This window comes from Balaenoptera musculus, chromosome 3 (genome assembly GCF_009873245.2).
Source record: "Balaenoptera musculus isolate JJ_BM4_2016_0621 chromosome 3, mBalMus1.pri.v3, whole genome shotgun sequence".
In the NCBI taxonomy this organism is placed as follows: domain Eukaryota; kingdom Metazoa; phylum Chordata; class Mammalia; order Artiodactyla; family Balaenopteridae; genus Balaenoptera; species Balaenoptera musculus.
The window spans coordinates 155338190-155410278 of NC_045787.1; the positions used below are offsets into that span (position 1 = coordinate 155338190).

Consider the following 72089-nt stretch of genomic DNA (forward strand, 5'->3'; position numbering starts at 1 on the left):
GTGGTTTAAATAATAGAAATGCACTATCTCACAGTTCTGGAGGTTAGACATCTGAGACCGGGATGTCAGCCAGGTTGGTTCCTTCTGAGAGCTATGAGGAAGAATCTGCTCCATGTCTCTGTCTCTGTCTCTGTCTGTCTCTCAGGCGGTTTGCTGAAAAGCCTTGGCATTCCTCGGTTTGTAGAGTTCTGCCTTCATCTGCACATGATGTTCTCCCTGTGTTTATGTCTGTGTCTAAATTTTACCCTTTTACAAGGATACCAGGCATATTGAATTAGGGCCCATCCTACTCCAGTATGTTCCCACCTTAACTAATTACATCTATAAAGACCCTGTTTCCAAATAGGGTCACATTCTGAGTTACTGAAGGTTGGGGTTTCAACATATGAATTGAGACAGGTTGTGGGGCGAGGGAACACAATGTAACTGCAAACTAAAGAATGTCACTCGCCACTGGTTCTACAAGAATTAAGTCATTAGCCACTGTAGTCGCTGGCCTTCAATACAACTTGAAAGAAATTCAGGGCAGAGATCAGGAAGGAGGCACTCTGGGAAAACTGGCAGAACAAGCCTTCAGATAGTTAGATTTTTTCAGGAGAAAATTTTATGAACCCTAATTCTTGCATCTTCCCATACTTAGGAAAACACTAAAACCACTAAGATATTTGTTCTTGGCAACTAGCAGCAATCTTCTACTGAGATGTGTGATTGATTACAAGTACGCTTCAGCAAAATCATATTTATGTGGGCCTCCCCCCTTACCTCTTCAGAACAGTTTCTCAGAGCTGTCTTAGAGGCTCTCTCCCAGGCTATAGACCTCAGTGAGACACTGAATAAACTACACTCACAGTTCTTGCGTTGCACATTTTCATTCAAGTTGACATAATCCATAACAGAAGGAAAGCAAACACAAGGGAAGTGTAATAAGCTGATCCCTACAGTAAGTTACAGGGCCTCAATCCTAGCAAGGCCTTCTGAAAAGCATGTAGAATGTATCACTCAAAGGAAGAGGAAACCTTCATAGGGGTCCCCACCCCTGTTGCTCAAGGACATTAGCTTTGTTGTATTGGCAGGCTAGGCAGCATGGGGTTGTTCAGCAAATGTCCCATGGAGTATCAGAGAAGCCTCATGGCTGAAAGGCAAAGAAAGATAGGTGATACCTCTGACTTGACATACTATCATATTGCATCTGTGTGCAGCTGGTGAGCACAACAATGGCTGGAGTGAAATGTGAACCAGAACTGAGCACAAGAGGGTTCAAGCTGGGGCTAATATTTTATCTTTACAACAATGCTCAAAAGTTTTACATTTTATAGTTTATCAACCTTTCCTTTATACTTTGTGTATTTTATATTTATTTCAAGAAGCACATTACCTAAACTTGCACATTTTGCTCTATTTTCTTCTAAAGTCTTTATACTTTTTTCCCTGAAGAAAGCAATGTGCTTTTATTGTGACTGCATTCTGTTAATTTAATGATCTGTGTCAATGTGCTTATGTCATGTAATGCACTTTCCTGTCATTCTGTTTCTCCCCCAGCTTCATTGAGTTATAACTGACAAATAAAAATTAGACAGATAGATAGGTAGAACACAATGTGATGTTTTGGTTAAGTATACACTGTGAAACAATCAACTCAATCAAGCTAATTAACATATCTATTGTCTCACATAGTTGCACTTTTCCTTTTGTGTGTGTGTGTATGGTGAGAACATTTAAGATCTACCCTCTTAGCAAGCTTCAATTATACAATACAGTATTGTTAACTATAGTCACGTTGTTGTACATGTAGCTTTACTTTGAAAATGTGTCTTCATTACTTTTGGAATTTATTTGTATGATATAAGGCAGAAATACAATGTTTCCATGTGCATGGCTGTTTGTCCCAGCCAGGTTGACTAGTCAGTCCTTCCTTTCCTCAACATTTTCAATGTCACAAATTACATTTCCATGCATGCTTATGCCTGTGCATGAACTCTATCCTGCCTATACTACATCAATCAGTTTTATAGCTTTTTAATATCTAGTGTGGCAAGTTCTCCTACGTTGTCAAATTTTTTCTGGATATTCTTTGTTCCTTATTTTTCTTATACATTTAAAAAATTATCTTGCTCAGTTCTGTGAAAATCCCTGTCAGTATGTTAATGACAATTGCATCAAATTTTAGTTTGAGGGGAGGAACAGATAGCATTGTCATGCCTTTGAAACTTCCCATCCATGAATATGACATATATCTCCATCTCTCCATTCATTCAGGTCCTCTTTTGTATGGTTTTTTACAACTTTTAATTTTTAAGAGATTCACTCCAGGTAAATATTGACTGAAAGAAAAACACACAAGTTACATTTTATTCAGGGTCTTACTAAGGACTATAGCCCAGGAGACAGCCTCTCGGATAGCTGAGGAACTGCTCCAAAGAGGTAAGGGAAGAAGCCAGTATATATGTGATTTTTTTTTTTTTTTTTTTTGGCTAGGGAATGCATGTAGTCAAGTATACATCTTGGTAAAAGATTACTGCTAGTCATAACGAACAGATATCTCAAGTTAATGATTAACATGCTTTTCTATCTATGAGAAGATGAAAGAAACTGGGCTTATTAAAACTCTTCCTGACCTACATCTAACTAACTAAGGAACCTGTTTGTCCAAAACACAGAGCATCCTGTTGTCATCTTTAATTTCCTCTGTCTGAAACACAGAGTGCACTGTTGGTCAGTGACTGTAGTGGGTAAATCTTTGTAGACTTGGATGGTGAGAAAAACGCTCTTTGCTCTTCTTTTGTTTGCATACTTAATAACTTTTATTGCTATGATTAATGGGATTTTTAAAAATAAATTTATTCATTTATTTTTGGCTACATTGGGTCTTCATTGCTGTGCACGGGCTTTCTCTAGCTGTGGCGAGTGGGGGCTACTCTTCGTTGCAGTGTGTGAGCTTCTCATTGAGGTGGTTTCTCTTGTTGCAGAGCACGGGCTCTAGGTGCACGGGCTTCAGTAGTTGTGGTGCACGGGCTTCAGTAGTTGTGGTGCACAGGCTTAGCTGCTCCGTGGCATGTGGGATCTTCCCAGACAAGGGCTTGAAACCATGTCCCCTGCATTAGCAGGTGGATTCTTAACCACTGCACCAGCAGGGTAGTCCCTTTATTAATAGGATTTTATTACATTTTAAATTGCAAGTGCTTAGAAATACTGCTGTTTTGATTATTTATACCTTTTATTTGGAAATATGTCATATGTACATAAAAGATGCAAGAATAAGAACAGTCTAAAGAATAATTCCATAACCCTCCCACCCCAAGATTTATCCATTGTCAACACTGACATTGACATTCTTGAAGAATATAGTCCCCTCCCCCTTTTAATAGAACTTCCTCATTTGGAGTCTGTCTGGTGTTTGCTGATGATTAAATTCCAGGTTCTCAACCAGAAACACACAGTAGTGATATTGGTTCCATCTCAAGTCATCTCACCTGAAAGCAGACATCCATCTGCCCTCACTGATATTTTTTATTAGATGGTCAGGTACTGTCCAATTTCTGCTCTTTATATAGTTACTATTTTTCTTTTGCAACTGATTAGCCAACTGTAAAAAGATAATTTCAGACTACACAAGAATACTGCTTATCATTTAAATTTCCTATTAGGTTTTAGCACCCATTGCTGCTTCATGCCTCACCCAATTTTAATCGTGATGGTTGGAACGAATGATTTCTTTCCAACTGCATGTGTTGATGTTTGTATATTGATTTTTCTATCCATCAACTTTACTTATTTTTTAGTTCTACTAGTGTGGAAAACCTCATGGAATTTTCCAAATTAATAGTTATATTGTGGGGTATTTATCTATTCAGATATTCCTCTTGACCACTGAAAGGTAAACTCTTAATCCAATTTTGAGATCTTAATGAACAGAAATTTTTCTTCTGTCTTTCCAGCTTAGCTGTGTTTTTCTAATTATATTTTATCCTGCATGTCAAGGTGTTTGTGGCAGAGAGGCAGTCTGCAATATCTCACTTCACTAAGATGCAAAAAAACAAATATCGAGATCAGAGTTACTCAAAAGTGCTAGTCCTAGACTAGAAAAAGACTTTGCACCAGAATATAAATCACATACTGCTTCCCTTATTGAAAAAGTCTTATCATGAAAAAAGTCAGCTCATCTAAAAAGCATACTTAGTAATTCGATTGATTTACATTCTTTCAAAATCTCCTTACATCAACAGTCCATAGGCTACACTTTGAAAAGCAGAGGTCTAGAGGACTCATTTGAAAAAGGAAGTGGTATTTCCATCCTGAAAAATTCCATGTGGTTTAAGAGTTGCTCCATGTGTGGAGAAGCAATCATTCAATATACATTAATGATTTAATGCTATGTGAAGTGTGGTAGATGAAATGCTCCTGGAATGTGATAAATCCAAGATAAGCTCTTATAACTGAAGGCAAAATGCATTTTCTACATAATACTTCTATTTATGAATATAGGCTCCCTCTACTCTAAAACTTTCTTTTGCATGATTTCAACCTCCTGTCCTACCAGAGCTGAAATTTCAACCATCAGAGTTAGGATAAGACATTTTTTTTTTCCTTATTCATTACAATTGAATCATTTGGCAAAGAGATTTTTTAACACATGAAGCAATTTAATTTATCTTTAGTAGTTTAGATAAATAAGTAAAAAGATTTCTAGGCACACTCTCTTAAAATTAAGGAAAGGAAACAAATTAACTCAATAAATACAATAAAGTTTTTCTATTTTCCAAATTTTCAACCAGCTACAATACAATAAAATGAATTATTTTATTAGAAAATATAACTGTTCAAAGATTAAAAATAAATAAGTTGCTGCCACAAAATTGCAACATAATATACAGTTAACTCATTCTGTTATGGTCAGTTAAGAGAAAGATGGCAGGAGGAATGATACAGTCAAAAGTAAACAAAAAAAGGGGAGGGGGAAGATATGAGGGAAAGGAGAGCTAGAGCAAAAAGAGAAAAAGAAAGAAAAAGTGCTTTATTGAATGAGTTAGTTACATGAGGTCACCAAGTGGAGCACATCCTCTGACTGAGGCACTATGGTGAGACCTGCGTTGTTTGATGATTTTATTGCCCTGGTGTCTTCAACCCAGAGGTAAAGGAGATGCTCACATTCTCTAGGCAAAGGCACCATCAGCAAGCTTCCACTCTTCCTCACTGGACCAGAAGAATCACAGAGTGGTGGTCTTAACCTTGATGGAGGAGTACTCACTACCACTTATCCACACCTGGATGGCAGGGAAGGCAAAGAACCTTGGCGTCTGGCAGCCCTGCCTCCACCACTACCGAGCAGGCTCAAAGACAATGGCCAACTCAGGCTTTTCTTCTTGAAGTGTTTCTAATGCACGTTTTGTATCATAATTGAAATACATTCCACACAACCTGTAAAAGCAAATAGAGAAGCTTTGGATTGTACTCTTCAAATAAACACTTTCAGTTTTTGGCTTTAAAAATCTCATCTCCTCACTTAGCCTCACACTTCTAGGTTTTCCAATGTTGCACTTCATGCCTAATGTGGTTTCTGTGATATTCAATATTTTTAACCTTCAAGTTTGGAAATGTTTAAACATGTGCAAATATAGAGAGAATAGTATAATGAATCCCATTACCCAGGTTTGGCAGTTAACAGCTCATGGCCAATCTTGTTTCATCTATCACCCACCCACTCCTCACATCAGTGGATTATCTTAAACACAGCAGTTCATGCATCTATAAATATTTCAATGTGTGAAACTAAATGCAGACTTTTAAAACATAACTGCAATGCCATTATCACACCCAAAAAAGTTAACAATAATTTCTAAATATCAATATATGTCCAATCAGTGTTTAAACTTCCTCAACTGTCTGATAAAATTTTTATATTATGTTCATTTAATCAGGAGCCATATAAAGTCCACACATTGGGAATTCCCTGGAGGTCCAGTGGTTAAGACTTGGTGCTTTCACTGCCATGGCCCAGGTTCAATTGCTGGTGGGGGAACTAAGATCCTGCAAGCCGCACAATGCAGCCAAAAAAAAAAAAAGGTCCACACATTGTAATTGCTTGGTATGCCTCTCAAGTCTTCTTTGATATCAGTTCTTCCTCCTTCTCTTTTTTTAAGTTTCCCTTGCAACTTAACTAAGAAATCATACCATTTGTCCTGAAGCATTTCTAATAATCTTGATTTGGTTGTGTTATGGACTGTTTGTGTTCCTTCAAAATTCATATGTTAAGGCCCTAACCCTCAATGTGATGGTATTTGGATATGAGGTCTTTGGGAGGTAATGAGGGTTAGATGAGGTCATGGGGGTGGGTCCTCATGATGGGATTAGTGCCCTTATAATAAGAGATACCACAGCACACACTCTCTGTCTATCTCTGTCTCTATCTCTGTGTACCACATGAGGACACAACAAGTCCAGAAAAGAGCTCTCACCAGAAACCAAATCAGCCAGCGCCATGATCTTGGATGTTCCAGCTACCAGAACTGTGAGAAATAAATGTCTATGATTTGTTTAAGGCACCTAGTCTTTGCTATTTTGTTATGGCAACCTGAGCTCACAAGACAGGTTGACTGCATCCATGGATTCCCCAGTCTATTTTGAGCCTGTCCCTTATCTCCAGAGTGTCCTTCAGGGCTGGGTCAATTAGCCCACATACAGAAATGTCCCCAGCTTCATCCTGACCAAGAATTCCTTTCTTTCCTATTTCTCTTAGCTCTGGAAATGGCTTTTCTTGCAAGAAACATGTTCCACTGTGTCCACACAAGGATACAATGCTGATCTGAACTATTGTTTATTCAAACCTATATTCTAATTGGTTCTCAGCCTTGAGTCCATGGACAAGGACAGAAATTTCTGGGCTAATAGAATTTATAAACTAGGGGTAAGATATAGATAATAAATAAACAAGAAAATGATATAGCATGTATTATGATGGTCAACACTATGGAGGAAAATAAGCAAAGAAGAGGAAAGGCATGCTGGGTTGCTATTTTCAGTAGGATGGTTACAGTCAGACTCACAGAGAAAACCCTGAGCAGAGAAGTTAATGATGCACAGGAATAAGGCATGTGGATATCAAAGGGGGGAAGTTCCAGGCAGAGGGAACTGCAAGTGCATAGTTTCGGAGGTGACAGTGTTTTTCGAAATAGCAAGGAAACCAGTGTGAGTGGAGCAGAAGGAACTAGGGTTAGAAGATGACTTTGCAAAAATAGCAGAAGCCAGATCACATGGGGCCTTAGACACTGCCATGAGTTTGTGGCTCTTACTTTGTGATAGAAGCATGTTGGTAGGAGTGATATGCTCTGACTCATGTTTTAGCTACACCCTCCATCTGCAATGGTAGATGCAGAGTATCCTGGCAGAATGCTACCAGGACAATCCAGACAAGAGGTGACAGTGGTTTGAACTAGGGTAGGAGCCATGAAGCTGGCAAAAAGTGGTCAATGAGTGGGCATGCTGTGAAAGCAGAGTTAACAGGACATGCCAATGGATTGGATATGTGCATAAGGAAAAAGATGTGTCAAAGATGACACCAGGATTGTTTTGACCTGAACAATTCAGACTGAGTTACCATTGACTGAGATAGGGAAGAAGCAGATTTTGGACAGAAGGGAACAGCACAGGTTTGGATTTGGACATGTGAAATTTGGGAGGCTTATTAGACATCCAAGTAGAAAGGTGAGACAAGCATTTGAACATGGAATTCATGGAGATATGAACTGGGGGGAGGGGAACAGCACATATATGATGAAACCAGAAGACTAGATGATGTAAACAAGGGAGAAAGTGTAAAGAAGAAAAATTAACCCAGTGATTGAGTCCTGGGGATTCAGTATGTAAAGGTCAGAATGATGAAGGGATACCAGAGGAGACTGAGCAGAAACAGCCAATGTAGTAGGAGAAAATCCAGAGGAGAGTGTGTTGACCCTAAAACCAAGTGAAAGAAATGTCTTTAGTGGAGACTGTGATCGTCAGAGCTGACAGAAGTTATGAAACTAATTAGGAAGCTCTTACTAGCGAGGTAATGTGTACCTCAGTGGTATCATTGATGATGGAAAGGAGCCAACGGTCCCAACACCCTGAAGACAGGCCAAAGTTTATGGAATTTCTAATCTTGATGTTTCTGGAGCACTTTCTATTTAGAAATTCTCCGAAACAAGACCAACAACATCCCTACTACGCAAGAACCTTTGCAATAAGGATGACCCATGGACAGGTCTAGTTCTACAAAGTATGATACCTTGCATAGAAATACAATTATCTTTGGCTATTTTTCATTGGGATTTGTGTTTCTTTCAGGAATATGGATGAAAGGTCTTTTCACACCCAAATGAACCTTGATTATTCTAAATGTCTGGATGAAATTGAATACATAGTTCATGACTCAATTACTGTATACATTTATAAATCTGCAACTGGCCCAGGCCCAACCTCACCCAGAGTGCAAATGAAGCCAACCTGGATTTTGGAAACTGGCCAACTTTTCCTTAGCACTAGGAGCCCTGCCACACAAATCTCTACAGAGCACACTTACTTCAGGCTTTTCAGGAGGCAGCCCTGCTGTTTCAGCACTTCACAGAGTAGCATGACCCCCAGATCACCCAGGTCATTGTTGCCTAAGCTCAACTTTCGCAGGCTCTGGTTAGAAGTCAGAAGTGTGGAAAGACCCCAGCAGCAGTGTGACGTGAGGCTGCAGTTGTCTAATCTGCAAGAAAGAAGGTGATTTCAAGAAAATGTACCCTTAATTATCCTCCACAGGTCTCCCAGATCTTAGCCTGTAATATTTCAAATGCAGAAAAGGCTCAGGATTAACAAACTTGGAACTGCCTTATGTGCCAAGGGTTATCATTCTCTCCTCTTCAGATGAGAATATTTTTTCCCGTCTACTGGATTTTGCAGTTCAAATGATTAACAGCAGTTTATGAAATGATTTTTCCCAAATTCTGTGTCTCTCCCCCAGATTTTCCTAAAACACTAGTGCCATACCACCCCCACTCTTTTGTGGTAGAGAGATTTATGGTGAAAGGAACTTCAGTATTTACCTTTACACCATCTAAAAGTACAGCTCCTCCTAGTCCCATAATCCTGTAAGAAGCCAAGCCCTAGGAAGACTCTCAGATATAGATTATCTCATCATCATTCCCCTCAACTGTCCCCTTCCCTGTAGCCACCATGCATTCCCATCACTGTAATAAGCTCAGAGACTTACTCCAACACCTGAAGCTTGCAGTGGGCATGTAAGAGTCCCTTACAGAGTAGCTTGATCCCCACGTCTCCGAGAGCATTGCCCCGTAGGTAAAGGTGTGTGAGATTCTGGTTTGTGCTGAGCACCGAGCATAGAGCTAGACAACCACCTGATGTAATGCCAGAATTCACCAACCTGTAGAAGGAACAGGGAGAAGAATCCTCAATGCCCAGACTTCCTTGAACATTGCACAGCTGTCTCAACACAGGAACTTCATTTTATCTGAAAAGCTTCATGCTTCAACTTAAAGGTCAGTGGCCAGCATCTTGGATATAATCTGAGGAGAGCATGACTCCCTATCTCTGGCCCCATAAAAGAGACAAATGATTTCTTAGCAGATGCTTTCCTGGGATCAGCAGAAGGGACAGAGCAAAAGCAAACTGATCCACATTCCCTCCACATTCCTCCTTCTTACACGTATTCCCTCTGGCCATACATGTTCCTCACTACCACTTCTTCCAGAAAGACATCCTAGATTGTCTCTTACTAATAATTCTCATTATTATTATATTAACACTGCAGAGGCCTACCTTATTTGATTCTTATACCAACCAAGCAAGGTGGCAGTGCAGCTGTAACTATTGAATATTTTCTACAGATTAGAAAGCTGAAGCTCATCAAATCATGTGTTGCTTTTAAGGTCAAAGAGAGTATTTGGTAGAGAGGGGACCCAGACTTACACCTTCTAGAGCCATCCCCTTCTCTATTGGCCCTTCTGTCCATTTCACACTACCTTCTGCCTTGTAAATGGCCTCTCAGAGTACAAAGCCCTAGGTTTGCATTATACGCAGTGGAACTAAGATTTTTGATGTACTACTCTTGGTCAAGTTGAGAATATACTATCACCCAACAAGAGCATAAGGGCTCTGAAATAGAGAGCTGTGTCACTCCTGCATAGAAGCTCAAAGAGTAATATACAGTATGCAGAAAGTCACATGTGCTAGGCCTTCAACAAAGCTTTGATTTAAGAATATCTCATGCAGTCACATTTCTTTCTTAACAATGACATGTTTTTAAGTTCCAAGGTGTCTTAGAATCAGAAAAAATAGAAATACAGAAAGAAGTGATCCAGACAGCATAGCATGAACAGATGACCAAAAGGAAACAGAAATAATTATCCATCCGCTAGTCTCCATCTTCCCAGTCAAGAATGAATCACAACAAAAAAGACTGAGTAAGCAAGACAAAGAGGGAAATGAAGCCCAAGAGGTATGAACAAAAACAATTGAGTAGTTTATAGTAAGTTCTTCTTTCTAGCTAAGGAGAATTTTATCAGAGGATCTTCAGTGAACATGCAGAAGGGATTTTCAGGATTTCTGGCTATCATAGACTGAATGTTTGTAGTCCCCTTTCCTCCAAATTTCATATGTTGAAATCTTAACTCTCAATGTGATGGTATTATTGGGTTGGCCACAAAGATCATTTGGGTTTTTCTGTAACATCTTAGGGAAAAACCCAAAAGAACTTTTTGGCCAATCCAGTAGAATGTGGGGGCTTTAAGATGTGATTAGATCTTGAGGGTAGAGTCCTCATGATGGGATTAGTGCCCTTTTAAAAGAGACCCCAGAGAGCTGCCTCACCCCTATCACCATGTGAGAACACAGCAAGAGTGGCTGTATGCAAGCCAAGAATAGAGTCCTCACCAGTAACCAGGTGATCTACAGGCACCTTGATCTTGGATTTCCAGCCACCAGAACTGTGAGAAAAAAAATGTTTGTTGTTTGAGCCACCTAGTCTATGGTATTTTTGTTACTGCAGCCCAAATAGACTAAGACACTGGCAAAGATGAAGACCATTCCAGAAGACTAGAGATTGTCCTCAAAAAGGAAAAGAAAGAATATTTTGAAAGTTACAGAATAGTAAGATTTACTACTATTTCCAGAAAAGGGCTAAAAAGTATTATGCAACAGATGTTTGAGGAGAAGTACACAGTGAAGTGGCAGCAATTACAAGTAGATAGGGTGGTTTTGTTAAGAATAAGTCACATCAGGATTATCAGAATGTTGGTAACCACTGAGACTGAGTGATGGGTACATAGAGTACATAATGAAATGCTTAGAAAATCAAACAACCAAGCCCTACCAACCAAACCACTAGATTAGAAGAATGTAACCAACATCATATATCTTGGTTTCACTCAATCCATTCGACTCAGATCTACATTTACTGAACATAGATATCTTTCCATGTACTATATTGTTACTGATTTTTTAAAAATTTACTAATGATATGCCTTATGTCACAAAAATGTCTCACAAAGAAAATTGAGGAAGAAGATTTAACATTTATTGAGTATCTACTAATTGCTTGGCTGTGTGATGATGACTTTAAATAGGATTATCTCATTGAATTATTAGAAAACCAAGATGCACGTGTTGTTTTTATATCTATTTTTAAATAGAAAAACTGAGGATCAGAGAAATCAGTTGAAGAATAAGAAGGAGCTTTCTAGATGGACAGTAGGAATGGAAGAGTAAGGGTAACCCTCAGGCAAAAAGGAAAATGGTATGCAAGGGTGAGGAAGGGTGAAAGAGTGGGCCAGGTTCTTAGAACTAAAACTTCAGTATGACTCAGAAGAGTGAAGGGTGTGGTAGGCAAGAGGGAAGAAGCAGCAATTTAGGGCTGATCAGGGATAGCCTTGTGTGCCAAGCTAAGATATACCAAATTTACCCTGATTTCAAAGAAGAACGTTTGAGGGTTTTTTTGAGCAAAAGCCCAGTATTATCAAATTTGCATTTCAGAAAATTCCCTCTGATGTTATGTAAAAGAAAGATGAGAGGCAGAGGAAATTGAAAGTAAACACAAGATTAGAATTATCCTCTGTTTACTTGTCAGCTCCCTGGAAAGTCCCACTATTCAACAAGGCAGAATAGAGAGGGCAAGAGGGCAGAATAGAGAGGGCAAGGAAAAGGAGAGGGGTGGGAAAAAAGTTACAAGAAATAAAGAATTTTGCAAATGCTTAGTGTGTGATGCTTGTGTAATATTGTGGAGGGGGCAGGGGCAATATGCAGCCAGAGAGAAAGACCTAAAGTTCAAGAAAAGAAATGTTGGCTATACCTAACAAAATATAAAATACCTAAAAGTTTTGCCTCATTAATTCCACTTGTAGGTATCTGTCTCAAAACAAATACACACACATAAAGTTGTATATATAAATATGCTTGTTGCAGAGTTATTTGTAATAGTGAAAAAGTAGAAACTCATCCAAAGGTTCATCATTCAATGAGCAGCTAAATATATTACCATAATGCATACTATAGAGCATTATGCCAAAATCTGTAGATCTGTATATACCAGCATGGCAATGTGTCCACAATAAATGAAAAAAGTAAATCATGGAAAAATGGTCTCATAATGATTCCAGTTTGGATAGACAGAGTATTTGGGGTTGAATCATGTCCCCCAACATTTTATATGTTGAAGTCTTATCCCCCAGTACTTCAGAATATGACCTTATTTAGAAATAGGGTCATTGAAGATGTAATTAGTTAAAATGAGGTCATTAAGGTAAGCCCTAACCCAATATGACTGATATCCTTATAAAAGGGAGATGTTTAAACTCAAAGACAGACACACACCAACACAGTGAGAACACCATGTGCAGATGAAGGCTAAGACTGAGGTGATACATCTACAAGCCAAGGAATGTCAAAGATTGCCAGTAAACCGCCAGAAGCTGGAAGAGAAGTATGGAACATATTCTTCCTCACAGCTGTCAGAGGAACAAATCCTGCCGACACCTTGATCTTGGACTTTTAGTCTCCATTACTAAGACAAAATAAATTTTGTTTGGAACATTTTAACAATAGCAGAACATTCTTCTGCACATGAAAAATTTTCTGGGATAGATCATATGTTAGGCCACAAAACAAGTCTTAGCAAATTCAAGAAGATTGAAATTATACCAAGTATCATCTCAGACCACAATGGTATGAAACTAGAAATCAATAACAGGAGGATAATTGAAAAACTCAAAAATACATGAAAATTAAACAATGCTCTTCTGAACAACTGATGAGTCAAAGAAAAATTATAGGGGAAATAAAATATCTTGAGTCAAAAAAAATTAAAAACAACATACCCAAACTTATAAGATGCAGGAAAATCATTTCTAATGGGAAAGTTTCTAGCCATAAATGCATACATCAAGAAAATTGAAAGATCTTAATTAAACAACTAACTCTACATGTCAAAGAACTAGAAAAAGAGGAATAAACAAAGCCTAAAGTTAACAAAAGGAAGGAAATAAAAGATTACAGCAGAAATAAGTAAAATAAAAAGTAGAAAAATAATAGAAAAAAATAACAAACTAAGAGTTGGACCTTTGAAAAGATAAACAAAATTTACAAACTTTTAGCTAGAAACCTCCCCCCCCAAAAAAAGGAGAGAGAGAAAGAAAACCTAAATCAATAAAATTGTAACAAAAAGAGGAGACATTAAAACTGATATCACAGAAATACAGAAGATCATAAGAACTGCTATAAACAACTATAACAAACTGGACAACCTAGAAGAAATGGAAAAATTCTTAGAAACATACAAGCTACCAGGACTGAATCAGGAAGAAATAGAAAATCTAACCAGACCAATTACTAGTAAGGAGATTGAATCAGAAATTTAAAAACTCCCAGCAAAAGAAGGCCCAGGACCAGATGGCTTCACTAGTGAATTTTATTAAACATTTAAAGAAGAATTATCACCAATTCTCCACAGACTTTTCCAAAAATCAAAAAGGAGGGAACACTCCCTAACTCATTTTATGAGGCCAACATTACCTTGATGCCAGATAGGACACTATAAGAAAAGAAAACCAGAGACCAATTTCCTTGATGAATATAGATGTAAAAATTCTCAACAAAATACTAGTAAACTGAATTCAGCAGCACATTATAAGAATCATGCAGGACTTCCCTGGTGGTCCAGTGGTTAAGAATCTGCCTGCCAATGCAGGGGACATGGGTTCAATCCCTGGTCCGGGAAGATCTCACATGCCGCGGGACAACTAAGCCCATGAACCACAACTACTGAGCCTGCGCTCTAGAGCCTGTGAGCTGCAACTACTGAGATGATGAGCCACAACTACTGAAGCCCGTGTGCCTAGAGTCTGTGCTCTGCAATAAGAGAAGCCACTACAATGAGAAGTCCATGCGCCACAATGAAGAGTAGCCCCTGCTCACTGCAACTAGAGAAAGCCCATGCGCAGCAATGAAGACCCAGCACAGCCAAAAAAAAGAAAAAAAAAAAAGAATCATGCAATATGATCAAGTGGAATTTATCTCTGGGATGCAAGGATAGTTCAACATATGCAAATCCATTAATGTGATACATCACATTAATAGAATGAAATAAAAAATCACATGACCATCTCAGTAGATGCAGAAAAAGCATTTGACAAAATTCAACATCTGTTCATGATGAAAACTCTTAACAAATTAGGTATAGAAGGAATATACCCCATCATAATAAAGGCCATATATTACAAGCCCACAATTAACATCATACTCAACAGTGAAATGTTGAAATCTTTTCTCTATAATCAGAAACATGACAAAAGTGCCCACCCTCCCCACTCCTATTCAACATAGTACTGAAAGTCCTAGCAAGAGCAATCAGGCCAGAAAAAGAAATAAATGTATCAGAATTTGAAAGGAAGAAGTAAAATTGACTCTACAGATGACATGATTTTTATATAGAAAATCCTAAAGACTCAACCAAAAAAACTGTTAGATCTAATCAATGAATTCAGTAAAGTTGCAGTATACAAAAATCAACAAACAAATGTCAGTAACATTTCATGTAGCATTGGTGGTATAGTGGTGAGCATAGCTGCCTTCCGAAAGCCAGTAGCATTTCTATACACTAATAACATTATATAAAAAAGAAATAAAGAAAACTATCCCATTTACAGTAGCATCAAAAACAATAAAATACTTAGGAATAAACTTAATCAAAGAGGTGAAAGATCTCTACACTGAAAACTATAAGACACAGGTGAAAGAAATTTAAGAAGACATAAACAAACGGAAAGATATCCCTTGTTCATGTATTGGAAGAATTAATATCATCAAAATGTCCATACTACTTGAAGACATCTACCAATTCAATGCAATCCTTATCAAGACTTCAGTGGAATTTTTCACAGAAGTAGAAAAAACACTTCTAAAATTTATATGGAACCATAAAAGACCCAGAATAGCCAAAGTAATCCTGACAGAGAAGAACAAAGCTAGAGGCATCATACCTCCTAATTTCAAAGTATATTGTAAAGCTATGGTAATCAAAACAGTATCATAGTGGCATAAAAACAGACAATAGATCAATGGAACAGGATCCAGAGACCAGAAATAAGCCCATGAATATGCCATCAACATATATTTGATGAGGAGCCAAGAATACTCAATGGAGAAGACAATCTCTTCCATAAATGGTGCTGGGGAAATTAGATATTCACATGAAAAGGAATGAAACTGGACCCCTTTCATATATCATTCACAAAAATCAACTTGAATAGGATTAAAGACTTAAAGATAAGACCTGAAACCATAAAATTCCTGGAAGAAAATATAGAAAGCAAAGCTCCTTGACATGGGTCTTAGTAATGATTATTTTTTAATATGACTCCTAAAGCATTGGCAACAAAATTAAAAATAAACAAATGGGACTACATAAAACTAAAGTTTCTGCATAGCAAAAGAAATAATCAACAAAATGAAAAGGCAACCTACAGAATGGGAGACAATATTTGCAAATCATGTATCTGATAAAAGGTTAATATACAAAATGTAAAGAACTCATATAACTCAATAGCAAAAAAGCAAATAATCCAATTTAAAAATGAGCAAAGGGCCTGAATAGATATTTTTCCAAAGAAGATATTCGAATAGCCAACAGGTACATGAAAAGATGCTCAACAGGACTACTCACCAGGGAAATGTAAATTAAAAACACAATGAGCTACTACCTCATGTCTGTTAAAATGGCCATCATCAAAAAGACAAGTAATAACTATAGATAACGCTGCTGTATGGTATATTTGAAAGTTGTTAAGAGAGTAATTCTAAAACATTTTTTGTAACTATATGAAGTGATGGATATTAACAGTGGTAATCATTTTGCAATATATGTATGTCAAGTCATTATGCTATACACCTTAAACTTATACAGTGCTGTACTTTAATTATATGCCAATAAAATTGAAAGAAAAAAAGTAAAAATAAATGTTGCTTAAGCCACTCCTTTTGTGGTACTTTATTACAGTAGCCCTAGAAAACCAATACACAGAGTGTATTAAGATGGGTGGGTAGATGGACAGATTAATGGATGGATGATTGTTCATGTATAACAAAATGTCTAGAAGTTTGCTCATCAGCCTGCTGTAAATTGTTCTCTTGGGAAGTGAGCTGAAAAGGAGCTTTCAATTCTTACTTCATGTATTTGTATTATTTAACATGTTCACACTAAGCATGTATTACTTTTGTAATTAAAAAACTCACAAGCAGGACTTCCAGTTTCCAGGCCAGCATGTAGAAAGCTTAGAAGTTGCCATTCTGTCCTAACAACAAGGTAAAAGCTGAACAAGCTGACGAATCAACAATACTTCTTAAATCCATGAGAAGTGTGGCCACAGCACAATTTGCTGCCCCCAAAATTGGGGAGACACAGAGGCAAATACAAAGAATCATAACTTCCTGGATCAGAAACACATGAGTTTAAACCTCCATGGGAATCAGTGCCCAGGTAGGAAAACCTGAATTGTAATTGACAAATAACTAAAGGCTAGCTGTGGACAAGTCTGAACAATAAAAACACTGGGGGACCCCATCATAAGGGGACCTGCATACTTTTGTGAGTTTTATCTCCAGGAACTCAACCAAGTTCTCACATTAAATATCAGGGAAAAATCCCTCTGTGCTTCCAGTACAGGGAGGAGTAAAGGAACCATTTTAAAATACAAGCATATGTCAGAGATATTGTCAGTTCAGTTCCAGACTACCGTAATGAAACAAATATCGCAACCAAGTTAGTCACACGAATTTTTTGGTTTCCCAGTGCATATAAAAGTTATGTTTACACTATATTTTAGTCTATTAAGTGTGCAATAGCAATATGTCTAAAAAAAATAATGTGCATACTTTAATTAAAAAATACTTTATTGCTAAAAAATGCTAACTGTCGTCTGAGCCTTCAGTGAGTCATAATCTTTGCTGGTGGAAGGTCTTGACTCAGTGTTGATGGCTGCTGACTGATCAGAATGGTGGTTGCTGAGGTTTAGTGTGGCTGTGGCGATGTCTTGAAATAAGACAACAGTGAACAACAAGGCCCTACTGTAGAGCACAGGGAACTATATTCAACATTCTGTGATAAACCGTAATGGAAATGAACATGAAAAAGAACGTATACATATGTATACGTACACTTTGCTGTACAGTAGAAATTAACACAACATTGTAAATCAACTACACTTCAATAATTTTTGTTTTAAAAAGACAACCATGAAGTTTGCCAGATTGATTGACTCTTCACTTGAACACTTAGAAGAATTGTAGGGTTTTTTTTTTTTTTTTAATAACTACTTTATTTATTTATTTATTTATTTATTTTTGGCTGTGTTGGGTCTTCGGTTCGTGCGAGGGCTTTCTCCAGTTACGGCAAGTGGGGGCCACTCTTCATCGCGGTGCGGGGACCGCTCTTCATCACAGTGCGCGGGCCTCTCACCATCGCGGCCCCTCCCGCCGCGGGGCACAGGCTCCAGACGCGCAGGCTCAGCAGCTGTGGCTCACGGGCCCAGCTGCTCCGCGGCATGTGGGATCCTCCCAGACCAGGGCTCGAACCCGTGTCCCCTGCACTAGCAGGCAGACTCTCAACCACTGCGCCACCAGGGAAGCCCTGTAGGGTTTTTAATTGGCCTAATTTCAATATTGTTGTGTCTCAGAGAATAGGGAGGCCCACTGAGAGGAAGAGAGATTACACAGGAACAGCCGATCTGTGGAGCAGTCAGAACACACACAACATTTATCAGTTAAGTTCACTGACTTATATGGGTGTGGTCTGTGGTGCCCCCAAAACAGTTACAATGGAACCAATAAAAATTGCTGATCACGGATCACCATAACAAATATAATAATAATCAGAAAGTATGAAATATGGCAAGAATTACCAAAATGTGACACAGAGACACAAAGTGAGGAAATGCTGTTGGAAAATGGTGTGAATAGACTTGCTCAACACAGGGTTGCCACAAACCTTCAAGTTGTAAAAATTGCAATGTCTGTGAAGCACAATAAAGCAAAGATCAATAAATTAACGTATGCCTATATACCAGAGCACTCTGTTCTTTTCAACAATACTTGTCCTCAGGAGAAAATAGTTGCCCAAAGCCTAACCTGCTGGGATATTATTAGTCTAACTGATCTTAGGGAAGGGAAATACTCAGCTTCAGCCTACTCTAGGCAACCTGTTCTGCTAAGAAGGGAGGAAAAAAACTGAGAAGCAGTTGAAAAGCACTGAGAATTCACAGTCCAGAGGTATAAATTCACTAAAAGGTTGAAACCTAATCATAGGATTATAGAATGCTTCACCTCTCCCCACACTTCATTACCATATTACTAAAGTTCCATTTAGAGTAGTTCCCTCTACCCAGTACATCATGTCCAGGTTTCAAGAAAAAGTTACAAAACATTTTAAAAGGCAAAGAATAAAAGTTGAAGAAACAGAGAAAACATCAGAACCAGAGTCAGATATGGCAGGAATGTGAAATTATCAGACCAGGCATTTAAAATAATTATAACTAATACCCTAAGAGCTCTAACGGATTAAGTAAACAGCATGGAAGAACAGACAGGCAAAGTAAGCAGAGAGAGGACCAGTCTCTCCCATCAGAAAACCTGCACAAGCCTCTTAGATAGCCTCATCCACCAGAGGACAGACAGCAGAAGCAAGAACTACAATCCTGCAGCCTGTGGAACAAAAACCACATTCACAGATAGATAGACAAGATGAAAAGGCAGAGGGCTATGTACCAGATGAAGGAACAGGATAAAACCCCAGAAAAACAACTAAATGGAGTGGAGATAGGCAACCTTCCAGAAAAAGAATTCAGAATAATGATAGTGAAGATGATCCAGGACCTCGGAAAAATAATGGAGGCAAAGATCGAGAAGATGCAAGAAATGTTTAACAGAGACCTAGAAGAATTAAAGAACAAACAAACAGAGATGAACAATACAATAACTAAAATAAAAACTACACTAGAAGGAATCAATAGCAGAATAACTGAGGCAGAAGAACAGATAAGTGACCTGGAAGACAGAAGGGTGGAATTCACTGCTGCAGAACAGAATAAAGAAAAAAGAATGAAAAGAAATGAAGACAGCCTAAGAGACCTCTGGGACAACATTAAACGCAACAACATTTGCATTATAGGGGTCCCAGAAGGAGAAGAGAGAGAGAAAGGACCAGAGAAAATATTTGAAGAGATTATAGTCAAAAACTTCCCTAACATGGGAAAGGAGATAGCCACCCAAGTCCAGGAAGCCCAGAGAGTCCCATACAGGATAAACCCAAGGAGAAACACACCAAGACACATACTAATCAAATTGGCAAAAATTAAAGACACAGAAAAATTATTATAAGCAGCAAGTGAAAAATGACAGATAATATGCAAGGGAACTCCCATAAGGTTAACAGCTGATTTCTCAGCAGAAACTCTATAAGCCAGAAGGGAGTGGCATGAAATACTTAAAGTGATGAAAGGGAAGAACCTACAACCAAGATTACTCTACCCGGCAAGGAACTCATTCAGATTCGATGGAGAAATCAAAAGCTTTACAGACAAGCAAAAGCTAAGAGAATTCAGCATCACCAAACCAGCTCTACAACAAATGCTAAAGGAACTTCTCTAAGTGGGAAACACAGGAGAAGAAAAGGATCTACAAAAACAAACCCAAAACAATTAAGAAAATGGTCATAGGAACATACATATCGATAATTACCTTAAACGTGAATGGATTAAATGCTCCAACCAAAAGACACAGGCTTGCTGAATGGATACAAAGACAAGACCCATCTATATGCTGTCTACAAGAGACCCACTTTAGACCTAGGGACACATACAGACTGAAAGTGAGGGGATGGAAAAAGATATTCCATGCAAATGGAAATGAAAAGAAAGCTGGAGTAGCAATACTCATATCAGATAAAATAACCTTTAAAATAAAGAATGTTACAAGAGACAAGGAAGGACACTACATAATGATCAAGGGATCAATCCAAGAAGAAGATATAACAATTCTAAATATATATGCACCCAACATAGGAGCACCTCAATACATAAGGCAACTGCTAACAGCTATAAAAGAGGAAATCGATAGTAACACAATAATAGTGGGGGACTTTAACACCTCACTTACACCAATGGACAGATCATCCAAAATGAAAATAAATAAGGAAACAGAAGCTTTAAATGACACAATAGACCAGACAGATTAGTTGATATTTATAGGACATTCCATCCAAAAACAGCAGATTACATTTTCTTCTCAAGTGCGCACAGAACGTTCTCCAGGATAGATCACATCTTGGGTCACAAATCAAGCCTCAGTAAATTTAAGAAAATTGAAATCATATCAAGCATCTTTTCTGACCACAACGCTATGAGATTAGAAATGAATTACAGGGAAAAAAACGTAAAAAACACAAACACATGGAGGCTAAACAATACGTTACTAAATATCCAAGAGATCACTGAAGAAATCAAAGAGGAAATCAAAAAATACCTAGAGACAAATGACAATGAAAACACGACGATCCAAAACCTATGGGATGCAGCAAAAGCAGTTCTAAGAGGGAAGTTTATAGCTATACAAGCCTACCTAAAGAAACAAGAAAAATCTCAAGGAAACAATCTAACCTTACACCTAAAGGAACTAGAGAAAGAAGAACAAACAAAACCCAAAGTTGGCAGAAGGAAAGAAATCATAAAGATCAGAGCAGAAATAAATGAAATAGAAACAAAGAAAACAATAGCAAATATCAATAAAACTAAAAGTTGGTTCTTTGAGAAGATAAACAAAATTGATAAACCATTAGCCAGACTCATCAAGAAAAAGAGGGAGAGGACTCAGATCAATAAAATTAGAAATGAAAAAGGAGAAGTTACAACAGACACCACAGAAATATGAAGCATCCTAAGAGACTACCACAAGCAACTCTATGCCAATAAAATGGACAACCTGGAAAAAATGGACAAATTTTTAGAAAGGTATAACCTTCCAAGACTGAACTAGGAAGAAATAGAAAATATGAACTGACCAGTCACAAGTAATGAAATTGAAGCTGTGATTAAAAATCTTCCAACAAACAAAAGTCCTGGACCACATGGCTTCAAGGGTGAATCTATCAAACATTTAGAGAAAAGCTAACACCCATCCTGCTCAAACTCTTCCAAAAAATTGTGGAGGAAGGAACACTCCCAAATTCATTCTATGAGGCCACCATCACCCTGATACCAAAACCAGACAAAGATACTACAAAAAAAGAAAATTACAGACCAATATCACTGCTGATTACAGATGCAAAAATCCTCAACACAATACTAGCAAACAGAATCCAACAACACATTAAAAGGATCATACACCACGATCAAGTGGGATTTATCCCAGGGATGCAAGGATTCTTCAATATATGCAAATCAATCAATGTGATACACCATATTAACAAATTGAAGAATAAAAACCATATAATCATCTCAATAGATGCAGAAAAAGATTTTCACAAGATTCAACACTCATTTATGCAAAAAACTCTCCAGAGAGTGGGCATAGAGGGAACCTACCTCAACGTAATAGAGGCCATATATGACAAACCCACAGCCAACATCATTCTCAATGGTGAAAAACTGAAAGCATTTCCTCTAAGATCAGGAACAAGACAAGGATGTCCACTCTCACCACTATTATTCAACATAGTTCTGGAAGTCCTAGCCACGGCAATCAGAGAAGAAAAAGAAATAAAAGGAATACAAATTGGAAAAGAAGAAGTAAAACTGTCACTGTTTGCGGATGACATGATACTATACATAGAGAATCCTAAAACTGCCACCAGAAAACTGCTAGAGCTAATTAATGAATATGGTAAAGTTGCAGGATACAAAATTAATGCACAGAAATTTCTTGCATTCCTATACACTAATGATGAAAAATCTGAAAGAGAAATTTTGGAAACACTCCCATTTACGATTGCAACAAAAAGAATAAAATACCTAGGAATAAACCTACCTAGGGAGACAAAAGACCTGTATGCAGAAAACTATAAGACACTGATGAAAGAAATTAAAGATGATACCAACAGATGGAGAGATATACCATGTTCTTGGATTGGAAGAATCAACATTGTGAAAATGAGTATACTACCCAAAGCAATCTACAGATTCAATGCAATCCCTATCAAATTACCAATGGCATTTTTTACGGAGCTAGAACAAATCATCTTAAAATTTGTATGGAGACACAAAAGACCCCGAATAGCCAAAGCAGTCTTGAGGCAAAAAAATGGAGCTGGAGGAATCAGACTCCCTGACTTCAGACTATACTACAAAGCTACAGTAATCAAGACAATATGGTACTAGCACAAAAACAGAAACATAGATCAATGGAACAAGATAGAAAGCCCACAGATAAACCCATGCACCTATGGTTAACTAATCTATGACAAAGGAGGCAAGGATATACAATGGAGAAAAGACAGCCTCTTCAATAAGTGGTGCTGGGAAAACTGGACAGCTACATGTAAAAGAATGAAATTAGAACACTCCCTAACACCATACACAAAAATAAACTCAAAATGGATTAGAAACCTAAATGTAAGACTGGACACTATAAAACTCTCAGAGGAAAACATAGGAAGAACACTCTTTGACATAAATCACAGCAAGATCCTTTTTGATCCACCTCCTAGAGTAATGGAGATAAAAACAAAAATAAACAAATGGGACCTAATGAAGTTTAAAAGCTCTTGCACAGCAAAGGAAACCAAAAACAAGACGAAAAGACAACCCTCAGAATGGGAGAAAATATTTGCAAACGAATCAACGGACAAAGGATTAATCTCCAAAATATATAAACAGCTCATGCAGCTCAATATTAAAAAAACAAACAACCCAATCCAAAAATGGGCAGAAGACCTAAATAGACATTTCTCCAAAGAAGACATACAGATGGCCAAGAAGCACATGAAAAGCTGCCCAACATCACTAATTATTAGATAAATGCAAATCAAAACTACAATGAGGTATCACCTTACACCAGTTAGAATGGGCTTCATCAGAAAATCTTCAAACAACAAATGCTGGAGAGGGTGTGGAGAAAAGGGAACCATGTTGTACTGTTGGTGGGAATGTAAATTGATACAGCCACTATGGAGAACAGTATGTAGGTTCCTTAAAAAACTAAAAATAGAATTACCATATGATCCAGCAATCCTCCTACTGGCCATATACCCAGAGAAAACCACAATTCAAAAAGACACATGCACCCCAATGTTCATTGCAGCACTATTTACAATAGCCAGGTCATGGAAGCAAACTAAATGCCCATCAACAGACGAATGGATAAAGAAGATGTGGTACATATATGCAATGGAATATTACTCAGCCATAAAAAGTAACGACATTGGGTCATTTGTTGAGACGTGGATGGATCTAGAGACAGTCATACAGAGTGAAGTAAGTCAGAAAGAGAAAAACAAATATCGTATATTCACGCATGTATGTGGAACCTAGAAAAATGGTACAGATGAACTAGTTTTCAGGGCAGAAATTGAGACAAGGCAGATGTAGAGAACAAACGTATGGACACCAAGGGGGGAAAGCTGTGGGGTGGTGGGGGGAGTGGTTTGATGAATTGGGCGATTGGGATTGACATGTATACACTGATGAGTATAAAATTGATGACTAATAAGAACCTGCTGTATAAAGAAAAAAAAAACAAAAACCTGAGCCTAGGGAGTTAGGGGAGGGATGGAGTGGGATGTTGGGGTTAGCAGATGTAAGCTATTATATATGGAATGGCTAAACCACAAGGTCCTACTGTATAGCACAGGGAACTATATTCAGTATCCTATGATAAACCATAAAAAAAAAAAAGTAGCAGAGTGATGGAAATTCCAAGAAGGAACCAAAAAGGAAAGCTAGAGATTAAAACAACAACAACAACAACAACAAAAACCCCAAAAATAATAACAGTGTAACAGAAAAGAAGAATGCCTTTGATGGGATTATTAGTAGACTGGACATAGCTGAGAAAAGAATCTCTGAGCTTGAGGATATCTTAATAGGAAGCTCTAGAACTGAAAAGTGAACAGAAAAAAAGGATGGAAAAAAACCCCCAGAATATCCAAAAACTGTGGAATAACTATAAAAGTTGCCATATGAGTGTAACAGACACATAATGGAAATACCAGAAGGAGAGGAGAATGGAACAGAAGAATTACAGGAAACAAATATGACCAAGAATTTTCACTAAGTTAATGTCAGATGCCAAATCACAGATCCAGAGAACGCCAAGCAATATAGATACCAAAAAAAATGGAAAAAAAGAAAAGAAAAAAAAAAAAAAAACTACGGCTAGGCATATCATTTTCAGAACACAAAAAATCAAAGGTAAAGGAAAAATCCTGAATGAAGCCAGAGGGGAGAATATACTTTTTCTGTTTAGGAGCAAAGATAAGAATTACAACTGACTTATTCTCAGAAATCATGCAAACAAGAAAAGAATGGAGTGAAATATTTAGTGTTGAGAGAAAAAAAAATCCTAGAATTCTGAACCCTGTGAAAGTAGCCTTCAAAACTGAATATTATTCAGCCTTTGTTCCTCAGACAAACAAAACTTGAGGGAATTTGTCACCAATAGAACACCTTGCAAGAAATGAAATGTTACTTTAAAAAGTTCTTTAGAGAGAAGGAAAATAATATATGTCAGATGTGCATAAAGAAAGGAAGAGCACCAGAGAAGGAACAAGTGAAGGTTAAATAAAAACTTTTATTTTTCTTATTCTTAATTGATCAAACAGATAACATCATGGTCAAAATAATAGCAACAATGTATTCAATGATTTATATTTATGTGTATATATATGCTTATATATAAATTGAATGAATGACAGCAATTATACAAGGGACAGAAAGGAGGAATTAGGATTACTTTGTTATTATAAGGTATTCATACTGTGAAGTGGCATAAGGTTATTTGAAAGTAGACAGATTAGTTGTAAATATGTATTCCAAACTCTGGAGCAACCACTAAGAAAACTTTTTTGAAAGTAAAATGGAGGGAATCCTGGCTGTCCAGTGGTTAGGACTCAGCACTTTCACTGCCATGGGCCCAGTTCAATCCCTGGTCAGAAAGCAAAGATCCTGTAAATCGGGCAGCACAGCCAAAAAAATAAAGTATGACGGATGTGCTAAGAAAAGAGACAAAATGGAATTATATTAAAGGTCCAGTTAAAGTCACAAAAGGCAGAAAAAGAGATGAAGACAAAAATAAGATAAAAGAACAAGAGCAATAAATGGAAAATGGGAACAAATATGAGATATTAATCCAACAATGTCAATAATTAACTTATCAATGATCTAAATAAATCGATTAAAAGGCAGGTATCAGAGAGTGAACAAACAATAAGACCCAACTGTTTATTGTCTACAAGAAATCCACTTTAGGACTTCCCTGGTGGCGCAGTGGTTAAGAATCCACCTGCCAACGCAGGGGACACGGGTTCGAGCCCTGGTCTGGGAAGATCCTACATGCTGCGGAGCAACTAAGCCCATGCACCACAACTACTGAGCCTGCACTCTAGAGACCACGAGCCACAACTACTGAGCCCATGTGCCACAGCTACTGAAGCCCATGCACCTAGAGCCCGTGCTCTGCAACAAGAGAAGCCACTGCAATGAGAAGCCCGCACACTGCACCAAAGAGTAGCCCCCACTCACCACAACTAGAGAAAGCCTGTGCATAGCAACGAAGACCCAAGGCAGCCAAAAATAAATAAATAAATAAATAAATAGAAATCCACTTTAAATATAAACACATACAGATTAAAATTACAGGAATGGAAACAATGTTTTAAAAAAATAAGTGTAAAGGGATAGAGAAAGATATAGCATGCTAACACTAATCAAAAAAAAAGCAGAGGATATGTGGCATAGGTGATAGATAGATGATAGATAGATAGATAGATAGATAGATAGATAGATAGATAGATAGATAGATAGATAGATATACATATACATATATGCAATGGAATATTATTCATCCTTAAAAAAGAAGGAAATCCTGCCATTTGTGACATGAATGAACCCAGAGGACATTATGCTAAGTGATTTAAGCCAAAGAGAGAAAGACAAATACCATGTAATCTCACCTATATGTGGAATCAAAAACAAAAAACAAAAAAACAAAAACCCCACCAAACTCATAGTTAACAGAGTAGAATGGGGGTTACCAAAGGTTGGGGGGATGGGGGAAAAAGGGAGATATTGATAAAAGAATATAAACTTTCAATTATAAGTTCTGAAGACTGAATGTACAGCTTGGTGACTGTACATTCACCAAGTTAATATGTTGTATATTTGATATTTGCTAAGAGTAGATTCAAGTGCTCTCACCACACACAGACAAAAAAGTGACAACGTGATGGGTATGTTAATTAGCTTGTTTGTGGAAATTAGTTCACAATGTATACATATATTAAAACGTCATGTGGTACATATTAAATATATATGACTTTTATTGGTCAATCATACCTCGATAAAGCTTGAAAATGTTTTTAATTTAAAAATAAAGCAGGAGTATCTATATTAATTTCAGACAGAGCAGCCTGCAGAGCAATGAAAGTTATTAAGGATAAAGAGGGACATTATATGATGTTTATATTGGTCAATTTTCCAAGAAGACATAACAATTCTTAACATATGTGTGCCTAAAAAAAGTCAAAATATGTGAGGCAAAAACCGATAGAACTGCAAGGAGAAAAAATATATGTATCTATAACACATTGTTGGAGACTTTAACACCCCTCTATCGGAAACTAACAGATCCAGCAGGCAGAAAATCAGTAAGGACATAGTTGAACTCAGCAATTCTATCAATGAACTGAAAATAATTGACATCTATGTGTGGTTGCCAAGGGGGAGTGGGAGTAGGGGAGGGAGGGATTGGGAGTTTTGGATTAGCAGATGCAAACTATTATATTTAGAATGGATAAACAACAAGGTCCCACTGTATAGCACGGGGAACTATATTCAATATCCTGTGATAAACCATAATGGAAAAGAGTATATATGTATATATCTGAATCACTTTGCTGTACAGCAGAAATTAACACAACACTGTAAATCAACTATACTTCAAAAAAATAAATTTTAAAAAATTGACATCTATGGACTACTTCATCCAACAACAGAGGACTACACATTCTTCTCAGGCTCACATGTAACATTCACCAAGATAGACCACATTCTGTGTCATAAAACATATCTTAACAAGTTTAAAAAACAAATCAGACTGCAATCAAATGAAACTAGAAATAAATAACAGAAAGATAGCTGGAAAATTCTAAAATACATGGACACTAAACAACACACTTCTTTTTTCTTTCCATGTTAATTACTGTGTTTTAATTATGGCATCTTCCCCTTTACCAGAATATTTATGAATTATTCTTTGTGTAATCCCAAGGTACATTATTAATGCAAATCAAAGGACAGGTTAGTTATAAATATTAATGACCCAGGCAAAGTAACTTTTGGCATGGAATTTCATAACACAGTCAGTTTTCTAAACAACACACTTCTAAATAAAACATGGATCAAGGAAGAAATCTCAAAGAAATTTTAAAATATTTTAAACTAAATGAAAATAAAAACACAACTTAAAATTTGTGCGATGCAGCAAAAGCAGTGCTTAGATGGAAATTTATAGCAAGGGATGCATATATTAGTAAAAAATAAAAATCTAAAATCAATCATCTAAGCTTCCACCTTAGGAAACTAGAAGAAGAAGAGCAAGTTAAATTCAAAGTAAGCAGAAGAAAAGCAATAAAAATTAGAGCAGGAATCAATGAAATTGAAAACAAATTCATATCAAGAAAATCAATGAGGGCTTCCCTGGTGGCACAGTGGTTAAGAATCTGCCTGCCAATGCAGGGGACACGGGTTTGAGCCCTGGCCTGGGAAGATCCCATGTGCCGTGGAGCAAATAAGCCCATGCACCACAAGTACTGAGCCTCCACTCTGGAGCCTGCAAACCACAACGACTGACCCCATGCCACAACTACTGAAGCCCATGCGCCTAGAGCCCATGCTCTGCAACAAGGGAAGCCACTGCAATGAAAAGCCCATGCACCGCAACGAAGAGTAGCCCCTGCTTGCCTCAACTAGAGAAAGCCCACACACAGCAACAAAGACCCAACACAGCCAAAAATAAATAAATTAATTAATTAATTAATTAATTTTTTAAAAAAAGAAAATCAATGAATCTTGGGCTTTCCTTGTGGTGCAGTGGTTAAGAATCTGCCTGCCAATGCAGGGGACACAGGTTCGAGCCCTGGTCCGGGAAGATCCCACATGCTGTGGAGCAACTAAGTCCGTGTGCCCGAACTACTGAGCCTGCACTCTAGAGCCCGTGAGCCACAACTACTGAAGCCCGCGTACCTAGAACTGGTGCTCCGCAACAAGAGAAATCACTGCAATGAGAGGCCCGTGCACCGCAAGGAAGAGCAGCCCCCACTCACCACAACTTGAGAAAGCCAACGCACAACAACGAAGACCCAATGCAGACAAAAATAATTAAAAAAAAAAAAAAAGGAAAAAAGAAAATCAATGAATCCAAAAACAGACCTCCTGAAAAGATCAATAAAATTGATAAATTTCTAGCCAGGCTAATGAAGAAAAACAAAGAGAAAGGACACAAATTACTAATATCAGAAATGAAAGAAGGGAAATCTCTACAGTTCCCCAAAATATTAAAAGGATAAGAAAGGAGTCCTACAAACAATTCTATGTGCACATATTTTATAAGTTAGATGAAATGAACCAATCCTTTAAGGACAAAATTTGCCAAAACTTAAACAAGAAGAAATAGTCTGAATAGAACTTTATCTATTAAAGAAATTGAATCAATAATTAACAAATTTCCAAAAGAGAAAGTACTAGACACAAATGGTTTCACTGATGAATTCTAACAAATGTTTAAGGAAGAAATTTTACCAATCCTCTACAACTTCTTTCAGAAGAGAGAAGCAAAGGGAACATTTCCAAACTCATTCTATGAAGCCAGCATTATAAATATCTCTTATGACCAAAGGTGCAAAAATCCTCAACAGAATATTACCAAATTGAATCCAACAATGTATAAAAATTTATATACCATGATCACATGGAATTTATCCCAGATATTCAAGACTGAATCAACATTTGAAAATCAATTAATATAATCCATCACATCAACAGAATATAGAAAAATTGCATGATCATATCAATAGATACAGAAAAAGCATTTGACAAAATCCAACACCCATTCATGATAAAAGTACTCAGCAAACTAGGAATGAGGGAAACTTCCTGGACTTGTTTTAAAAAATCTACAAAAAATCCTACTGGTAACAGCATACTTAAAGGTAAGGAACTTGAAGTTTTCCCACTAAGATTAGGAAAAAGACAAGGATGTCCCCTCTCACCACTCCTTTTCTTCATCATAGTAGAAATCCTAGCTAATGCGATAAGACAGCAAAAGGAAAAAATAATAAAAGGTATACAGATTGGGAAGAAAAAATAAAGCTGTGTTCACAGAGGACATGATCTTCCATATAGAAAATCTGAAAGAACTGAAAAAAACTCTTACAATGAAAAAGCAATTTCAGCATGGTTGCAGGATATAAGGTTATGAGGACACAGGGAGGGGGAAGGGTAAGCTGGGATGAAGTGAGAGAGTAACACCGACACATATACACTACCAAATGTAAAACAGATAGCTAGTGGGAAGCAGCTGCATAACACAGGGAGATCAGCTTGATACCCTGTGACCATGTAGAGGGGTGGGATAGGGAGGGTGGGAGGGAGGCACAAGAGGAAGGGGATATGGGGATACATGTATACATATAGCTGGTTCAGTTTTGTTATACAGCAGAAACACAATATTGTAAAGCAATTATACTCCAATAAAGATGTTAAAAAATGTGATATATATATATATATATAATGAAATACAACCCATCCATAAAAATAGAATGAAATAGCGACCTGGTGGTGCAGTGGTTAAGAATCCGCCTGCCAATGTGGGGACATGGGTTCAATCCCTGGTCCAGGTAGATTCAACCTGCCACGGAGCAACTAAGCCTGTGGGCCACAACTACTGAGCCTGCACTCTAGAGCACATGGGCCACAACTATGAGCCCATGTGCCACAACTACTGAAGTCCACATGCCTAGAGCCCGTGCTCCACAACAAGAGAAGCCACCGCAATGAGAAACCCATGCACCTCATCAAAGAGTAGCCCCACTCACCGCAACTAGAGAAAGCCCACACGCAGCAACGAAGACCCAATGCAGCCAAAAATAAAAAAAATAAAGAATGAAATAATGCCATTTGCAACAACAGGGATTGAACTAGAGATTGTCATACTATGTGAAGTAACTCAGAAAAAGAAAGACAAATACCATATGATATCATTTACATGTGGAATCTAAAATATGACACAAATGAACTTATCTATGAAACAGAAATGGACTCACAGACATAGAGGATAGACTTATGGTTGCCAAGGGGGGGGTTGGGGGATGGAGTGGAAGTTTGGGGTTAGCAGTTGCAAACTGCTATCTATGGAATGGATGGACAATGGGGTCTTACTGTATGGCACAGGGAACTATGGTCAGTATCTTGGGACAAACCATAATGGAAAAGAATATTGCAAAAAGAATGTATATATAAATATATGTATAACTGAATCACTTTGCTGTGCAGCAGAAATAAACACAACATTGTAAATCAACTATTTTAAAAAAAGATGTGGTACATATATACAATGGAATATTACCCAGCCATAAAAAAAGAATGAAACAATGCTATTTGCAGCAACATGGAGGGATATGGAAATTATCATACTAAGTGAAGTAAGTCAGACAGAGAAAGACAAATATCATATGATATCATTTATATGTGGACTCAAAAGAAAAAAATGATACAAATGAACTTATTCACAAAACAGAAACAGACTCACAGACTTGGGAAACAAACTCATGGTTAACAAAGGGGAAATGTGGGGAGAGGGGAGGGATAAATTAGGATTTGGGGATTAACATATACACACCACTATATATAAAATAGATAATCAACAAGGACCTACTGTATAGCACAGGGAGCTCTACTCAATATTCTGTAATAACCTATATGAGAAAAGAATCTGAAAAAGAATGGATATATGAATATGTATAACTGAATCACTTAGCTGAACACCTGAAGCTAACACAACATTGTAAATCAACTATACTCTAATATAAAATAAAATTTTAATTAAAAAAAATCCATCCCTTTCCTATACTAGCAACTAACTAGTAGAATTTGAAATAAAACACAATACCATTTATATTAGCACCCAAAAAACTGAAACATCTTAACCGAGCAGGACCCTATGAGGCCTTCCCAGAATAGACCTACACCCATGTCCTCCACCTGCCTTTTGTCTGAAGAAAAACTTTAGTCAAAGAATAAATTTAATCAGAGAAGTGAGAAAATGCAGAAAGAAAGGAAAACAGTCAAGCAAGACAAAATAATAATACTTTAGTCATTAAACAAAGTCAAGGACCTTTAGTTCTTCCTCAAGGACTATAGATAATATTCTGAGCCATGCCCTTTGAGCTGTTTTGCAGAAACTGAAACCCCCACCAGGTGGAAGAAGTTAATTGTATGCTGCCCACAAGTGCGTAGACCCCAGACCATTTGGAACCAGAAGGTTGATGATGCTGACTCTTGATTACCTCACCACCAACCAATCAGAAGAATGTCCACAAGCTGACCACGCCCTGCTCCTTGAACACTATAAGGCTCCTTACTACACCCTCCAGGGTGGGACTCACAGTTCTGAGGGCATTAGCACACTGTGGCCCCCTTTGCCTGGCAAAGCAATAAAACTATTCTTTTCTACTTCATCCAAAACTCTGTGTCCACATTTCTATTCGGTGCAGGTGAACAGAGGCCAAATTTCGGCAACAATACTTAGGTATAAATCTAACAAAATATGTATAAGATCTACATAAGGAAAACTACAAAAGCCTGATAAAAGAAATCAAAGAACTACATATATGGACATATATTTCATGTTCATGGATAGGAAGACTCAATGTTGTCAAGATGTCAGTTCTGCCCAACGTGATCTATAGATTCAATGCAGTCCCAATAAACTTCCCAGCAAGATTTTGTGTGTGTGTGGATATTGACAAAATGATTCTAAAGTTTATATGTAGAAGCAAAAGACCCAGAATAGCCAACAAAATAGTGAAGGAGAAGAACAAAGTTGGAGGACTGACACTATTCAGCTCAATGACTTACTGTAAAATAACAGTAATGAGGACAAAAGAATAGGCAAATTGATCAATGGAACAGAATAGAGAGCCCAGAAATAGAGGAACATAAATATAGTCAACTTATCTTTGACAAAGGAGCAAGGGCAAAGATAAGTCCTTTCAACAAATGGTGCTGGCCAGCTAGACATCCACATACAAAAACATGAATCCAGACACTCATACCCTTCACAAAAATAACACAAAAAATTAACTCAAAACAGACCTAAAGGTAAAACACAAAACTATAAAACTCCTAGAAGATAACATAGGAGAAAATCTGGAGGACTTTGGGTTTGGCAATGACTTTAGTTTGGTGATGACCAAACTCATGATCCAAGAAATAAATAATTGATAAGTTGGACTTTATCAAAATTAAAATTTTCTTCTCTGGGAAAGACACTGTCAAGAGAATAAAGAGACAAGCTACACTGGGAGAAAATATTTGCAAAAGATATATCTGATAAAGGACTGTTATCCAAAATATACAGAGAACACTTAAAACCCAACAGTAAGAAAAGAAAAAATCCAGTCAAAAAATGGGCTAAATGCCTTAACAGACACCTTATCAAAGAGGATATACAGATGGCAAATAAACTTATGAAAATATGCTCCACATCATATGTCATCAATGAAATGCAAATTAAAACAACAATGAGATACCACCACATACATATCAGAATAGCCAAAGTCTGGTACACTGAAAACACCAAATACTGGCAATGATATGGAGCAATAGGAACTCTCATTCATTGGTGGTGGGAATGCAAAATTTTATATCCACTTTGGAAGACAGTTTTTCAGTTTCTTACAAAACTAAACATTTGTTACTATGTGATCCAGCAATATCACTCCTTGGTATTTACCCAAAGGAGTTGAAAACTTATGTCCATGCAAAAGCCTGTACACAGATGTTTATGGAAGCTTTATTCATAATTATCAAAACTTGGAAGCAACCAAGATATCCTTCATTAGGTGAATGGATAAATAAACTGGTACACCCAGACAATGGAATACTAGTCAGTGCTATAAAGAAATGGCAAAAACTTAAATACATATTACTAAATAAAACAAGCCAATCTGAAAAGGCTACATATTGTATGATTCCAACTGTATGACATTCTGTTTAAGGCAAAATTATGAAGACAGTAAAAAGATCAGTGGTTACCAGGGATTAGAGGTGAGGGTGGGATGAATAGACCAAGCATGGAGGATTTGGGGGGCAGTAAACCTCCTCTCTATGTTACTACAATAGTAGATACATATCATTATACAATTTTCCAAACCCACAGAGCATACCAAATGAAGAGTGAACCTAATGTAAACTATGAACGTTGGGTGATTATGATATGTCAGTGTAGGTTCGTCAGTTGTAACAAATATACGACTCTGGGGGGTGATGGTGATAATGGGGGAGATTATGCATATGTGAGGTAGGGGGCATATGGGAAATCTCTGTATCTTCCTCTCAATCTTGCTGTGTATCTAATTCCCCTCTAAAAAATGTCTATTTAAAAAGAAAAAAGCACAAGAGCAATATCTAGGTTTAAGATCTGTTTGGGGAGCCACCTGTATACAGGTTGTTTTCAAAGCTGAGGGGCATATGAGAGTTCCCAGAGAGTGTAGAAACATTTAGTGAAAAAGAAAACCAATGGTGAAATCCCCAGACCACAGGAAGAGAAGTCAATGCAGAATCCAGAGGAGCAGAAGCTATAAAATTAGCAGGAAAAACTGAGCAGTGCCCTAAAAACAAGAAAGAAGGGTTTCAAGGAGGAGATGATGAACAGAATTAAAGGCAACAGATTTCAACTAGAATTAGGACTGAGGAGAATCTACAAGAGTCAGAAACAGGATCACTGAGGGTCAACTGAGAGTTTATGCTCTGAGCCTCTTCACTTCTTTTTACTTTGTGTGGAGTGTTTTCCCCTGGCTTCTTCATTGCTCTCACCCTCAGTTTATTTAGTACCCAATCCCATGTCATCTGCATGAGAGGCATTTACTGAACACTTGGGCAAGGAAGCAGTCCTCATTGTCACTCCAGTTTTTATTATACCACTTATATATATTGTACATTGCTTTGCTTGTCTATTGTCTAGTGTTTATCACCCACTATAAGAATGTTTGTGAAACCCGGGTCTTGGTTTGTTTTACTCACTGCTACTATCAACACCCACAACTGAGCCCCCAGAGTACCTGGAAAATAAAGGGGCTAAATCATATCTGTTGTACAAACCAAGAATAGCAGAAGCCAAATTGCTGAGATAGAGTAATGATATAAGGGAAGGAAATGAAGGCATTGAATATAGACTTTTTTTGGTAAAGAGTTTGGCAATATCTGAGGATGGGCCACTGGGACAGGCCCAAGGAGGTAACAGAGCTTTGTGAACATCTATGGGTTTTAATTATGGATTAACAGATTATTCCTCAGTAAAGACACTTCCTGCTGTATTTGGTGCTGATCTGGTTGGTATTTCTGTCAGTAACATTAATGAAGACAGTTTGCTTGTTATATGTCTAGGTAATACTGACAGGATCATGATTCAAAAATGCCTAGACAGCTCTCTCACCTGCCCGCTTGCATCTCTTACAAGCGTCCTACATTAATAAATCTACTTCTTGCCTATCAATGTGCCTCTCGCTGAAGTCCTTCTGTGTTGAGACACAAAGAACCTGAGCCTCAATAAGTCCAGCACAGAGATTTCTTCAAGATGGCAGAGTAGAAGGACGTGCGCTCACTCCCTCTTGCGAGAGCACCAGAATCACAGCTAACTGCTGAACAATCATGGACAGGAAGACACTGAAACTCACCAAAAAAGATACCCTACATCCAAAGACAAAGGAGAAGCCGCAATGAGATGGTAGGAGGGGCACAATCACAATAAAATTAAATCCCATAACCACTGGGTGGGTGACTCACAAACTGGAGAACAATTATACCACAGAAGTCCACCCACTGGAGTGAAGGTTCTGAACCCCACATCAGGCTTCCCAACCTGGGGGTCCAGAAATGGGAGGAGGAATTCCCGGGGAATCAGGCTTTGAAGGCTAGTGGGATTTGATTGCAGGACTTAACAGGACTGGGGGAAACAGAGATTCCACTCTTGGAGGGCACACACAAAGTAGTGTGCACATCAGGACCCAAGGGGAAGGAGCAGTGACCCCATAGGAGACTGAACCAGACCTACCTGCTAGTGTTGGAGGGCCTCCTGCAGAGGCGGGGTGGGGTGGCTGTGGCTCACCGTGAGGACAAGGACACTGGCAGCAGAAGTTCTGGGATGTACTCCTTGGCGTGAGCCCTCCCAGAGTCCACCATTAGCCCCACCAAAGAGCCTGTAGCCTCCGGTGCTGGGTTGCCTCAGGCCAAACAACCAACAGGGAGGGAACACAGCCCCACTCATCAGCAGACAAATGGATTAAAGTTTTACTGAGCTCTGTCCACCAGAGCAACACCCAGCTCTACCCACCACCAGTCCCTCCCATCAGGAAGCTTGCACAAACCTCTTAGAGAGCCTCATCCACCAGAGGGCAGACAGCAGAAGCAAGAAGAGCTACAATCTTGCAGCCTGTGGAATGAAAACCACATTCACATAAAGACAGACAAAATGAAAAGGCAGAGGACTATGTAGCAGATGAAGGAACAAGATAAAACCCCAGAAAAACAACTAAATGAAGAGGAGATAGGCAACCTTCCAGAAAAAGTATTCAGAATAATGATAGTGAAGATGATCCAGGACGTCAGAAAAAGAATGGAGGCAAAGATCGAGAAGATGCAAGAAATGTTTAACAAAGACCCAGAAGAATTAAAGAACAACGACCTAGAAGGATTAAAGAACAAACAAACAGAGATGAACAATACAATAACTGAAATGAAAAACACACTAGAAGGAATCAATAGCAGAATAACAGAGGCAGAAGGATGGATAAGTGACCTGGAAGACAGAATGGTGGAATTCACTGCTGCAGAACAGAATAAAGAAAACAGAATAAAAAGAAATGAAGACAGCCTAAGAGACCTCTGGGACAACATTAAATGCAACAAGATTCACATTATAGGGGTCCCAGAAGGAGAAGAGAGAGAGATATGACCTGAGAAAATACTTGAAGAGATTATAGTCAAAAACTTCCCTAACATGGGAAAGGAAATAGCCACCCAAGTCCAGGAAGTGCAGAGAGTCCCAGGCAGGATAAACCCAAGGAGAAACTTGCTGAGACACATAGTAATCAAATTGACAAAAATTAAAGACAAAGAAAAATTATTAAAAGCAGTAAGTGAAAAATGACAAATAACATACAAGGGAACTCCCATAAGGTTAACAGCTGATTTCTCAGCAGAAACTCTACAAGCCAGAAGGGAGTGGCATGATATATTTAAAGTGATGAAAGGGAAGAATCTACAACCAAGATTACTCTACTGGCAAGGAACTCATTCAGATTTGATGGAGAAATCAAAAGCTTTACAAACAAGAAAAAGCTAAGAGGATTCAGCACCACCAAACTAGCTCTACAACAAATGCTAAAGGAACTTCTCCAAGTGGGAAACACAAGAGAAGAAAAGCACCTACAAAAACTAACCCAAAACTATTAGAAAATGGTAATAATAACATACATATAATTACCTTAAATGTGAATGGATTAAATGCTCCAACCAAAAGACACAGGCTTGCTGAATGGATACAAAAACAAGACCCATATATATGCTGTCTACAAGAGACACACCTCAGACCTAGGGACACATACAGACTGAAAGTGAGGGGATGGAAAAAGATATTCCATGCAAATGGAAATGAAAAGAAAGCTGGAGTAGCAATACTCATATCAGATAAAATAGCCTTTAAAATAAAGAATGTTACAAGAGACAAGAAATGATACTACATAATGATCAAGGGATCAATCCCAGAAGAAGATATAACAATTACAAATATATATGCACCCAACATAGGAGTACCTCAATACATAAGGCAAATGCAAAAAACAGTTATAAAAGAGGAAATCGACAGTAACACAATAATAGTGGGGGACTTTAACAGCTCACTTACACCAATGGACAGATCATCGAGACAGAAAATTAATAAGGAAACACAGGCGTTAAATGATGCAATAGACCAGATAGATTTAATTGATATTTATAAGACATTCCATCTGAAAAGAGCAGATTACAATTTCTTCTCAAGTGCATATAGAACATTTTCCAGGATAGATCACATCTTGGGTCACAAATCAAGCCTCAGTAAATTTAAGAAAATTGAAATCATATCAAGCATCTTTTCCGACCACAACGCTATGAGATTAGGAATAAATTATAGGGAAAAAAAACATAAAAAACACATAAACATGGAGGCTAAAGAATACACTACTAAATAACCAAGAGATCATTGAAGAAATCAAAGAGGAAATCGAAAAATACCTAGAGAAAAATGACAACGAAAACACGATGATCCAAAGCTATGGGTTGCAGCAAAAGCAGTTCTAAGATGGAAGTTTATAGCAATACAATCCTAACTCAAGAAACAAGAAAAATCTCAAATAAACAATCTAACCTTACACCTAAAGGAACTAGAAAAAGAAACCCAAAACCCAAAATTAGTAGAAGGAAAGAAATCATAAAGATCAGAGCAGAAATAAATGAAATAGAAACAAAGAAAACAGTAGCAAAGATAAATAAAACTAAAAGCTGGTTCTTTGAGAAGATAAGCAAAATTGATAAACTTTTAGTCAGACTCATCACGAAAAAGAGGGAGAGGACTCAAATCAATAAAATTAGAAATGAAAAAGGAGAAGTTACAACAGACACTGCAGAAATACAAAGCATCCTAAGAGACTACTACAAGCAACTCTATGCCAATAAGATGGACAACCTGGAAGAAATGGACAAATTCTTAGAAAGGTATAACCTTCTGAGACTGAACCAGGAAGAAAAATAAAATATGAACAGACCAATCACAAGGAATGAAATTGAAGCTGTGATTAAAAATCTTCCAACAAACAAAAGTTGAGGACCAGATGGCTTCACGGGTGAATTCTTTCAAACATTTAGAGGAGAGCTAACACCCATCCTTCTCAAACTCTTTCAAAAAATTGCAGAGGAAGGAACACTCCTGAACTCATTCTATGAGGCCACCATCACCCTGATACCAAAACCAGACAAAGATACTACAAAAAAAAGAAAATTACAAACTAATATCACTGATATATATAGATGCAAAAATCCTCAACAAAATACTAGCAAACAGAATCCAACAACACATTAAAAGGATCATACACCATGGTCAAGTGAGATTTATCCCAGGGATGTAAGGATTCTTCAATATACACAAATCAAGCAATCTGATACACCATATTAACAAATTGAAGAATAAAAACCATATGATCATCTCAATAGATGCAGAAAAAGCTTTTCACAAGATTCAACACTCATTTATGCAAAAAACTCTCCAGAAAGTGGGCATAGAGGGAACCTACCTCAACATAATAGAGGCCATATATGACAAACCCACAGCAAACATCATTCTCAATGGTGAAAAACTGAAAGCATTTCCTCTAAGATCAGGAACAAGACAAGGATGTCCACTCTCACCACTATTATTCAACATAGTTTTGGAAGTCCTAGCCATGGCAATCAAAGAAGAAAAAATAATGAAAGGAATACAAATTGGAAAAGAAGAAGTGAAACTGTCACTGTTCGCAGATGATATGATACTGTACATAGATAATCCTGAAGATGCCACCAGAAAACTACTAGAGCTAATCCATGAATTTGGTAAAGTTGCAGGACACAAAATTAATGCACAGAAATCTCTTGCATTCCTATACACTAACAATGAAAGATCAGAAAGAGAAATTAAGGAAACAATCCCATTCACCATTGCAACAAAAAAATAAAATACCTAGGAATAAACCTACTTAAGGAGGTAAAACACTTGTACTCAGAAAACTATAAGGCACTGATGAAAGAAATCAAATATGACACAAACAGATCAAGAGATATACCATGTTCTTGGATTGGAAGAATAATACTGTGAAAATGACTATACTACCCAAAGCAATCTACAGATTCAATTCAATCCCTATCAAATTACCAATGGCATTTTTACAGAACTAGAACAAAAAATCTTAAAATTTGTATGGAGACACAAAAGACCCCTTATAGCCATAGCCATCTTGAGGAGAAAAAATGGAGCTGGAGGAATCAGACTCCCTGACTTCAGACTATACTACAAAGCTACAGTAATCAAGACAATATGGTACTGGCACAAAAACAGAAATATAGATGAATGGAACAGGATAGAAAGCCCAGAGATAAACCCACACACCTATGGTCAACTAATCTATGACAAAGGTGGCAGGGATATACAATGGAGAAAAGACAGTCTCTTCAATAAGTGGTGCTGGGAAAACTGGACAGCTACATGTAAAAGAATGAAATTAGAACACTCCCTAACACCATACACAAAAATAAACTCAAAATGGATGAAAGACCTAAATGTAAGACCAGACACTATAAAACTCTTAGAGGAAAACATAGGAAGAACAAACACTCTTTGACATAAATCACAGCAACATATTTTTTGACCCACCACCCAGAGTATTGGAAATTAAAACAAAAATAAACAAATGGGACCTAATGAAAGTTAAAAGCTTTTGCACAGCAAAGGAAACTATAAAAAAGATGAAAAGACAATCCTCAGAATGGGAGAAAATATTTGCAAATGAATCAATGGACAAAGGATTAATCTCCAAAATATATAAACAGCTCATGCAACTCAATATTAAAAAAACAAACAACCCAATCCAAAAATGGGCAGAAGACCTAAATAGACATTTCTCCAAAGAAGACATACAGATGGCCAAGAGGCACATGAAAAGCTGCTCAACATCATTAATTATTAGACAAATGCAAATCAAAACTACAGTGAGGTATCACCTTACACCAGTTAGAATGGGCTTCATCAGAAAATCTACAAACAACAAATGCTGGAGAGGGGTGGAGGAAAGGGAACCTTCTTGCACTGTTGGTGGGAATATAAATTGGTACAGCCACTATGGAGAACAGTATGGAGGTTTCTTAAAAAACTGAAAATAGAATTATCTTATGACCCACTACTGGGCATATACCCAGAGAAAACCATAATTCAAAAAGACATATGCACACTAATGTTCACTGCAGCACTATTTGCAATAGCTAGGTCATGGAAGCAACCTAAATGCCCATCGACAGATATATGGATAAAGAAGATGTGGTATATGTATACAATGGAATATTACTGAGCCATAAAAAAACGAATGAAATTGGGTCATTTGTAGAGACGTGAATGGACCTAGAGAATGTCATACAGAGTGAAGTAATTCAGAAATAGAAAAACAAATATCGTATATTAACGCATATATGTGGAATCTAGAAAAATGATACAGATGAACCAGTTTGCAAGGCAGAAATAGAGACACAGATGTAGAGAACAAATGTATGGACACCAAGGGGGGAAAGCAGGGGGGTGGAGGAGGTGGTGGGATGAAGTGGGAGATTGGGATTGACATATATACACTAATATGTATAAAATAGATTACTAATAGGAACCTGCTGTATATTTTAAAAAATTAAATTAAAAAAATGCCTAGAAAATGAGTCAAAAGAAAGATATGAAGAAATTTAACAGACCTAAATGTGAGGTGCCACACAGGTTGGAGAGGGCAAGATATATTGTAGAAGCCTTCTAGAGAGTCTACTAGCAACTCATCATGAAGCAGTGTTGTGCTGGAGTTAAGGGGTGGGTGGTGGGTTACACTGGACTATATCTGCATTGGGTTCCACTGCCTTTAAGCTCTTTGAGCCTCACGTTCTTGTCTTTCAATTGGAGACACTGATATCTACTCAGTGTAGTTTTTATGAGGCCAACTGAGATAACCCATGTAAAGAACACGGAAGAGCAGTGATACACGGTTAAGTGCATATATCAGTGGGTATTTTTGTGGTAGGCACATATATACAATGGAATATTACTCAGCCGTAAAAAGAAACAAAATTGAATTATTTGTAGTGAGATGGATGGACCTAGAGTCTGTCACGCAGAGTGAAGTAAGTCAGAAAGAGAAAAACAAATACTGTATGCTAACACATATATATGGAATCTAAAAAAAAAAAAAATGTTCTGAAGAACCTAGGGGCAGGACAGAAATAAAGACGCAGACGTAGAGAATGGACTTGAGGATGTGGGGAGGGGGAAGGGTAAGCTGGGATGAAGTGAAAGAATGGCATGAACATATATACACTACCAAATGTAAAATAGATAGCTAGTGGGAAGCAGCTGCATAGCACAGGGAGATCAGCTCGGTGCTTTGTGACCACCTAGAGGGGTGGGATAGGGAGGGTGGGACAGAGATGCAAGAGGGAGGAGATATGGGGATATATGTATATGTATAGCTGATTCACTTTGTTATAAAGTAGAAACTAACACACCACTGTAAAGCAATTATACTGCAATAAAGATGTTAAAAAATTTTAAAAAAGAAATATATTTGGTCTTTGTCCCCCATTCCCAGCTCAGAGGTCCTAAAACCCTGGGGATTTCCTGAGTAATAAGAGTGTCTCTTGTTATTCAAAGGAGCCCCTTTTGATCACATCTGAGTTTATGCTAATGAGGTAACTTAAGGTCGGGCCCCTAGATAGGCTCACGATGGGCTGATCATCAGAAAGCCCAAGTGATTAGAAAGTTGGAACTTTCAGCCCCATCCACCAACTTTCAGGAAGGAGAGGGGAGGAAGGCTGGAGATTAAGCTCTATAAAATCTCTTGAACAATGAGATTTGGAGACCTTCTGGGTTGGTGAATATATCCACATTCCAGGAGTGTAAAGCACCCGAACTCCATGGGGATAGAAGCCCCTGGGCTCCAGACCCTACTGTACTTCACCCTATGTGTCTCTTCATCTGATTATTTGTACCCTTTATAAAAAATGTAAACGTAAGTAAAGTATTTCCCTGATTTCTGTGAGTCATTCTAGCAAATTTTCCCACCTGAGTAGGGGATCGTGTGAATCCTCAATTTGTAGCCAAGTCAGAAAGAAGTGTGAGTTATCTGGGGACCCACTACTTGCAACTGATGTCTGACATTGGCAGGGGTTGGTGGAGGCAGTCTTTTTGGACTGAGACCTTAGCTGAAGGGTCTGCAATAACTCTGGGTAGTTAGTGTCAAAATCGAATTGACTTGTAAGACACCCAGTTGGTGTCTGCAGAGAATTGGTTATTGGTGTTAGAAACACCCCCAAAATGTGTATTATTATTGACTGCAGACATCCAGTAGAACTCATGTTCTAATGTGATTGCCAGAAATATAAGGAAATCCCAGGCTTCACCGGTGACATTATAGTGCCCTGCCACAGGAGGTGAAAGTTCCACCAGGCATCTTTAGGAGTATCAGGTTCAGGTCTGGGCATTGCACTTGAAATAGACACATTAACAGACCAACCCTCACCTAGGACAACATAACTAAATAGGTGAAGGTGCTAAACCACATCCTAGTTAAGCGTTTAGAGACATCCAGGCAAAAGATGAGAAGACCTAGAGTGTGAGTGTTGTCTCTGAGGAATTGAGATCAGCATCTCTTAGCAGACCCTGGGGAGCAGAACAAAGACCAATGCACAAAAAACAAAGAAGGGGCTGCATAGAAATAAGAACTGCAGGCAGTGTAGCAATGACTAGCATGCTTAGAAATTTTTACGTGTAAAACGGGTGACTACCCACTTGAATGTCTTAGAAGCAAGTGTTTCGCTGCTTCACTGGGCTGCACAATTCCTAAGCTTTCTTTCAACTCTGAGAATCTCCACTTCTATATGTAATAGAGAAGAACAAATCTGACTCCATATTAGATCTGGTTCTTTTACTTTAACCTTTGTGCTCTGTTGCCTGTGCTTAGTCATGCTTTGCACCTTTGTGTAAGAATGTTGCCTGTAGCCTGAAATATACAGAATAGCCTATTCTCAAGGCTCTGACTTTTAAGAGTCATCCATTTGGAGATACAAAGTTGCAGAACAGAGGGTAACATTTGTCTTGTTGGAGGTTTATGGGAACAGTGTGACCTGACCTACATGGACAGTGCAAGAACAAAGGATTACGACACCAAGAAGTCTGCAACAACCACCTACGCCCTTCCCTCAACTTGCCTTTAAAAATGTTTGCTGAAACCCTTAAAGGAGTGCAGGGTTTTGGGGTACATGAGCCACGCATCTCCTTGCATGGCCCTGCAATAAACCTTTCTCTGCTCCAAACTGCAATGTTTCAGTTTGTTGTGCCTCACTGTGTGCTGGGCACACGAACTTGCATTCAGTAGCATAGACATAACTAACTTACTAGCAGTGGGTAGTATCTAGTGCTTCAAACTACTTCAGATATTGTCTCTTCCATTCTCTACCCTCAACTCCACCTGATTAATCTTTTTTAGAATAACCCCCGTTCACATTTTCCAAACAATACATCCCTAAAGATAAGTTGCTTTATTGCTGAGACACTCATGAAGACTTACCCCAGTTTCTGCAGGTTACATTGTGGATTCTTTGCTTTTTCACATAAAATTCCAACTCCTGAGTCTCCCAGAGCATTTTCCCCCAAGTAGAGTCTGGTCAGGGAATGGTTGGTGCTCAGGACAGATGCGAGATCATCACAACACACCGATGTGAGACAGCAACTGACCAACCTTCAGAGATGGCAGAATGTCACAACACTTCTCTCATGCCACTCCCCACTCTCCTGTGACTCAAGAAAGCACTTGTCCTGCCCTTGCCTATAGTCCAGTCCACACATGGAAAGAGTATATCCAAGCTCTTTATTAACTTTTTGCTTCTTTTTCTGGTTGGTATAATAGCACGTAAACACCTTCCAAGCCCATGCAATGTTACAACATCTTCCCAGATCTCTACATGTATTTTTATTGTGGTAAAATATGCATAACATAAAATTTACCATTGTAAACATTTATAAGTGTTCATTTATAAGTGCTACAACTCAGTAGCACTTAAGTACATTCACATAATTGTGCAACACTACCGCTGTTTATCTCCAGAACTCTTTTCATCTTCCCAAACTGAAACTTTGTACCCATTAAACAATAACTCCCAATTCCCCTCCCCCGAGCCCCTGGAAACCACCATTCTACATCTTGTCTCTATGAATTTGACAATTCTAGGGACTTCATATAAGTGAAATCATACAAATATTGCCCTTTTTCTTCTGGCTTATTTTACTGAATATATAGTCTTGTTTTGCTTTGCTTTTTTATAATAGCCACCCTAATGGGTACCATTTTCAAGTGCGTTCTTGTCTTCTTCAAAATTCAAGTCTCCCAGAAGCATTTAATGAAGAGCTGCATAGAATGTCAAGTGTCTGCATTGCTTTAGCATCGTTTTTCCTATTCTGTGTGGACCAAGGCCCTGTCATCAAGTCCCAAAACTCTTCTAAAGCAATGCAGTACATTGGCTTTATTTTCTCAGCCAGGTTGTAAATACCTTAAAGGCAAGCATGACATTTTTGCTTTTTTAAGTTCCACTCCAGGACTGAGTTATGTGGCTTTTCCTACGACAAACACGAACTGAATTAATTATTGACAAACACCCAGAGATAAACACAGGGAATCCTCTGAGCAGCAAAGGCCATCCTCACACTAAAATTCTAAACCATCGTGACTCATTGAAGCCACAGCTCATACTTCTTGAAGGGAATTAGTTCAGACTCACCAGAGCTTCTTCAGATTGCAAAATAGATGCCTCAGTCCCACACACAAAAGCCTGATTCCAAAGTCTCCCAGGGCATTGTGGCTCAGATCCAGTTCCACCAGCTTCTGGTTGTTACTCAAGACCGAGGAGATGTTGAAGCAGCACTGATGGGAAAGACAGCACTGCCCCAGCCTTCATGCCAAGCACAGAAACAGAAAACGTCAGAACGTGGGCGGCTTTTCTGTCACGGCTTTCTGGTCTACGTTGGTTTTTAGCACCAGGAAGGGGCACTGTGTTCTCATGTTACAAAGAGAAAGTTATAACTAAATTCTTTTTTTTTCTTCCCTCGCCCCGCCACCCCTAAATTTTTTAATGAAAGAAAGAATTATCTTATCAGAACTCCTGACTACAGCTCAAGACGTATTGGGAAGTTAGGTGTTGGGCTCACTGGCTCACGGTCTGAGACCACAGCTGCCAGTGAACGCCCTCCAAAAATAATGGGCCTATATATGAGTATATTATCGGCAAGTTCCAGTTTTGTAAATGAAAACAATGGTGAACCTATGGGTTCCACCTCTTTACCACATGTTCCTAACAGCGGAAACTCCTTCAGGTGGATACTATTCTCTCTAGGGTTGTACCCATCTACCTTTTCTCTTTGCCAACCTTGTCCCTGCTATACTGTTTGATGATTTTTTTTAAATTAATTAATTAATTTATTTTTGGCTGTGTTGGGTCTTCGTTTCTGTGCGAGGGCTTTCTCTAGTTGTGGCAAGCGGGGGCCACTCTTCATCACGGTGCGCGGGCCTCTCACTATCGCGGCCTCTCTTGTTGCGGAGCACAGGCTCCAGACGCTCAGGCTCAGTAGTTGTGGCTCACGGGCCCAGTTGCTCCGCGGCATGTGGGAGCTTCCCAGACCAGGGCTCGAACCCATGTCCCCTGCATTGGCAGGCAGATTCTCAACCACTGCGCCACCAGGGAAGCCCCTATACTGTTTGATGATTTAATCCCAGCCCTTCATCTAAACTGAAGGAGCAAGCAGCTCTGATTCTTGATTTGCTCTACACACACACAAACACACACTCCGTCACCACCATCACCACCACCAACAACAATTAGTCCCTATCAGAGGAGCAAGAACAATATTCCAGCTCATCTCCAGGTGAATAGTTCAAATGTCCTGGAGCTCGTTGGATCATCTTTTCTGCCTCCATTTCCACACCAACTAGAAGCGAATGGATAATAGATCTTATCTGCAAAACATCTCATTCTCACCCATGTCTCCCCATTTGTGTCTCACTTTCTGGAATCACACAGGGGCACCCACAGGGGCGATGGGGAGAGTGGCATGGGATGATGGTGGAGAGGAAGGTTAAATGTCAAAGCCAGCCAGAGCCTTGAAGGCAAGAAGAACATTTTATAATTTGTCAAAAGAGCAAAGAAAAAGCACCTAAGCATAGAAATGCCACGATCAAAGTATAATTTTCTAAATAACACTCTGTCTTTTGTACAGAGAATGATTGGTGAGTGGCAAAAGTAGATGCAGGGAGACCAAACAGCCAATATTCATTCAATATGTATTTTGGGGCATGAACACATGGTAAGAACAATGTCTCCAGACATTATAGAGACAATTTCAGAACAAACATGAATCCTGTCATGAGAAGTTTATGGTCTTAGAGTCTATTGCACTATCCAGGCAAATCACGGTGGTTGTTGGACCTGGGCTGGTGGAGTTGAGATAGGCTGGGACCTGGGACTCTTTACTGCAGTGCTTGCACCTGGACAAATATCTGCTCAAGCAACAGAATACAAAGAAACTATAAGGGACTAAACATAACTGCATGCATGTGTGCAGTTGGGGCAAATTATGAACAATAAGATACAAAAAAGTCAAAACCCAACTGCCATTTCTGAGGTGCCAGGAGCAAAAGCAGGGTACTGCGCATGATCCCTGCACACAGCACCACCAAGGGGGTGGCAGACCACCTAAGCCACGCCTCTGGCCAGACCCCTGGATCTGCCCCTACTGTCACCCCATTTAAGGGACCAGCTCGCCCCCCACTCAGGGAGCGAGCAAGGGCACCTGTAACTTGTTTTTGCTCCCTTGTGCTGTAGCATGAGCCCCAATAAAGCCTTGCCTGAATTCATCATCTGGCCTCTAATTAATTTCTGTTTATTAAGGAGTCTAAGGACTCTAGTCAGTAATAGAGTGAGGATGAGGAAAAGTGGACAATGGTTTGTGTAATAGGTAAAATAAGACTGGTGATGGTGTGGTTATGACGAGCAAGAGAGGAAGGAATGAAAATGTCCTGGAGTGGTGGGCTTTAACACTGGCTGTGTAGCTCATCAAAAATGCAGATGTGTGATGGAAGAGGGCTGGAGGGATGGCCCATACAGCTGTGTGCTCAACTCAGGGCATGCGAGTCTGATTCACAGTGTGGGCTCACAGTAAGCATTTTATTAATAAATCTACAAGAGATTCCCTGTGACAATTTAATCTATGAAAAATATTTTGATGGGTTCCAGCCCAGGTAGCCATTGCTGTATTTGATGAAACTCTTCAAATCTCATCTGTAAGCATGGCTAATGAAGAAATGGAAGATACTGAAAGTCACGTCCTTTCATAACACCAACAAATGACTTATTTTCAGTTCCCTTTTATTCTTCCCCATCTTAAACTTCCCAAACAACTGTCTTCCAATCAATTTTGCCTTCCCACTTACTATGGGCTGAATTGTGTCCCCCCAAATATTTCATGTTGAAGTCTCAACACTTAGGACCTCAGAATGTGACTATATTTGGAGACAGGGTTTAAAAAGTAATTAAGTTAAAATAGGTCATTAAGGTAGGCCCTAATCCAACATGACTTGTGTTCTTGTAAGAAGAAGAAATCAGACACACACAGAGACCATGTGAAGACACAAGGAGAGGACAGCCAACTACAAGCCAAGGAGAGAAGATGCAGAAGAAACCAACCCTCTGACAACTTCATCTTGGACTTCTAGCCCCCAGGACTGTGAGAAAATTAATTTCTGTTGTTTAAGGCTCCCAGTCTGTTGTACTTTGTTATGACAACCTTAGAAAACTAATCACTAATCTGGTCCTTCTTCTCCCTTTCTCTCTCTCTCTCCCTCTCTCTCTCTCTCACACACACAAACACACACACACACACACACACACACATACACACACACATGTTCTTACCACAATCTGCGAATGTTACATCCAGGTTGATGGAGTGTTTCACATAATACCTTCATCCCTGGATCTCCCAAGGTATTGCCACTGAGGTTCAATTCAGTGAGGTTCCAGTTATTGCTCAGGACTGAGAAGATGCCCCTGCAAATGCTGGAAGTGAGATAGTTCACCAATCTAGAAATTGGAAGGAAGGAAGGACAGAAAACAAAGTCAATCTCTAAGAATAGCAAACTGAAGCTAGGGGCCAGGAGTGGCTGACACCAGTTCAAAGGCCTCCTGGGAATTAAGAAATGAGTCACAGAACCAAAGATTGTGCACTGAGGAATGAAAAAGGCCAGAGGAGCCTTGGTAAGACTGTTCTACACACCTATGATTCAAAGAGCCTGTGATGAATGGATAAAGAAGATGTGATGTATACACACACACACACACACACGCCACACAATGGAATACTACTCAGCCATAAAAAAATAATGAAATTTTGTCATTTGCAACAACATGGATGGACTTGAGGGTATTACGCTAAGTGAAATAAGTGAAAGACAAATGCTATATGATATCACTTATATGTGGAATCTAAAAAATAATACAAATAAACTTATTTACAAAACAGAAAGAGACTCACAGACATAGAAAACAAAGTTACGGTTACCAAAGTGGGGGGGAGGAATAAATTAGAAGGTTGGGATTAACATATACACACTACTATATATAAAATAGATAACCAACAAGGACCTACTGTATAGCACAGGGAACTATATTCAATATTTTGTAATAACCTATAAGGGAAAATAATCTGAAAAAGAATATATATATATATCTATATATATATCTGAATCACTGTGCTGTACACCTGAAACTAACATGACACTATAAATTAACTATACTTCAATTAAAGAAATAAAAATTAAAAACTAAATTAAAGGGTTTCCCTGGTGGCACAGTGGTTGAGAATCTGCCTGCCAATGCAGGGGACACAGGTTCGAGCCCTGGTCTGGGAAGATCCCACGTGCCGCAGAGCAACTGGGCCCGTGAGCCACAATTACTGAGCCTGCACGTCTGGAGCCTGTGCTCCGCAACAAGAGAGGCCGCGATAGTGAGAGGCCCGCGCACCGTGATGAAGAGTGGCCCCCACTTGCCACAACTAGAGAAAGCCCTCGCACAGAAACAAAGACCCAACACATAAATAAATAAATAAACAAATACAAAAAAAATAATTAAAATTTAAAAAACTAAATTAAATTTAAAAATAATGAAATTTTGTCGTAACAACATGGATGAACTTAGAGGGTATTATGCTAAGGGATATAAGTGAAAGACAAATACTGTATGATATCACTTATATGTGGAATCTAAAAAATAAAACAAACTAGTGACTACAATGGAAAAGAAACAAACTCACGGATATAAAGAACAAACTAGTGGTTACCAGTGGGGAGAAGGAAGGGGGAGGAACAAGATAGGGGTAGGGGATTAAGAGGTACAAACCACTATGTGTAAAATAAATAAACTATAAGAATACATTGTACAACACAAGGAATATAGCCAATATTTTATAATAGCTATAAATGGAATGTAACCTTTAAAAATTGTGAATCACTATGCTATACACCTGAAACTTATATAATATTGTACATCAACTATACCTCAATAAAAAATAATAATAATAAAATTAAAAGTAAAAAACAATTAAGAAAGAGCCTGTGACTTTGGCTGACTGTGAATACCCTCTGGCCCTTCCCTCAGGCATCCTTCTCCTCCCTCAACAGTCGGCTGTCCTGTCCATGGCCCTGGACACTCTGCTAAGTGACCCAGAGACCAGTTCTCACATTGGCTACACAATAGCATCAGCAGTGCTCTCGAAAATCCCTAGGCCAGGCCATAGGAATAGAGTCAGAACCTCTGAGGTGGGACCAAGCATATTGATATTTTTAAGACTTCCAGGTGATTTCAAAGTTCAGCTCTTGTTAAAATGCAGATTCTGACTCCATGGATCTAGGATCAGGCCTGCAGTCCTGCACTTCTAACAGGCACCAGGTGGATGCCCATGCTGCTGGCCCTTCGAAGGCTCTAGAACACGCAAAGCAAGCGCCTGCCCTCAGAAGAAGGTAGCTGTCATCTAGCAAGATGGGCATCAGGCTCTTCATCAGGAGTTTTAGTCTGAGTCTCTGCCAGCCTTCCTCACAGCCGTGTGATCTTTGTCAGATGTCTTGTTTACTCAGCTTCAATTTTAGAGCCCTAGAGAGCAGACCTTCTCCTCTTAGTCCCCCTCTCTCTTTCTCTCCCTCTCCCATCTTCTTTCTAGCTATTCTGAACTATTTGCCATTGTCAAAATGTACCCTGCTTTCCCACCTCCCACCCTTTGAACCCACTATTCCCTCAATCTGGGTTGCCCTTTGCACATCCATGGCTCTCTCATGCCCCATCGTTCAGGGTCCGGCTGTTCAAGGGCTCCACACATGTGCTTCAGGTGCACTCCACCAGTGTTCTTGCCAAAGCCCATCCTCTCTACCAACTGCCCTTGTTTCCTTCCTGTCCCCACAACCCAACTGTAAGTCGCTGTGAGCAGGACCTTGGTCTTAGCCTCCACTGAAGCCCCAGCGGGTGGTCCTTGATGACCCGACAGTAAATAGAAATGTCATCCTGGTAGTGGTGCTGAGGCAAAGAGAGGGAGCTGAAAATTTATTGCTGCCAGTGAAAGGGTCAGCTCTCTTTCTCCTGATTTTTGTCCTATGTCAAGTGTCTTCTATAGCGGTTAAACCCAAGCATTCACAGAACAGCCACCTCCCCACAGCCACTGTAGCTGTGGCAGTTTCTGTGCAAGGACTTAGAAGTCAAGTAACTCAATCCCTTCACTGTACACACACAGCAACTGGCGTCCAACCCCCTAGCAAGTGGGTGAACAGACCCTGAAGGGGGTGCTGTTGATGAATGCCTGGCTGCAAACACAAGGTGGGGGCCTTGGAGCACTCTCTCCTTTCCAGCCCTATTTCCCTCGATTTCCCCTCATTGGTTGGTCCAGTGAAGCCATGTCCCTCCCCATTTTCTCCAACATAAGTACTCTTCCTCAGATCATATTCATGCTTTCTTCATACAAGAACCCATTGCACAAATCCCTTTACCTTCTCCTCCACTCACGCACATCTTATCAATCCTTCACGGCAGGCTCAAACTCCACTCCTCCAAGAAACCTCCCCCAAGCATCCAATGCTGAGGGCCCTCTGTCCTCTGTGTCCCTGGGCAGAGTCAAAGGGGTTGTTTTGCCCCTTAGGTACTGATAGGGTATTATGCACTAAAGCCCCAAGTACATTACAAGCAATTTGAGTTTACGAACATTTTTATTCCATTCTTTCTCCCACAGAATGCCTTGTGCTAAATTGGCATCCACCAAACATTTGCTTTTTGTTTCATTGGCTTTTTTCTCATGGCGTTTGTCCACCTACCCTTTCTCTACTAGTCAATATCTGCCAATGAAGGGGTCTGGTAGAAATGAGTGGTGGTGGCATTATTATGTAGTTGTGGCAACTGCATTTGCAAGACAGTTGAGAAGGAAGGAGAGAGAGCAGGTGTCAAGAGATAGGTGGTTGGAAAATAGAAGACATATACTACCACCTGCCTGAAGCAGAATCTCCTTACCGCTGAGAATATGCAACATGAGGATCAGAGAGGACACAATCGTTCACATCAGAGTGTTGAACTTCCTCCTCTTTCTCCTCCTCCGCTTCCTCCTCCTCCTCCTCCTTGGATGAGTTATGGAGCAATCTCAGGGAAAGTGATTCCACGTGGCGACAGTTCTCAATACAAAAAGAAGAAACCACATGGTCCATTCTGGTGGAGAGCTTGATCTCAATTTTGGGGAAATAGCCCATGGCCCTTTGCACAAAGTCCTCCTCCTGCATCTCATACAAACAGTAGAACAATTCCAGCTGGCTGGGCTCAATCTGTAGCATCTTGGCCTTGGCTTTTGCTTCAATCCATTTTAGCAACTCCAGCCTGATTTTCTGAGAGATCTTGCAACTCAGTTTTTTCTCCAAGTAGGAGGTTCTCTCCTGGTTTATAAGGCCAAAGAGAAAACGGACAACGAAAATCAGATACCCTTTCTCAAACTTGCCATAGTTTTCGAGAAGGACCGTCACATCTCGGTTGGGAAGCTTCAAACTACTCTGCTGCATGCTCCTCATCTCCCCCTGATTCTCCTCTTCCAGCAGATAGTACATGGCAGCAAAGAACTCCTGGAACGTCATGTGGATGAAGCTGTAGAATTTCTCACAGTCCACTTCCTTTTGGAATAGGTTCATCCTCAAGAAAGCAGACACATCTGCCTTCTGCAGGCCATGATTCCTGAGGTCACACTCCTCAAACAGGATTTTCTGGTTCCAGATTCCATCTGCAGCCAATGAACAGAGACCCCAGAGGGTGGCAGAGTTGTGGTGCTCCTGGTTCCCTCCTTGGGACTGCAACAAACTGGAGAGGAAGAAGATATACACGGCAGTGGTGGTCTTGGACGTCCGGGCAAGGCTCTTGCCACTGTCCATCTGCTGTTTCAGCCCAGTGCACACGATCCAGCAGACCAGGGGAATAAAGCACATGGTGAAGAGGATCTCATTCTCCTGAATCAGCCTGAAGGCTTCCCTGGCTTGCTGCTCATCTGAGAAATACTTAAAGAAATATTCCTTCTTTCTGACCTCTGAGAAACCCAGGATCTCCACGTGACGAGCCCGGCCCAGCAAGTGCTGAAGTTTCTCCAGGGCCACGGGTCTTGTGGTGATGAGCAGAGAGGCCTCGGGAAGCAGTCTTTTCCTGATGAGGCTGCTCAGGAGAATGTCTCCCCGCTCCACCTTCTGCCAGTTGGTGCAGAGTGCTTCTGTGTGCTCATCAAAGGCACCTTGCAGCTCATCAAAACCATCCATGAGGAACAGGATCCTGGAAGGCTTGCTCACAATCTTGCCTATGGGGGGGTTTGGGCCAGGGCAGCAGCTGGCGATCAGGTCCCCCAGGCTCCTCTGCATCCCAAGGCTCACCTCCCGACAGTGAATGTAAAACAAATAGTCAAATTTGTCCTGGTAAAGTTCCCCTGACGCCCAGTCCAACATGATCTTCCTGGCCAGTATTGTCTTCCCAATGCCCGCTGCTCCCTGGAATACCACCGTGTGCACAGGCTCAGAGTGTTGGTCCTCAGGATCAAAAAGCAATTCCAAGTTCATGGAACTCACGGGGCCATCCTGCATCTTGGCTGAGGTCCTACCAATGGCCAGGAGCTCATGCTCTCTCTCCTGCTGGCTCCGGTGTTCCTTGATGAGACGCAGCCTGGTGAAGCGTTTGTTGAGGTTCACGCTCTCACCCAGACGGGCATTCCTGTCTTTGATACACTGGAATCTGCTTCTCACATATTTTCTGTACTTCTTACAGTAATCTGTGGCAGAGACAGAAAGTTAGATTTTGGAAGAAGCCTGAGCACATCCACCAGAGATGAGCTATCAGCAGGGGCCGGTGGTCTATAAGGAATGGTAACTGGAATTGAGGAATGGGAGTTGCAGTTTCTCTCCACTGCCTGGGTATGAACAGCCCCAGAAAATCTAGGGTGTCAAAGTCTTCCTAGACACGGTTAAACAAAAGAACAGCAAAGCGTCATATGAACTGGCCCTGGCCAGAAGATCCTTTTTATTCAATCTTACTCCTTTAGGTAGTCTTCAGCTCATGCCTGATAAAACCTGAAACACTCAGTTGCCTCCCCTTGGTTCTGGGACTCCAAGGAACCATGCAAACATAAATCTATTTCTTACGCTGAAGTGGATTTCCTGAGACAGGCCTTTTCACCCTAAGGAGCAGGAACATGTTAGGATCACCAAATTATCCACCTTCCTAGCTTCAAGTACCTACAGAACCAGGTCTCCAAACCCAACTAGAAGTGCCACCCCCATTGCTTACCTTTCTTTTTTTTACAAATAGAGATTCTGGAAAGGTACCCCAGTAAACCCATCCACTCCTCTTCAAGGCTTTCTTCCTGGCTTATCACAGAAACGTTTGCATTGTCTGAGAGTAAAAGGAAGAAAAATTCAAAGCGTCAAAACCCAGGACTCCTGATTAAGATGACATCATTGAGATCCAATATCTAACACCTGGCATAGGTCAAAGGCACCTGCCCTGAACATCTCCCAAACCAGAATACAGCTCAGTTGCATGTCCAGTTAGGGGCATTCCTGTACTCCTAATTTCAAAGCAATGGATACCACCCAGAATTATGTCCACACTGTATCCAGTCTTGGAATCTGTCTCCCAAGCCTGGAAATCAAACAGTAAACATGTGAGGCATCAAGGTTTCTTATCCTCATTTGTCTTTGGCAGACTCCCTCCCTGGTGCTCTGGTTTTGAGGCCATCCCACACACTTTCCAATATCCCCAAGATGGCTAAAGGCCAGCAATATCATCCTTCCTTGACCCCAAACACCTGAAATTCATCTTACCCATATCCTGAGTCTTAAGAGTAAGAATAACCAATCTGGCTTATGTCTATTTCTCTATTTCAGTATTCAGAATCCTGGCTGACTTTAGATTCACCTAGAAAGCTTTAAAAACACTGATTCCAGGACTCCACCTCCAGTGATCCTTTGTCAGTTCTCTGAGGTGGAGCCCAGGCACCATTATATTTTAAAAGCTCCAACATGCATCCACAGTTGAGAATCACAGATCTAAACAATCACTGAGTAACACATCCCAAAGAAGCATCTTATAGGAGAAATTAGACACAGTAGAATAAGAGCTAGGCACCAAGGGAAACACACGGGACAGATAACTTTAGGTGGGCAGGAACCGAAGAGCTACATAAAGGATTCCTGATAGGTGTCTACTTATTCTGAATGGCAAAGCTGTTAATCCAACACACACAAAACCACAAAACAAAATCTAAACATTAACTCAAACCAAGACTACAATTTAATTCTTACCTAAAACCTAACCCTAGCCAGCACCCCCCATAAAAACAAAAAAATTCTAACCCTAGTTATCATTCTTCCACCCCACAACCCAGATGTAAAAGCCAAATGGCACAGTGGTTAAGAGCCAGGCTTCCACCAAAGACACACTTGGCATTGAATCCCAGTCTTGGCTCTGATTAGAACAGAGTCATGGACAACCAAAACCTTTTCCAGGCTCACTTCACATGGTTGTGCAACCAATCTCCAGAATTATTTTTCATCTTGTAAAAATGAAACCTATACCCATTAAACAACAATTCTCCATTCCCCATTCCCTGCAGCCCCTGGCAACCACCAGGGGCTGTGACTGGCTTATTTCACTCAGTATAATAAAACTGAAAGTTCGTTTGAAAAAGCACAGGCTTCCTGGGGTTCATGTGAAGAATGAATAAAATCCACAAAAACTGCTTAGTGAACTACTTCTGCCACTATGATTATTATACTTTAAAAGGGTTTTTGAGTATGTAAGTACTGACACATTTATAACTGTTATTATACGCAATTTGTTTATAACATCCTACTGGTGTACGCCCTTGCCCTCATGCCCCCATATTATTTTTATCTCCCTCATTAGACCCGTATTGCTTCCCCAGTTCACTGTGCTTCTGACCTGATGGTTCATTTTTTTTTTGCCAGTATAAATACATTTTAATTGACTTTAGACATGTCAGTATGGACAATACAGGGTTGGAAGAAAAAACAGGGTAAACAGGGTAAACATTCATTAGAAAACAGAAGTTTAAATATATAAAACTGACTTCAAATGGCATGGATATACTACATACGCACCACCATTTTTGTCTGACCATTTCAGAAACGCTGATTCATTTTTATTCCCCATTTCCGCTAGCTCAACATCATCATCCTGTGATTTTCTAGATTCCTCTGAGCCCATCCTTGTACCCTTCCCTTGCTCAGAACCAGAGCCAGAAGGAAGAACCTCACCCTCAGCCTGTCCACAGGGATGAAGAGTATTTCTTTGATCATTCCAACACCCAAAGTAATGGCCATAGGAAAAGCTTTTCCCCAGAAATTACATAGTTCTATAAGGTGAGAGATTGCCCCCTGAGCCATGGGAAGCAGAGATTCAAGTTTGTTGACTATGCAGGCAGACACATGAGGAGCTAGATGGAGACCTGGAGGAAGTTTCAGGCACAGGAGAGATTTGGATAAAGTGTAACTATTCAGAGAAAATTCCTAGTGGTATATGAGCCCTGACTTAGGTTTTTAAAGAAGTTAGGAAAAAAGTAAACTGCTTTCCTCCATCTTCTCATAGCACTATCATGAGAAGAAAAAAGAAGATGAAGCCAAGATAATAAAACAAGTGATTAAAAAACAAACATACTGGGCTTCCCTGGTGGCACAGTTGTTAAGAATCCACCTGCCAATGCCGGGGTCGCGGGTTCGAGCCCTGGTCCAGGAAGATCCCACATGCCGCAGAGCAACTAAGCCCGTGCGCCACAACTACTGAGCCTGCGCTCTAGAGCACACAAGCCACAACTACTGAACCCAAGTGCTACACCTACTGAAGCCCGTGCACCTAGACCCTGTGCTCCGCAACAAGAGAAGCCACCGCAGTGAGAAGCCCGCGCACTGCAACAAAGACCCAACACAGCCAAAAAATAAATAAAATAAATAAATTTAAACAAACAAAACAAACAAACAAACATACTAACTTTGATTCGTCAAAGGATACCATTAACAAAGTGAAAAGGCAACCCATAGAATGGGAGAAAACATTTGCAAATCATATATCTGATGAGAGGTTAATATCCAGGATATATAAAGAACTCCTACAAGTCAACAACAAAAAAGACAAACAACTCAATTAAAACATGGGAAAGGGACTTGAACAGGCATTTCTCCAAAGATAAACAAATGACTAACAAGCACAGGAGAAGGTGCTCACGTCACTCGTCAATAGGGAAATGCAAATCAAAACCACAATGAGATACCATCTCACACCCATTAGGACTGCTACTATCAAAAATATATAAATATATATATAAAATAAGTGTTGGTAAGGATGTGGAGAAATTAGAACAATTGTACACTGCTAGTGGGAGTGTAATATGATGTGGCCATTATGGAAAACATTCCTCAAAAAATTAAACTAGAATTACCATGTAATCCAGTAATTCCACTTCTGGGCATATATCCAAAAGAATTGAAATCAAGGTCTCAAAGAGATTTGTACAGCCATGTTCATAGCAGAATTTTTCACAATAATCAAAAGCTAGAAGCAACCAGAAAGTCCACTGATGGATGAATGGATGAACAAACTGTGGTATATACATACCACAATATATTATTCCACCTTAAAAAGGAACGAAATCCTGCCATATGTGACAACATGGGTGAAGCTTGAGGATGTTTATGCTGAGTGAAATAAGCCAGATACAAAAAGACAAATACTGTATAATTCCACTTATAAAAGGTACTGGAATAGTCAAATTCATAGAGACGGAAAGAGGTTGCCAGGGGCTGAGGGGAGGGTAGAATAAGGAATCGTTGTTTAATGGGTACAGAGTTTTGCAAGATGAAAAGATTTCTGGAGATTGATTGCACAAAAGTGTGAATGTGCTTAACACCAATGAATCATACACTTTAAAATGGTTGACAGTAAGTTTTATATTATGTGTATTTTATCACAATTTTAAAAAATATACTGTCTTCCTTCCACTCACCCCATTCTGGCTCATCCCTCTTAGCTTTCTCATAAAGGTCTCTCCTGTTGATTGCAGCAAAAATCCACTTGGCCATGGCCCATGCTTTCTCCTCTCCATTGAAATCAATCATCAGAGTGGCTAGATCCACGTGATCTGCTTTCTCTGTCTGACCCCGAGGAAGTGATGTGCAGCCCTTCTGACTAGGATAGTCTTCTAAGTGCATCTTGAATTTCTTAAAGTCTACGTCTTCCAGATCCTCCAGGTAACGAGCCAGCTTGCAGCGGACACTTGCCATGCTCACCTGCAGCCCTGGTCAGAGTCCTTGGGCATAGGTCCACACTGGGAAATCGGGTGGTGAAAACAGCATATGGATAAGAAGTCTTTTAAGAAGTCTACCCTCAGAGAGAACTAAACTATCAAAAACCCAGAAGATTGAAAGGAAAAAAAGAAATCACCAGACTCCACGTGATTGAAAGGAAAAAAAGAAATCACCAGACTCTAACGAGTTGCCATCTTTAGTTTTGAAAAGTGAGTCAAATACTTACCAGAGAGCTTTCCTATTGGCTTGACCCAGGAGTGTGTCCTGAGCCATGGAAAAAAGGTGCCCCTGTGGAGAGAAACAATTAAACCCACAAACACAGTCACATTAACATTGCAATGTGTATCTTAAACCACTTCCTGATACCACCTTGATGTATCACCAAGAGAACTTTGGTCCCACTGATCACTGGTTATGTGTGACCTTGGACAAATTCTTCACTATTCTTCAACTTCAGTTTCCTCGTCTATAAAATGACAGAGTGGAAAATATGTTTTTTACATTCCTTCCAACTGAAAAGACTCTGGTTTCTTGTTTCTGTTTTGAACCAAGGAAAGATGAGTAAGGGACAAAAGAAGAAGGATGCCAGGAATGAGTAAATATGGCGATAACAGAGCAGCATATGCCTAGAGAGAGAAAAGGAGAGAGAACATAAAAGCATGTAGAGGAGAGGATGGTCTGCAATAGCCCTTTTATCAGTCCACTGATTGATAAAGACTGAAATGGGATGGAACTTGGGGTGATAAGGGAGAATAATAAACACATATATTTCTTTAATGTCTCTTTGCAAAAGTCACAATTATAATAATTATTAGAACTCACATTTATTGAGAGCTTCTCATGGGCTAGGTGCTGCCCCGATACACAAAGCCCAAAGATTAAATTCCTAGTCCCATGGTATGGAAGTAGAGACTGAGTCTTAGGCTAAGTGACTTGCCCAGGTTTTCACAGCCAGGAGGGACAAAGCCAGGATTTAGACCAGGGTCATTGATTTCTGAGTCATGCCCTTAACGTTGCATTTTTCTCAGCTTAAAAAGTGTGAGACCGTTTCTTCCACCATTTAAGTAGGTATCTCAGTCAGATAGGAGGAAAAATTATCGAAGATGATAAAAATAAATGGTTAAAAGGCAAAGACATTTTCCCAGGTTTTATCACACACAGTCTTTCATTACAGTGTTCAACAACTCAGTTTCCTAACTAGAGTTTGAGTTCCACAAAAACTAGAAATAAGCTGCTATATCTTTTGATCATACACATCTCCTAGATTTTAGATGGATGAACACATTGGCTTTGTTTGGAATTTATCCCTTCATATTACTGAACTTGGAAAAGCACAACATTAGCCCAAAGACATAAATGATGTTAAAGGAAGGGAGAGGCCCTACGAAGCTTTGGAACTCTCCAAAACGGAATTTATAAAGAACACAGTTTAATGTTCAAGCCATCTCAAACATGTTCATCTCTCCTTCTATCTTCATTCTTGCCTCTCCACTCCTGGCCTCATGCACCCCACGCCAAATCCATTCCCTATGCATCTGGCAGGTGGCAAGAGGGGAGGGGGCACTCCAGACAGATCCACCAGCGCTGCAGACCCTCCCAGGTCTCATTCCATTGATCTTTCCATCCACGTCAGGACTCTGCCTTTCCTCTGTGCTCCCTTATCCCTAACCCTAGTGCACCCCACCTTGACCTTTACCTTCTCTGTCCCTTGGTTTCTAAAATACTCATTTGCTTTTATGCATCCCATCTATCCTCTCCCTGGGGGAATGATTGGCAAATATGCTGGAGTCATGGGTGTAAGCAGTTGTTGCTGCTCCTGTCCTCACCCCCCGTCCCCCCACACACACATGCACTCGCACACATAGCATCCAAATAGTGATAAACATAAAAGAACATTCCAGAAGCATTGTTGAAGGACAGACCTGAAGGCTGGCAAAAGAAATCTCTAGTCAAGTTCTGGCCCTTGACACAATCTCCCCATGCTTCCCAAGACCATTTCAGCCACCCCGCTCCACAGAGCTGGACTTACCCAGATGTCAGCCTCAGGAACAGCCGGAGAGGAAACGAGATGAATTTTATAGCAGTCACAGCCCAGCAGGAAGGATGTGGTCTCACTATGGAGTGAACAGGCTTGCATCACAGACAAAGGCAGAGACTAACGATTACTCACATCACTGGATTTTCCAAACTGAAGTTCTCAAAGCTGAGACTGGTTGTAGCCAGAGATGTCTGGCCTCTCCTCAGTGGCCACTGGGGTAGAGAATGGGAGGAAATTCAACTGCTACTCAGTGGATGTTCCCTGTAACTCTGACAAGCAGCCACGTGAGTGTTTTGTTGACAGAGAGGGGAGTACGATGGAGAATACCACCGGAGCTGGTAAATAGAGAACTGAGAGCATAACCTGGCCGTCAGACTGCAAATCCCATGCACTTTCAAGCCGTCACATGGAGGCAGTCTGCAGACAGTACAATAATAATTGACTGTTATATTTTTAACCACTTTATTAGGGGTAAGTATATACCTGTGAAATCATCACCACCATCAAGGCTATAAACATATTTATCACCTCCTAAAGTTTCTCCCCACCCTATTATGATTATGATTTTGTGTGTGTGGTGAGAACACAATATAAGATCTACCCTTTTACCAAATAATAAGTACACAATACAGTATTTTTTTATATAAATTTATTTAGTTATTTATTTATTTTTGGCTGTGTTGGGTCTTCGTTGCTGAGCGTGGGCTTTCTCTAGTTGCAGCAAGGCGGGGGCTACCCTTCATTGTGGTGCGCTTCTCTTGTTGCAAAGTACGGGCTCTAGGCACGCGGACTTCAGTAGTTGTGGCTCGTGGGCTCTAGAGCACAGGCTCAGTTGTTGTGGTACATGGGCTTAGTTGCTCCGCGGCGTGTGGGATCTTCCTGGACCAGGGATCGAACCCGTGTCCCCTGCATTGGCAGGTGGATTCTTAACCACTGTGCCACCAGGGAAGTCCACAATACAGTATTATTAGCTACGGGCTCTATGCTGTACAGCAGATCTCTAGGACTTTTTCATTTTGCATAATAGAAACTGCCCACCCTCTGACTAATATTTTCCCTTTTCTTCCTCTCCCTAGCCCCTGGCAACTGTCATTCTACTCTGTTTCAATGAGTTTGACTATTTTAGATTCCACATGAGTGATTTCATTCAGTATTTATCTTTCCTGTCTCATTTATTTCACTGATTTCCTTCAGTATTTATCTTTCCCGTCTCATTTATTTATTAATGTCATCAAGATCCATCCATGTTGTTGCAAATGGTAGGATTTCTTTCTTTGTCATGCCTGAATAACATTCCATTGTACATATATACCACATCTTCTTTATTCATTAATCTATTGATGGACGCTTTGTTTACCTTTATCCATTCTTCTATTTACGGACATTTTATCCGTTCTTCTATTATGGACAAGGTTGTTTCCACATCTTGGCTATTGTGAATAATGCCACAATGAACATGGGAGTAGATATCTCTTCAAGATCCTGATTTAAATTCCTTTGGATGGGCACAAACTCTACTCTCTGACTCACTGACTTACTCGTTCAACTAACACTTATGGGGTACCTAGTGTGTGTCAGGCATGAACACAAAGCTGAAAAGCACCTTGCCTTACCCAAGAGGAGCTGGAGGAGAGAGAAACACCCAGACCTGCTTTCCTAGCTCTCACCATGGCTCCAGGACCAGAGTCCAACAGTGGCATGAGTTCCATAGAGCATGGTGAGTGAGAAGCACTCAGCACCTCCAGAAGAGTGCAGGAAACTTGGAGCAAGAAGGAAAAGCATCCAAGTCTAACAGAGGGGCACTGGTATTCTACTGCCTCAGTATCCTCATCTGTGAAATGGGGGTGACAATAGCACCAATAGGAGATGGCTGTCATAAGGATTGAACAAATGGGTAGATGTGAGGCCTTTGGAACAGAGCCTGAATCAAAGAAGCTGGTATCCGTGGTTAGCTCCTGTTACTACCATTGTTACAGAATTATGTGCAAAATGCTCTGAGAGATGAAAGAGAGGCATCTACTCCCACTGAAGCAAGGGCAGGATAGCAAGACCTGAGTCTAAAGCTCTGCATGTTGTTAAGGGCCAGGGTGCATGCAGGAGCAGTGAGGAATCCAAACGCTGAGGCCAGGGAGAGAGACAGCAGATCAATCAAACAATACCTGAGAGGGAAATGCAAGGTAGAAAGCAGTGTTCAAATGTCATTCCAGAATTTTGAAAATATATTCTAATCATGTATAAAAACTAATCAAGAAAAAAAATGACCATGCTTTCCTTGTTATTCTGCCTTCTGAAAACATTGTTTCAGGTATGGGAATATCAAAATCAACACAAATAATAAACAAAGAAGGTCACAAAAATAGAATATAATGATTCTCCTTCCTACCTATTCATGACCCTCCTCCTAAAAACATGGAGAATAACAATTTAATACTATGCACCAAAGAAAAACAATTACACCCATGAAACAACTGCCGCTCACTTCTATAAAGCAGAGTGAACTGGAGCTCTGGGTATTGGGTTCCAAACCCAAATTTGCCACAAATTCCTTCTAATTGAATAATCTACAGGAAACCAAACCAAAACAAAAGTAAATCCACTAGGAAATCAATGACTGCTGTAAGTTACAAAGAAATAGACTGCCAAAGGCTGAAGGGGAAATAAAGCAAGCCAGGACAGATGTGCTTCCCCCAGCCACCTCCAAGTACATATGAACAAGCCCTGATTCTACAGGTCGGGGCAGAGTGAGGAAACGTCATAGGCCTTTGCTGAACCGAAAATCCAGACACGAGACATGAAAGTATAGGTGTGGTGACAAAGACCCCAAACATTTAAAGTCAAGATTCTATTGAAAAGTCCAAAGCAAAACAGTAATAGTGTAAGATACCCTAAATCATGCATGTCTCTCTGGGCCCGAATGCCTCCAAATCCTCACCCAGCTTCCCCTTCCCTTGACCTCTACACACAGGGTACAACATGACATGCTAATCACCCTCTCTAGGCCTGCGAGGAAGGTGGTTTCACTTCTACACGGGCAGAAAGAAAGCACATTGCTTTCCTGGAAAAGAGATTCTCTTAGGCTGCAGACATCGCTGCCACTTTCCATTTGTCAACCCTGCACTGATCAATACAGTAGCCACTAGCTACACATGGCTACTGAAATGTAAATTAATTAAAATTAACAATTCAGTTCTGGCTGCACTGGTGGCATTTTAAGGGCTCAGTAGCCACATGTGGGGACAGTGCAAAATAGGACAAGTATATCACTACTGAGTTTTATTGGTCAGCCCTGGTCTGACTCCTTTCTTTGCCTGGAAGGGGCTTCCTGGAGCTTAATTCCTCATGTTGGAAATCTTAAAATATTTCCTGCAGAATATTATTCTATCAGACATTACGTAGGTTGTTGAAGATATATATATATATATTCATACATATATATATATATAGGATTACTTATTTTTAAAATACATATATATGCACTTATTAATACATGTGTAGACAAATTTGGAAGAACTGTATTTGAAACTACAAACATGAAGTTAGAACAAACAGAGGATTTTTATTTTCTACATTAACACAGAGGACTTTTATGTTGTACATTATATATTTCTTCATTGACTGGCTTTTTTCCAAAGCATATATAACTTTGTAATTGAAAAAGATAAAAAGGGAGTTTTACCCAGCACAGGTATCAAGTTGGTAGGTTCTGGTGGCCTTAAAATAGAATGACAGTGACAGTTGGGCTTCCCTGCTTTTCTAGCTTCCATCAGTACACCAGTCCTCTAACTAATAACGCTACTTTTTTTCCTCCTCCTCCACTAGGTGCTAATTCTTTCTCCCATGCCTTCTAATCCATGTCAAGGCATGAACTGCAAAAGGCCAAGCATGTACTCGTATTATGGTGAGTGTAGAATTTCACAGAAGTGGAGCAGATACTGTAGGTGGTCAGACCATCATCCAGTGGCCACCTTCTTCCTTGCTAAAAGGACTCCAATTTTGTGCAAGCATTCACTTTTTCCTTACAGGACTCAGGAAAATTTAATTATTTTCTCCAAATTAAGGGGTATATTCTGGTTTATATAACCCAATAACTGGATCCTGCTCTCCTAATAATGATGGTTTAAGGAGTGGGCTGGTGAGTAAGTTCTGGTTATAAGACCAGGACTTCACATAAAACAGTCTGTGCTCTGAAGAAAGACTTTCCATAAGGTTTGGTCCTTTGCTGCCAATAGATGTGGTCACATCAGGTTATGATGCCTGGAACTGCTGTGGCCATTTAATGACTATAAGGGAACATGAAAGACTCTAAGGATGGCAGAGCCAGAGATGGAAGAAACATGTCCACTGAAGCAACCAGCCCAACAGTGAAATGCTCTGGTGTTTAAGCCAATTAATATGGTTTCTCTGTTTCTTAAATCCAAAGGCAACTTATACATAGATGCCGTTGTTGAAGTATGATTGACTATTCTTCTCTGTGAGTTTTGATTTCCCTGAGGTCAACACTGAGCTAATACTCACCAGTACAGGTGTAGTAGGATGGCTATCGACTTGTGCCTGGGCTAACAGGTGGGCATCGGTGTCCTGAGGATTGTTAAATAGTTCTAAAAAAGACCCTAGCTGTCAGCCACTACCATTTCCTCACCACTTGCTCATCATAGTTTTTCCCTGTGGCAACATGGCCACAAAATAAGGAGTTATCAGGCAGCTCTGAATTTCAAGGTAGAACAATGGTCTTGAATGGAAGGCTTTTATGATAGAATGGAGGCTTTTTTGAGAGAGAAAATCTTCGTTGAGCTCCAAATAGCATGAGCATTCATGAATTCATAAAATAAATTTTATCTCATAAACTATAGCACAGGGAAGATTGAAAGGTGATATGAGAACAATTTCAAAGAACATGAACATTTCAACAGGAGACTGAATTGGAGAAATGGAAAGTCCCTGCAATGGTTAATTTAATGTGCCAGTTTGGCCAGGCCGTGGTACCCAGACATTTGGCCAAACACCAGTCTGGATGCTGTTGTGAAGGTATTTTTTAGATGAGATTAACTTTTAAATCAGTAGATTTTGAGTAAAACAGATTACCCACCATAATGTGGTTGGGCCTCACATAATCAGTTGAAGGTATTAAGAGAAAAGACTGAGATCCCCCAAGAAAGAAGGAATTCTGCCTGCAGTTTGCCTTCAGACTCAACAGTGCAACATCAACTTCTCCCCTGAGTCTCCAGCCTGTCCTGCAGATTTCAGACTTGCCAGCCCACACAATCACATGAGCCAAATACTTAAAATCCCTCAAGATAGATAGATAGATAGATATAGATGTTGATATAAATATAGACACAGTTACATATATATAAATGTGATATATATACATATATATATATATACACACAATATATATATATATATATATATATATATATATATATATATATATATATATATATATATACACATATATATTGTCTTAGTGTGTTCAGGCTACTATAACAAAAATACCATACTAAAAAAATGGGTGACTTCAAAAACAAACATTTATTTCTCATAGTTATGAAGGCTGGGAAGTTCAAGATCAAGGTGCCAGCAGATTCAATGAGTAATGAGGGCTGCTTCCTGGTTCATCGAAGGTCATCTTTTTACTCTGTCCTCACATTGCAGGAGGAGTGAGGGACCTCTCTGGGATCTTTTATAAGAAGAGCACTAATTGCATTCATAAGGGTTCCCCCCTCAGACATAATCACCTCCCAAAGCCCACACCTCTAAATACTAATCACACTGGGGATTAGGTCTCAACATATGGATTTTGAAGGGACACAAACATTCAGTATATTATACACACACACACACACACACACACACACACACACACACACACATATACATCTGTTTCTCTGGAGAACCCTGACTAACACAGTCCCTGGGTAAGGACCAAAAGCCCAACAGCATACCTGCAGCCCAAGCCCCAGGATGACGAGTTACAGAAACTACTAGTGGATGCAGGGGATCTGAGAATAGAGGAAAACATGCCTCACTGTCCCAGATGTAGCCCAGAGAGAGTACACACCTCCCAGAGAACTCTCTCTTCTAAAACAAGGAAATGGTGCCTGAGATGCCAGGTGGGCAGGCCATGACATATTCACAAAACCCTATCTGGCCCAGACCCAAGGAGGGAGCACGTATTCTGGGACAACCAGAAATTCCAAGGGACCTAAGACGGGGATGAGGATGTGGTGCCAGAAGTAGCTGGGAAGGACGCTGGTACCCAGGGGAGATTTCAGAGGGGCCCAGAAAGGACAGAGATCAGCCCAGCAGCCAGACACCCTTCCCCTACTAGGGAGAAGAGAAGAGACAGGAGGTAGAGAGTCCCAAGGCAGCTGAGCTTTCTTAGAAAGAGACTGCATTTTAAACTGAAAGTGACTGTTGGACAAATCACATGGCAGAAACATGATGTGGCAGGAAGGGGCAGTGATGCACGATTTGAATTTGCACAAAGACAAATTCAATTTTTGAAAATAAAGTTACAATTTAGCATTACTGAGTCTTCGTGATCTCTTGTAGGGAGAAGCCTGGCCTAATCACTTTATGTTGCTACTGTGCTCTTCCCTCTTTCCCACAAGGTGTATTTCCCTGGGGCTTAGAATGCTGGGAACACACCCTTCTCCTGGCAGTCACCATCCCCAGTGGAGATAGGTTTCCATGGGCTTATGAGCCCAAGTGTTTCAAAGACCCCCAATTATTGGACCTCTACACCTTCTGAGTAATGGATTGAAGAAGATTTGGCTGACAATTGTGAAAAAAGTTGTCAAGTCCTGCTTTTTTAAGAGGACTTAAAAAGTCCTCCACACAAACATCCCATGAACCATATTTGGAATCAGTTTCTTTGTTCCCATTTAGCTTTCCCTTTTTCTGTGTTCATAAGCTTTTCTCTAGAATTACTTTTTATAAACAGCATTAGGGTCAGAGACCCATGTCATGGGGTTCCAACTATGGCTTACTGTCTCATCTACCTTTAAATGACCACCCCCCCCCCCCACCGTCAGTGTTCCCTATTGTGTTTCTGGAAGACACATTCCAAGTTGAAGCAAATCTAGGAGCTTTTACTGCAAACTCGAAACCAGAAGGAAAACAGATAAACATTTTGAGAGGAAAACAGATAAACTACTACTCAGAAGTACAGTTGACCCTTAAACAACTGGCAGGGGTTAAGGGATGTTGACCCTCTGCACAGTTGAAAATTTGCCTATAACTTAGAGTCGGCCTTCCTTATCAGCAGTTCCTCAGTATACTACAACATGACCATGATGACTTTACGCTAAGTGAAATAAGCCAGTCACAAAAGAACAAATACTGTTCCACTTATATAAGATTCTTAGAATAGTCACATTCACAGAAACAGAAAGAATGGTGGTTGGCAGGGACCCAGGGGAGGGGGAAATGGGGACTCATTGTTTGATGGGTACAAAGTTTCAGTTTTGCCAGATGAAGAGTTCTTGGGATTCCCTGGCGGTCCAGTGGTTAGGACTCTGTGCTTCCACTGCAGGGGGGCATGGGTTTGATCCCTGGCCAGGGAACTAAGATCCTGCAAGCCACACAGCATGGCCAAAAACAAAAGAAAAAGAAGAAGAGTTCTGGAGATGGATGGTGCACAACAATGTGAATGTACATTGCACTGCAGGACTATACACTTAGAAATTATTAAAATGATAAGTTGCATGTTATATATATTTTCTACAGTAAAAAAGAAGAAAATCAGTTGTTTTATACATTTCCAACCCTGATTTTCCCTCTCTCTCATTTAACCCAGAAGAGAGTAAAGAAAAACTGTAGTACGAGTGCTACTCCTAACACTCAGTTAAAAGTAAGAAATTATATTTCACTTTACCAGCTACATCTATATAAATTGTGGATGGATTGGATACTTTAAATGTTTATATAAATATATAGAAAAGACTGGAAAATAGACACACATCACATTTTTGCTTCTGATATCATCCCTAAAAGAGGTCACTATGTGGGAAGAAGGAGACATTTCCACTACATGCAATTCTGTATTGTCTCTATTATAATGAACTTCAGCAACTTTTTAAAAGTTATGGAAAGAAGCTAAAAAGATTTCCTATTAAAGATAGCAGAAGAGAAACCTCTAACTCTTGTGTCTTCTCTGAAACCAACCCAGAACAACAAAGAGAAACAAAAAAAGAACTTCCACTTCTATGAAGTCACCAATCATGAGAGGGCCCCTATGCTCTTGGGGCCTGGGGCTGGAGTGAGAAAGGACACAATGAGAGAGACCATCTGCAGGAAAATAAAGAGAATCCAAGGTTTTCCAGAGTAGGGAACACACACTAGTGGGACACAGCAATCCCAGCCCCACCCTCCTTTGAATTGTAAGGTCTGGGTATATGGGCAAATCACCAAACATCTTTGAACCCTGTGGACCACAGAAGTGGAAGGATGTTGGGATGAAACAGGGACATATGTTTTCAAGAGTGGGTGGTTATCTGTTACCATTGTGGGGAGAAACTGTGAGTGAACCAATAGGAGCCTGATACTTTCTGACACTGGTTAGCTAAGGAGAAGTCCAAGCTAAGTCACCCAAAATCTGTGACATGCAGGGTTTTGACATGAGTCAAGGAGACTTCCTGTTTTTCGGAAGGGGACCACACCCAGCAGAGAGGAACAGCAAGAACAGGGCAAAAGGCAGGAAGGCTGGACCCACACTGCAGCCTGCTGACGTGCATGGGTCTCTCTCAGAATAATATTTTCAAATGCATAAAATAAAGCGCAGACGATTACAAAGGGAGACATATTGAAATACAGGTACCAAAATATTTTTTTTAAGTTTGTGATATTTATGCCTCAATTAATGAGATCTAGCAGTGGGCCTAATAACTGTTATAGTTTGAAAGAAATGATGAGGGTAACTGGTATTTCAGTATATCTGTAAAGTGATATCAAAATATCTTTAGGGACTACCCTGGTAGCGCAGTGGTTAAAAATCCGCCTGCCAATGCAGGGGACACAGGTTCAAGCCCTGGTCCGGGAAGATCCCACATGCCACAGAGCAACTAAGCCCACAAGCCACAACTACTGAGCCCACGTGCCACAACTACTGAAGCCCGTGCTCCTAGAGCCCATGCTCCGCAACAAGAGAAGCCTGCGCACCACAACGAAGAGTAGCCCCTGCTAGCTGCAACTGGAGAAAGCCTGTGCACAGCAACAAAGACCCAATGCAACCAGTAAGTAAGTAAGTAAGTAAATAAATAAATTTATTTTTTAAAAAAGAAAATATCTCTAATTTCTACTGGTGACAAATGTATAGGATCTATTAATACTACTGGGTTGTGTTGCCTGCCTTCATTAGAGAAAATCAAGATTAAAATTTTTCCCATCCAAGTTAACAGACCCCCTGAATTATATCCACAGAAGCCTTGGGGATATATGCTACCTTTTCCTCCAACTACTTTTTCAAAAAGAGCTGTCCAGGAAAAACAGCATTACTTCAAAAAAACGTGATAAATTTTTTAAAGGAACTATCATGGAAACTATGTAAAGATAATGCAGGAGGGAAAAACAAAAGAAGAAAAGGCATCTGGCAAATAAAAGATAATGGAAAACACTTAAATACAGTAGCATGGTGGAAGCTGGTAGCATTCCAAAGCAGGTGGAAGTTAGTGGGGCAGGCACAATAGTGCACACCCACCCCCAGCATGTCTACATGCTAGTCCCCATAAACCATGAATATATAACCTTACATGACAAAAGGGAATTAAGGGAGCACATGAACCAAGTTTGCTAATGAGGTGACAAAATTGGGGAGAGTAGCCTGGATCATCCAGGTGGGACTGATATAATCACAAAGGTCCTTATAAGTGGAAGAGGAAGGTAGAAGAGTTCAGAGTGATTTAATGTGAGGACTCAAGGAAAAGAGACCTCTAGAAGCTGGAAAAGGCAAAGAAACAGGGTCTCCCCTAGAGCCTCCAGAACGGAATGCAGCCTTGCCGACACCATGATTTTAACACCCTGAGACCCATATTTGACTTCAGACCTGCAGAAGTAGAAGATAATCATTTTTTATTGTTTCAGACCAATAAGTTTTTGGCAATCTGTTACGGCACCCATGGAAAACTAATACAATTAAGAAGCCCTAGTCCTCCCAGAATAGAGAGTCCAGAAATAAACCCACACACCTATGGTCGATTAATCTTCGACAAAGGAGGCAAGAATATAAAATGGGAAACAGTCTCTTCAGCAAACTGTGCCGGGAAAGTTGGACAGCTGCATGTAAATCAACGAAGTTAGAACACACCCTCACACCATGCACAAAAATAAACTCAAAATGGCTTAAAGACTTAAATATAAGACATGACACCATAAAACTCCTAGAAAAGAACATAGGCAAGACATTCTCTGACATACATCGTAGCAATATTTTCTTAGGTCAGTCTCCCAAGGAAAAAGAAATAAAAGCAAAAATAAACACATGGGACCTAATCAAACTTATAAGCTTTTGCACAGCAAAGGAAACCATAAACAAAATGAAAAGACAACCTACAGAATGGGAGAAAATATTTGCAAATGATGCAACTGACAAGGGATTAAATTCCAAAATATACAAACAACTCACACAACTCAGTAACAACAAAAACAATCAAAAAATGGTCAGAAGACCCAAATAGACTTTTCTCCAAAGAAGACAACAGATGGCCAGCAAGCACATGAAAAAAATGTTCAACATGACTAATTATTGGAGAAATGCAAATCAAAACTACAGTGAGGTATCATCCCCTGCCAGTCAGAATGGCCATCATCAAAAAGTCTAGAAATAATAAATGGTAGAATGGGTGTGGAGAAAAGGGAACCCTCCTACACTGTTGGTGGCAATTTAAATTGATGCAGCCACTTTGGAGAACAGTATGGATGTTCCTTAAAAAACTAAATATAGAGTTACCATATGAACCAGCAATCCTACTCCTGGGCATATATTTGGAAAAGATGAAAACTCTAAATCGAAAATATACATGCACCCCAATGTTCACAGCAGTACTATTTATAATAGCCAGGACATGGAAGCAACCTAAATGTCCATCAATAGATGAATGGATAAAGATGTGGTACATATATACAATGGAATATTACTCAGCCATTAAAAGGAACGAAATTGAGTCATTTGTAGAGATGTGGATGGACCTAGAGAGTGTCATACAGAGTGAAGCAAGTCAGAAAGAGAAAAACAAATATTGTATATTAACGCATATACGTGGAATCTAGAAAAATGGTATGGATGATCTTATTTGCAAAGCAGAAATAGAGACACAGACA

At 39.6% G+C, this 72089-nt stretch overlaps 1 protein-coding gene across 4 annotated transcripts; it reads right to left on the reverse strand.

Annotated features, from left to right (window-relative positions):
• Positions 1 to 4736: 4736 nt before the first annotated feature.
• Positions 4737 to 59022, reverse strand: NLRP3 (NLR family pyrin domain containing 3). Of its 4 annotated transcripts, XM_036849416.1 has the most exons (10): positions 58959 to 59022; positions 58432 to 58752; positions 54699 to 54803; positions 52407 to 54183; positions 48777 to 48944; positions 45591 to 45761; positions 44384 to 44554; positions 9230 to 9400; positions 8555 to 8725; positions 4737 to 5415 (listed from the first exon to the last, which is right to left on the reverse strand). In XM_036849416.1, the coding sequence occupies exons 2-10, from the start codon at positions 58706 to 58708 to the stop codon at positions 5316 to 5318; spliced, it is 3111 nt and encodes a 1036-aa protein (XP_036705311.1). In that variant the 5' UTR covers positions 58709 to 58752; positions 58959 to 59022; the 3' UTR covers positions 4737 to 5315. The 4 variants fall into 4 exon arrangements, with proteins under 4 accessions (XP_036705311.1, XP_036705313.1, XP_036705314.1 ...); XM_036849418.1 differs by lacking the exon at positions 48777 to 48944 and having other exon boundaries at positions 4802 to 5415; XM_036849419.1 differs by lacking the exons at positions 44384 to 44554; positions 45591 to 45761 and having other exon boundaries at positions 4802 to 5415.
• Positions 59023 to 72089: the final 13067 nt, after the last annotated feature.

Coding starts and splice junctions, on each gene's coding strand:
- NLRP3 (XM_036849416.1), bottom strand. CDS start 58,708: ATGGCAAGTGTCCGCTGCAAGCTGGCTCGTTACCTGGAGGATCTGGAA. Junction 54,804..58,431: donor GAGGGATGAGCCAGAATGGG/GTGAGTGGAAGG, acceptor TTTTACTCTCAG/ACAATGCAAACGTTTCTGTG. Junction 8,726..9,229: donor TGCAAGCTTCAGGTGTTGGA/GTAAGTCTCTGA, acceptor TCTTTCTTGCAG/ATTAGACAACTGCAGCCTCA.